Source organism: Microtus pennsylvanicus, chromosome 5 (genome assembly GCF_037038515.1).
Source record: "Microtus pennsylvanicus isolate mMicPen1 chromosome 5, mMicPen1.hap1, whole genome shotgun sequence".
Taxonomy (NCBI): domain Eukaryota; kingdom Metazoa; phylum Chordata; class Mammalia; order Rodentia; family Cricetidae; genus Microtus; species Microtus pennsylvanicus.
Window position 1 is genome coordinate 46,837,629 of NC_134583.1, and position 72,089 is coordinate 46,909,717.

General features: G+C 39.4%; 1 protein-coding gene across 1 annotated transcript; it reads right to left on the bottom strand.

Annotated features, from left to right (window-relative positions):
* Positions 1-16,990: 16,990 nt before the first annotated feature.
* On the bottom strand, positions 16,991-50,848 carry LOC142849527 (interferon-induced very large GTPase 1-like). Its single transcript, XM_075971799.1, has 3 exons — positions 50,760-50,848; positions 25,492-25,849; positions 16,991-25,404 (listed from the first exon to the last, which is right to left on the bottom strand). The coding sequence occupies exons 2-3, from the start codon at positions 25,843-25,845 to the stop codon at positions 18,457-18,459; spliced, it is 7,302 nt and encodes a 2,433-aa protein (XP_075827914.1). The 5' UTR covers positions 25,846-25,849; positions 50,760-50,848; the 3' UTR covers positions 16,991-18,456.
* Between the last annotated feature and the right edge of the window lie 21,241 nt (positions 50,849-72,089).

Here is a 72,089-nt window from a genome sequence, read left to right on the forward strand (position 1 = left end):
ATGAAAACCCACAAACAACTTAGTCTGTTGTCAAATCAATAGGTTGCCCTCTGCAAACTGACAGTGTAGCCTCATTGCTAAAGACAACACTCACACAACTTTTTTAACTTGGAGAGGTGGGTTGGTGCATACCTAGAATCTTCACCCCTATGTTCTAGTGCTTTTGGTGAGGAAAGGTACTCTTCAGGATACCAAAAGAGAGATGTATACAACAAACCCTCCACAAAATCTTTGATCTACAATCTGTCCTGCCTGCAAGATATGCTAGGGCAATTGTGGCACAGAGCTTGTGGGAGTAGCCAATCAATTTCTCTTTTGACTTAAGGCCCACTTCATGAAATGGAACTCATATCTGATACTGCTTGGATTACTAATCAGAGACTAGATAGCCAAAAGACCTATGGCCAAAAAATCAAACACACACACACACACACACACACACACGTAATATGAGGGCCTGCTTGTTGGGGGTTTCTGTCCTCCCACAAGGTCTTATAGCTGTTTAGCTCCAAAGAAAATCACACAGATGTCTCCATAAGTTATAAACTGATTGGCCCATTATCTCAGTCTTCATATTAGCTCTTATAACTTGTATCAGCCCATTATTTAAGTATATGTTAGCCACATGGCTCAGTACCTTTTTCAGTGGGGCAGGTCACATCCTGCTTCTTTGGTGTCTGGACAGGACTGGGGAGGAATGGGCTTCCTCCTTCCCAGAATTTCCTGTTCTCTTTTACCCACCTCTACTTCCTGTCTGGTTGTCCTGCCTGTACTTCCTGCCTGGCTACTGACCAATCAGCATTTATTTAGAACATAATTTACAGAATTGTCCCCCCGACAACTCTTAATGATGTTCTGCTATACTCATAGATCAGTGACCTTATTCAGTCATGATCAGAGAAGCTTCCTTCTGTAGTAGACAGAAACAGAATATTGAATTGAATTGATTCAATCCACTCTTGATTGAATTCAGGGTCATGGTAGGATCAGAGAAGGAATTAAAAAGTTTCTGGAAGCGATCTCCTGTGCCCATCTGTTGTACTGACTGGGAGAAGATCTTCACCAACCTGCAACAGACAAAGGTCTGATCTCCAAAATATATAGAGAACTCAAGAAACTAGACTTTAAAATGCTAATTAACCCAATTAAAAAATGGGGCACTGAACTGAACAGAGAATTCTCAACAGAAGAAGTACAAATGGCTAAAAGACACTTAAGGTCATGCTCAACCTCCTTAGCGATCAGGGAAATGCAAATCAAAATAACTTTGAGATATCATCTTACACCTGTCAGAATGGCTAAAATCAAAAACACCAATGATAGCCTTTTCTGGAGAGGCTGTGGAGGAAGGGGTACCCTCATCCATTGCTGGTGGGAATGCAATCTTGTGCAACCACTTTGGAAATCAGTGTTTCGGTTTCTCAGGAAATTCGGGATCAACCTACCCCTGGACCCAGCAATACCACTCCTGGGAATATACCCAAGAGATGCCCTATCATATGACAAGATCATTTGTTCAACTATGTTCATAGCAGTATTATTTGTAATAGCCAGAACCTGGAAACAACCTAGATGCCCTTCAATGGAAGAATGGATGCAGAAAGTGTGGAATATATACACATTAGAGTACTACGCGGCGGTAAAAAACAATGACTTCTTGAATTTTGCATGCAGATGAATGGAAATAGAAAACACTATACTGAGCGAGGTAACCCAGACCCCAAAAGATGAACATGGGATGTATTCACTCATAATTGGTTTCTAGCCATAAATAAGGGTCACGGAGTCTACAATTGGTGAACCTAAAGTAGCTGAGTAAGAAGGTGAACCAAAGGAAAAACATATAGTTATCCTCTTGGCTATGGGAAGTAGACAAAATTGCCAGGGAGAAAATTGCGATCTTGGGGGTGGGGTGGGATGGGGGTAAGGAGAGAAGGGGAGAGAAAAGGGAGAAGGGGACGATGGGGGGAATTTGGGGAAAAAGGATGATTGGGATAAAGGAAGGTTGGATAGGGGAGCACGGAAGCACAATTCTTAGTTAAGGGAGCCACCCTGGGGTTGGCAAGAGACTTGAACCTAGAGTGACTCCCAGGAGCCCAAGGCGATGTCCCCAGTTAGTTCCTTGGGCAGCTGAGGATAGGGAACCTGAAATGACCCTATCCTATAGCCATACTGACGAATATCTTGCATATCACCATAGAACCTTCATCTGGTGATGGATGGAGATAGAGACAGAGACCCACACTGGAGCACTGGACTGAGCTCCCATTGTCCCAATGAGGAGAAGAAGGAGGGAGAACATGAGCAGATAAGTCGGGACCGCGAGGGGTTCACCCACCCACTGAGACAGTGGAGCTGATCTATTGGGAGCTCACCAAGGCCAGCTGGACTGTGACTGAAAAAGCTTGGCATAGGGCCGGACTCTCTGAACATGGCGAGCAATGAGGGCTGATGAGAAGCCAAGGACAATGGCACGGGGTTTTGATCCTAGGTAATGTGCTGGCTTTGTGGGAGCCTAGCCAGTTTGGATGTTCACCTTCCTAGATATGGACAGAGGGAGCAGGACCTAGGACTTTCCACAGGGCAGCGAACCCTGACTGCTCTTTGGACTGGAGAGGGAGGGGGAGAGGAGTGGGAGGAGGGGGAGAAGGGTGGGAGGACGGGGAGAAGGGTGGGAGGAGGGGGAGGGAAATGGGAGGCTGGGAGGAGGCAGAAACTTGTTTTTTTTTTTCCTTTTCTCAATAAAAAAAGTTTCTGGAATGAATGACAATGAAACCATAATATTTCAGAATCTTTAAGATACAGAAAAGACAGTTCTATGGTCAAAGTTTATAGCTAGGAGCACTTGTGTTAAAAAATAAGAGTAATCTAAAAAAATAACTTAATGTATATCTCGAGCTCTAAGATACCAACTTACCAAAACCCAAAGCAGTAGACAAACAGAAAGAAAAATTGATGCTGCTATTAGTTAAATGGAAGCTAAAAATCAATGAAACAACAAATAGTTTGTGTTTGCAAAAATAAACAAAGTTACCAATCCTCTACTCAAACTAAATAAAAAAGACAGAAGACCCAAATTAATTGGAGATGAAAAGCACACACACACTACACACAAACACATTAGTAATAAACTTGTTGAGAAACATAACCAGCACAATAAAATTTTCATCTGCTGCTAACATAGCAAGAAAAATAAAATAGAAATAAACCTATATAAAGAGAAAAAATGAAAATTTTAAACGACAAATGAAATTAAGGATACTAGAAAATGAAAAGATTTCATGTGTGCTATTGGTTTAACAGAAACTATATAGTAAAATGGCTACAATACTGTAGCATGAATAATAAAAACTCAGAGACAGATATTGGGGTTCAAGCTGAAGAAAAACAAAACAGCATGCCACTGGAGAGACCTTTTATCAAATCTTCAGACTGAAAGGGTGAGATCCTGTCTCCATGAATTCTCAGGCTCTACACTTTAAGTAGTTCCTGTCTCTACCCCTTTATATTACTCTCTCTACCCAGCCATATTACTCCTGTCTCCACCTCCCTAGTTCTGGGATTAAAGGTGTCTCACTCCCAAACACCAGGATTAAAGGTATGAGCCACCACTGCCTGAATCTGTTTCTGGATTGATTTTGTGTAGCTCAGGATGGCCTTGAATTCACAGAGATCCATTTGCCTCAGCCTCCTGAGTCCTGGGATTAAAGGTAGGTGATGATACCACTCCCCGGCCTCTAGTGGCTTAATTTTATACTCTGATTCTTAGGCAGGCCTTATTTATTAATACAAGTAAAATATCACTATAAAAGCTACATAAGGAAAACAGTTCAGGATAAAGGCAATGGCAATGTCTTTCTGAATATAACTCCAAAGGTTCATAAAAAATTGCAAAAAATGAAAAATGTTATTACATCAAACTGGAAGCTTCTGCACAATGAACGCAATAACCAAACGAAGAGATAGCCCTCTCATACCAATCATTAATCAAGAAAATGCCTCATAGTCTAGCCTATGGGCCAATATAATGGAGGCATTTTCTTAATTGAACTTCTCTCTTTGCAGATAATCCTAGCTTGTGTCAAGCTGAACAAAAATCTATGCAGGATGCCATCCAAGATTCTCCTTGCTGTATATTTTCTATATATTCAATAACTTTTACTTCATTGTGAAAAGAATCTATATATATGATCAGATGGCACTTTTATGATACACTATGTTATCTTTTATCATAAAATTGATTTTACTGAGTGATTTATTTAATTGGGGACGCCATTAATAATTCAAGCAGCACCAGTAGCAGCAGTAGCAGCAACAGCAGCAGCAGCAGCAGCAGCAGCAGCAGCAACAGCAGCAGCAGCAGGCGCATTTCTAATCACATAGAGGAAAGTATGCAGCAAACTGCCTACATTGGTTATGTGTCCAGGAGCTGCAGGCAACATGCACAGCAGGGTTCGTTTTGTAGGTGGCCCGCGACACCTACTGGCTGCTAACAGTTATTGCACCTAATCCAGCTAACTGAACCACAGGTAAGATTTAATATTCAAAATATAAATCAGAAGTTTATAACTTAAAAGGGCCGTATGTCAGACAAACTAACCGTCCAAGGTTTCAACAGCCTCTTTACTTACACCATGTACGAGGTTTTACAAGATTTATATGATGTCCCTTCTACATCACTATTAGTCTTGTCCTCAATATTTTTTTTTATTAAAAATATGATTTGACAATAGGACTAAGAATGAGGTGCTTTTAGAAATGGTACGTCTTTACAGACTGATACCAGGCTTCTCAAAAACGAGGTTGGAAATCTGAAGAAGGATACCACCAATTTAACTAACAAAACTCAGTCAAGTGAGGTACTTTTAGAAATGGTACAGACTGAGAGTGATTTATTGAAAGGAAGATTCAGCACTCTGGAGAAGGATACAGCCAATTCGGCACATAAAACCCAATCAATGATAGTGGGTGCTGAAACATTACTTGAGAGAATTTGTACTGTTGAAAGTATTTATTGGACTCTGTCAAAGGGGTATGACAGATTGAATGATAGAATGTCTATCAGGAAGGTAATAAGCATGCTATAAAGATTATGTCCAAGGATGAGACATTACCTCTACTGGACAGGCTTCATACCTTGAAATCCTCAATGAGGGCATTAGAGCAGAACACTGAATAGGAGATCCAGACATTACAAAAAACAGTAGTAAATAGATTTGAAAAGATTGAGGAAATATCAAATTTGATGACCAGGAACAAAAGGTACAAAGGCAAAAATTTAACCTCGTCAGTACGTAAAAATCTCCGGGATAGCTTCCACAGAGTTCCGCCTGCCTTTTCAGTGAAACATCAGAAAAAGTATCTGGCCCCAAGTACCCTAAGGTTGTCAAAGAATATTTATGAGAGCCCATACATATGATTTATCTAAAGGAAATTAAACAAGCAATTGTAGTTTATGGACTACATTCATCTTTTGTTAGGGAAATAATCAAAACATGGGCTTTCAGTAACAAAGCAACACCTTAGGAGGAAAATGATTCAGAAAAAAAAAATTTTGGCATTGACTAAAATGCCTATCTTGTAAGTAAATCAGAATTAACAGACTGACTTAGTCAGTGTTTCTATTGCTGTGATAAACACTATGACCAAAATCAAGTTGCAGAGGACAGGGTTTATTTGGTTTACACTTCCAGATTATAGTCCATTGCCGAATGAGATTATGGCAGGAACTCAAACAGTAGAAACCTGAAGGCAGGATCTGATGCAGAGACCATGGAAGGGTGCCTCTTACCAGCTTTGCTTCCTATGCCTTGTTCAGTCTGCTTTCTTTTCTTTTTCTTTTTTCTTTTTTCTTTTTTTTTTTTGGTATTTTGAGACAGGGTTTTTCTGTAGCTTTGGTGCCTGTCCTGGAACTAGTTCTTGTAGACCAGGTTGGCCTCGAACTCACAAAGATCTGCCTGCCTCTGCCTCTGCCTCCTCGAGTGCTGAGATTAAAGGCATGTGCCACCACCGCCCTGCTTCAATCTGCTTTCTTATAGACCCCAGGACTACCAGTCCAGAAATGGTCTCACTCACCATGGGCTGGCCCTCCCCTTATCATTCACCGATTAAGAAATAGCCCTACAGGCTTGCCTACAGCCCCTCTTTATTAATCAGTCTTAATCAATCATCGTCCTCCACAACTACCTGATGAATGCTTCTTGAATGTTTTAAGGGCTTATCTGATTGAATAAAGTACCCAGTAAAATCTATTTTTCTTGTCATAAAAGACAACATAGCATATTATAAAAATGCCATCTAATCATGTGTGTAGATTCTTCTCACATAGAGTAAAGACTATAGACTATATAGAATGTATACAACAGGAAGAAATGGAGACATTTCCTTAATTGAGAACCCCTCCTCAGACTACTTTATTCTTTGTTAAATTGACCTAAACCTATCTAGAACCCAGACAGATCCAGTGAGGAGAAGTAGAGGAATGAGATACATTTGGTATCTCTAATGGTTTTGTCCAAGTAGAAAATGATAAAACTCAAAGATTGCATTAGGAGAGATTAGAGAAAAATATATTGAAATAAAGCCTATTTAAATGTTTAATATAGCAGAAATTTAAGTATAGGATACTCTGAAAGTGCCTCCTAATTTTATGCATTGTTATTTACTGGGGTGGAGGAATGTCTATAGAATTGATACAGGTTTGAGCAGGTTTGGAGGCAGTTGTAGAGGAAGATGATTGATTCAGTTTGATAAACTGCATTCCAGATTAATATAATGATTAACACAAATGCTTTGCAGTTTTTTCAAGTACTTTACATGTAGTATTAAGGCAAATAGTTAAAAAAGTCTTAGGAAGAATGTGTATATAAAATACATGAATCAGAAGTACAAGTTGCCCCCCAGAGAAATTAGATAACAAGAGGAACCTAAGAGAGACGTACATGTATCTACATAGGAAGGTGAAAAAGACAAGATCTCCTGAGTGAGTTGGAAGGGTGAGGGTCATGGGAAAGAATAGAAGGGGAGAGGGGAGGAAGGGAGGAGAGTGGAGAAAAATGTATAGCTCAATAATAACAACTAAAAAAAACTAAAAAAATGAAAAAAGAAGTATAAGCTGTGTATAGATTTGTGAAAATTTGTTTCTGTAACCAATGCGATTAACTTTCACATTAACATTGAAAACAGCTACAACCAAACTCACAAATCCTAGCATTAAACTGGCCACATTGTCCTGAGTTCGAGAGGACTTTATGGGCTGAAGATTTAGAATACAGAATCATTGGCATATAGATAACAGTTATAATGAATAAATAAAAAACACCATACTTCATGGGAAATCTGTTGAGATTAGTAAACCAGAGGTTGATTATGTGAAGTCAATGTTCACTACGTTGTGAGATGATCTTATCAACTACCAAATATAGAAATGTAGTGTTTTCATACTTGATAAGTAGCAAAAAAGAAGTGGGAACATGTAACAGCATTCTCCAGAGATAAGCAAGACTTGAGTCAGTCAATAGTGAGAAATTTGAAATGACAAATTTCAAAAGTCCATTAAAATGATAGAATCGCTATTCTTGCATCTTTTCAGAGCAGAAGGATACTTAGAAAATATCAAGCATTTTTCCTGTTTTTCACCTTCATTTTGACCATGTCTATGCAGCAATTTTTCACTGCCAGTAAGTCTCCCAGACTTCCAAACATTTTTGCATCACCTTTAACCATCCTGTAGTCATTTTTTATATTTAATCATCTACCCTCTAATTAAATGTCTTTTTGTAAATGTCATGTGCACAAAGTCATGCCAAGAGTCATTGCTCTACATTGCTAAAGGACAAAAACAATCTAGACATTTGAAAAGGCTCACTCCCAGGAAGTCATGGGCCATGAATAAGGATGATTGGATGACTTTTTAAATTATTAATTGATGTTAGCTTGTGGTACTGGGATCAAATTCAAGGTCTTGTGCATGCTAGGTAAAGAAATCCAACATCAAGCTATATTCTCAACCTTGAAGATTTGACAGTTCCAATAAAATGGAAAAAAAGGTCTTTGAGAGAGACAGGGAGTACTGCAACAAAGAGATTTGACGTAAACAAATGTTGAAAGACAGGCAAGTTTGTACTACAGTCTTTTAATTTAAGTAGTTCTGGTTATTGTAAAAGAAATACAAAATGGTAAAAGTTCAAAACCATCAATTAAGCTTAGTTTGTTTTGAAAATTTTAATTAGTCAATTGAATACTGGGGCAGTGTTGACAGATTTTTTTCTTCACTCACAGGAGGTAGAATGACAGCAAGCAGCATTGCAAATGGCAAAAACTGGAAGGATAAAAAATAAAACTCCCAGTTATAATAGTGTGGCTGGAACCATCACAGAGTTGACCATGTTGAAATTTTCAACGTTAGTCATTAATTAAGAGTTCTTGGAGCTAGAACAAATTATTTCTCTCTTTTACAAAGTTCCTCAGAAGTGCTTTGCTAGATCTGGTTTTAGTCCAAGAATTTCACCTTTACTAGCCCAATGAGAACACCCCCTCTAGACCCTCACAATCATGTCCTTCGCTACAGAAACAAGAAACTAGAACTCTAAGAGGCTCAATAGATGTTATTTCTCAACTATGTGCATATTGTTCCTCTAAGCAGTTGGGGAACACCATTTGCCCATCTCAGTTAGTATGCCAGTCTTGTTACCAGAATTGGCCAGATAGATTTTCCACCATCTAAGACAAACCATGTTCCACCACCTATGGAATCTGTTCCTGTTCATGTCTGGGTGGTGTTTTTAATCTGAACTTACCCATTGATTTGTAAATCTATCTTTAAAACTATTTAAAAAGTTTTAAACTATGCTCATGCTTGTATAGGCCAGGTAGTCTATGTTGGGAATTCAAGGACTTATAAAGCATTTGGTGTTTGGTGGAGGACATAGGTACAGGATTTGATTCACATGAGCATTCTAGGATAAAGATGGATGTAGGTAAATGGCAGTGTTGAACATGATGGGAACAGCAATGTTTTTTTTTATTTTTTGTCTAATTTCAGTAAAAATGACAACCCCCAATGGGCTCAGGTTCTGGCAATTTTACAGACAAATGAAATCTTCAATGGGAAAGTACCATACTAATTACCTAGTCCACTTTTCACTTTGAGGATAAAAAAGAAATCTAGAATCTAGAGGCAAATTGTGATTAATTTGTTTCACACTTACTAGTGTCTAAATCAGGTGTCTGACCCAGGACTTGAGACCATCCAGAGATCTTTCCCCTGACTCACGCTGTCCTTTCTTCACTGATTTCAGACTGACAAAGAACTGACTCACTTTGGTCCTCCGGTGCTCTCTTCATGTCTCTCATATTCCCAGTTCAGCTTTGGAGTACTCGATAACGACTTCCTTTATGGTTCTGAAGTTTGAGAAAAGAACAAAGACTCAAAGCCCAAATCTTTAAGGTAGGACCTTGTTGAATTGTAAGACAAAGAAATGCAGAGGAGAATGAAGATGAGGTACACACAGAAGGAGAGGTTGGAGGAGAATCTGGGGAGGATGAAGAAGAAGGGAGAAAAGAAGGGAGATGGAGAAGGGAAGCAGAGACCAGGAACAAGAAGACTTTCTGCATACCGTAGAAAAAAAAAAGAAGCCTTGGGCCACAGATCTCTCTTAGCATGTATATTCTAGTCTTCTCCGGGACAAGGAGAAATTAACCTCATTGTGGGGTTAGTTCTGAGGGAAGGGGATTCTCACCAGCTTGAATCTAGGGTCTTCTTTCAGTTCAGTCAGACGAAGGAGAGATGGTTCATCTTGCAGGTGGAAATTTTTCTGCTTTTCTGGATTCAGCTGTAAACAGATAAGACAGTTTGCTTAAAAGCCGAGACTAAACAATGAGAGCTGTAGTAATAGCAACCCCACAAGCTCTGTCAGTCCACACCTACTTATCTATTGCTGGCACTAAGGTGGGATCAAATGAAAGCCAGAGACATTTGATTCTTTCTGGCTTGAAACTTTGTCAATTGCATCTCATTGACTATTGAGTTGTATTTAACAGTAAGATTTAAGAGCTTCATTTTGAGTAAAGCTAATGGGGTAAGAACATGGATTGAATTTGTACTGATCCATGTTTAAATCTAGTGTAATTTCTAATTGTATTGGACGGATGACTTGATCGATGAGAATCTCTGTTCTTGTTTTTGAAATGAGTTTCACAACATATTTATCTCTTAGAACTGTTTTGAGAGTTAAATAAAGGGATCATGAAAGTGGCTGTGATAATTATTGTCCTTTATTGAGTATTCAACAAGAGGTAGCTGCTGTTTTTTCTTACAGTGTGTCTTAGTTACTTTTCTCATTGTGATTGAGTATAAGAGAAGGAGAAGTTTGAGGAGAGGCTCATCCTACCTTCACCATTCCCATCCTACTGATCAACTACACATTCTTTTTTATTCAATGATACTTCTTTCAGTCCCTTAGTTTGCTTTATGGATTCATATTTAAGATGTTCTTTTTTCCTTTTCTGAATTGTTCTCCCTTTTTCACATGGCAGTTACTACTCATATGGAACTGAGCCAAGTATCACCCTTCCTGGGAAGTCTTCTCCCACTCAGTTCCCAGTGGTTGGGTACTTTTTCTGATCTGCCAAAGCATGCTGATCTTGCTTAACAAAGAGCTTATCAGACTATCGTGTACTTGTTCTTGGGTGTGTCTGCTTCTCTCATTAGACTGTGTTTTCTTTAGGCAAACTTGTCTTTCATTCATCGTGGTAGCTCTAGATTATCAAATATTTTGCATTTAATAGACTCTCAATATTACATTGTAGTTGAAATATTATAAGATTTTTGTATTAAATGATTTGTATATTTTCACTAACTCCTTAAGCAGTACATAACGTATTTCAAAGTGAGAAGAAGAGTATCATGTAAGACCTGCAAAGAAGGTGAATGGGAAAAACCAACTGGTTTAGTGACAGTTAATGAATCCATAAATACTTATTTACTCCAAAGCGTGAAAAAACGAGAAGCTGGAGATGAGGACAGCCTAGGGTAAAAAAGGCTTTTGCTGAGCTCCATATTTTTTCTACCTTATTTTTGCCATCAGGAGGCACAAGGGGTTGTATTAGACTTGTGGTTGTGGAAAGAGACTTAACTCAAAGGAACCATTCAGAGAGCTTGATAATATGAACACTCAAGCTGGGTACAGACAAAAAACTGAAAAATTAGTCTTCCTGATGCTTTTCCATGCTAGTCAACAAGCCTATCAAAGACCTGAGTAGACCAATAATACTAGGATCACTTTCATAATTGCATTGGGTTAAAAATATTAAATATAGAATGACAACATTTTTTCTTAAAGATGCTAGTTTTATATATGCTTTAGTGTGTACTAGAGATCTACAGAGTCTTGTTCTAATAATTTATGTTTTGTGATCAGATGATTTTGATGCACCAGAAAGAATGCACCCTCCTCCCTGAGATAGGGTCTATCTCTGTCGTCTTGGCTGTTCTGGAACTCCCTCTGTAGACTAGGCTGGCCTCAGACTCTGTCTGCCTCTGCCTTCTAGGTACTGGAGTTAAAGTCACGCACAACCTCTGCCCAGAAAGAACACTTTTATGATTATTCTTCATAACAAATTTAGTTTACTGTATGATATAATGTTCAAGGAATAGCACCAGAAGTTTCATTATCTAATCCAGTTATCACCATCCTTTGAAGGAGTCCCTGCAGGTATCAGACAGGGAAGCAAACATCTAAAAGAAGTGAGGATGAAACCTGATGTAGATTGACTTCCTCAACCTAGACCAGGCTTCAGGGAGTCTATTGCCAGATACGCTATTACATATTGTATGCATATTTTAAGCATAATAGAATTTGGAAAAGGGTCTCTAGGTAGCACTAATCATTTCAGTTTCAGTTGCACAATAAAGCTTAATGTGTGACTACATGTAACTTTACAAAGTTCATGTGACCATGAGAATGGGATCTATAGCAAAAAGGCCTAGGATCTAATGTGGTCTCTGACCAATAGCATAGAGGTCAGCAGCCCATAAAGTACATGCAACATCTCTGCCAAGGAGGGGTAATGGCCTAGGGAGGGAGGAATCTGGAATAATCATTCTGGGTAATTAGAGTGAGGTCTGTTCCTACCCCTCTTCCTCACATGGCACAGCTCAATCTGGTCAGGTCCACTCTGGAATCTCTCAGATGCCCCTGATGTTGAGCATTTTCTTAAGTATCTTTTTAAAAAAATATTTATTTATTATGTATGCAATATTCTGTCTGTGTATATGCCTGCAGGCCAGAAGAGGGCACCAGATCCCATTATAGATGGTTGTGAGCCACCATGTCGTTGCTGGGAATTGAACTCAGGATCTTTGGAAGAGCAAGCAATGCTCTTAACTTCTGAGCCATTTCTCCAGCCCCCTCCTTAAGTATCTTTAAGCCATTTTAGATTCATCTCTTGACAGTTCTCTGTTTAGGTCTGTACCTCACTTTTATTGGATTATTTATTCTTTTGATGACAAATTTCTTGACTTCTTAGTATATTTTAGAGATCAGTCCTCTGTCTGATACGGAATTGGTGAAGATCTTTTCCCATTCTGTAGGCCATTTTGTCTTTTTGACCATGCCCTTTGCTTTACAGAAGCTTCTCAGTTTCAGGAGGTCCCATTGTCTCTCAGTGTCTGTGCTACTGAGTTAAATTTAGGAAGTGGTCTCCTGTGCCAATGTGTTCAAGTATATTTTTAATTTTCTTTTCTATGAGGATCAGTGTGGTTGGTTTTATGTTGAGGTCTTTAATCCATTTGAGCTTTGTGCATTGTGTTAGATATGGATCTATTTGCACTATCTACATGTTGATATCCAGTTATGCCAGCACCATTTGTTGAATATGATTTTTTCCATCCTCTATTTTTAGCTTCTTTATCAAAAATCAGGAGTCCATAGATGTGTGGATTAATATCCTGATCATTGATTCAATTCCATTCGTCCTCCTCTCTGTTTTTATGCCAATACCAGGTTGTTTTCATTACTGTAATTCTATAGTAGAGTTAGAAGTCAGGGATTGTGGTGCCTCCAGAAGTTCCTTTGTTGTATAGGATTGTTTTGGCTATCTTAGGGCTTTTGATTTTTTATATGAAGTTGAATATAGTTCTTTTGAGCTCTGTGAAGAATTTTGCTTAGATTTTGATGGCCATTGCATTGATTCAATAGACTGCTTTTCGTAAAATTGCCATTTTACTATGTTAATTCTACCTACACATGAGCATAGGAGATCTTTCCATTTTCTGATGTCTTCTTCAATTTGTTTCTTCAAAGTTTTAAAGTTCTTGTCATACAGATATTTTACTTGTTTGGTTAGAGTTACCCCAAGGTATTTTATGTTATTCATGGCTATTGTGAAGGGTGATGTCTCTCTGATTTCTTTCTCAGTCCACTTATCATCTGTATAAAGGAGGGCTACTGATTTTTTTAAAAAAATATTTATTTATTTATTAGGTATATATTATTCTGTTTTTGCTTGTACGCCTACAGGCCAGAAGAGGGCACCAGACCTCATTACAGATGGTTGTGAGCCATCATGTGGTTACTGGGAATTGAACTCAGGATCTTTGGAAGAACAGGCAATGCTCTTAAGCACTGAGCCATCTCTCCAGCCCCTACTGATTTTTTTTTAGTTGAGTTTGTATCCTACTATGTTACTGAAGATGCTTATGAGTTGTAGGAGTTCCCTGGTTGAATTTTTGGGGTCACTTATGTATGCTATCATATCATCAGCAAATAGTGAGAGTTTGAGTTCTTATTTTTCGGTTTGTATCCCCTTAATCTCTCGTTGTTGGATTTATTGCTCTAACTAGAATTTCAAGTACTTTACTTAATAGATATGGAGAGAGTGGATAACTTTGTCTTGTTCCTGATTTCAGTGGAATCACTTTGAGTTTCTCTCCACTTAGTTTGATGTTGGCTGTTGGCTTGCTGTATATTCATTTATTATGTAGAGGTATGTTCCTTATATCCCTGTTTTCTCCAAGACTTTTATTATGAAGGGGTATTGAATTTTGTCAAAAGCTTTCTCAGCATCTAATGAAATGATGGTGTGATTTTATTCATTTTAGTGTGTTTATATGGTGGATTACATTGATATATTTTCATATGTTGAACCATCCCTGCATCTCTGGGATGAAGCATACTAGTTCATGGTGGATGATTTTCCTGAGGTGTTCTTGGATTTGGTTTGCCAGTATTTTATTGAGTATTTTTGTGATTGGTCTTTAATTCTCTTTCTTAGTAGTGTCTTTGTATAATTTGGCTTTAAGGGTGATCATAGCCTCATAAAAAGAGTTTGGTAATGTTCCTTCTGTCGCTATCATGTGAAACAATTTGTAGTGTATTGGTATTAGTTCTTCTTTGAAAATATTGTAAAATTCTGCTCTGAAGCCATCTTGGCCTCTTTTTTTTGGTTGGGAAACTTTTGATGACTTTTTTATTTCCTTGGAGGTTATAGGTCTATTTAATTTGCTTATCTGGTCTTGACTTAATTTTGGTAAGTCGTATTTATTCAGAAAATTGTCCATTTCCTTAAGTTTTCCAATTTTGTGGAGTACAAGTTTTTGAAATATGACCTGATGATTCTCTGGATTTTCTCCATGTCTGTTGTTATGTCCTCCCTTTCATTTCTGATTTTGTTAATTTGGATATTCTCTCTCTGCCTTTTGGTTCATTTGGATGAAGGTCTGCCTATTTTGTTGATTTTCTTGAAGAACCAACTCTTTGTCTCATTGATTCTTTGTATTGTTTTCTTTGTTTCTATTTTCTTGATTTCAGCTCTCAATTTCATTATTTCCCTTGTCTAGTCCTCCTGGATGAGTTTGCTTCTTCTAGTTTTAGAGCATTCAGATGTTCTGTTAACTCGCTAATGTGATATGTTTCTAACTTCTTTATGTAAGCATTTAGTACTATAAACTTTCTTCTTAACACTGCTTTCATTGTGTCCCATATATTTGGGTATCTTATGTGGTCATTTTTGTTGAACTTTAGGAAGTCTTTAGTTTCTTACTTTATTCTTTCGGACCCATTGGTGATTGAGGTGACCATTGTTAAATTTCCACGTGTTTGTGGGCTTTTTGCAATTCTCATTGGTGTTGAATTCTAACTTTAAGCCATGGTGATCTGATAAGACACATGGGGTTATTCCATTTATTTTTAATTTGCTGAGATTTGTTTTGTACCGAGTATGTGGTCAGTTTTTGAGAAGTTTCCATGGGGTGTTAAAGAAGATATATTCTTTTATGTTTGGATGAAATGTTCTATAGATATTTGCTAAGTCTATTTGAGTCATAACATCTCTTAGTTCCCTTATTTCTTTGTTAAGTTTCTGCCTGGTTGTCCTGTCCAGTGGTGAGAATGGGGGAGGACTTTGGACTTTCCACAGGGCAGGGAACCCTGACTGCTCTTCAGACTGGAAAGGGAGTGGGAGGAGGGGGAGGGAAATGGGAGGCTGGGAGGAGGCGGAAATTCTGGGTGTTGATCAACTGCAGCAGTACAATAAGCAACAGGGAGAGAAACGGGGCTTATGGTGCCCAAAAACAATGTGCACAGTGGCTCTTGCATCATACCAGCCTGGAGACAAGGGCAGGGTGAAGCTGGCAGCCAGGGATTTGTGGTCAGAGACAGGAGCTAGCTGGAAGATAGGTCAAGAGAAGCAGGGGGAAGGAAAAGGATTAGAAACAGAAGGGTGTACACAAAGAAGTGCCTGATGTGGAGTCAAGCAGGCTAAATCTGCCTCTTGGAAATCCTGAAAATATGACATGCAGTTTAGGAGCAATATAGCTGTGTTTAGTCTGACTTCTGTCTCTGCAACAAATATGAAATGTCCAACAGACAAAAGATAATGCATGTGCTACAGCTCTGGAGGGCAAGCTATTCTGATTGTTGGGAAATTGGGCTAACATACAGCTGCAAAGGGAAAAGTATTCTGGCTGTTGGGAAATCAGACTGTACCGATAGCTGGGTTCCACTGGGGATTGTCTTTCTGTAGGATGTTGCAATCCTGTTCCTCTCTGAGAGAGCTGTTGAAGCTCAGCTCTGCTCCACTCTGCTAAGAGAGTTTCCCAGCAGAGATGTCCGTTGCTTCTCTGTTCTCATTAAAGTTGTTACTTCTCTGCTCTGTTTCACTAAGGGAGTTTCCCAGCAGAGATGACCATTGCTTCTCTGCAAAAAGAAGGTCTTCACCCTAAACTCATTCAAGAGATTTATTGGAAGGGAGTAAGTAATCTAAGAGAGTGCTGCTTCTGCCAAGGTGGAAAAGGATGCCCCCAACTGAACAGACACAGGGTTTATGTAGGGTTTCTTGGGGGTAGAGATTTTCCAGGGTGAAGATTTTCAGTGTGGAAATTGAACAAACTCAGTGATTGGATGGATTTCATGCTTAGGGAATGGTTAATTTCATGCTCAGGGATTGGTGGGTTTTCCTGTTCAGGGATTGGTGGGGTTGGTACTCAGTTGATCAAGGGCAGTATGTGTTTCTTTGGCTCTGATTTCAAGGTTTCTTTCACTGGCCCCCTTTAAACTTTTGGCTTTAGTTTCAGGGTCAAAGAGTGTTTCTTTCACTGGCTCTGGTTTCAGAGCCAGAGTGTGTTTCTTTAGCTCCCATTTCAGAGTTAGGATGTGTTTCTTTGACTCTGGTTTCAGGGTCAAAGTGTGTTTCTTTGGTTGGCTCTGGTTTCAGAGTCAGGGTGTGCTTCTTTGGCTGGTCCTTTTTTCCTATGACATCAGTGTAGAACATCAACACAGGAACACAATCAAGGAAGACCAGATGAACTCAGACGTGTAGTGGCCACCTTTACTCATATACCAAAACTACAGGGAATGTAGGACGTTTACTTGCACCCTCCCAGCAGGTCCAGTTATTCCAGGGTCTGAAGGGGCGCTATCTGAAAGAACATGGGTGAGAGAGAGAGAGAGAAAGAAGACCAAGCAAGCCAAACAGGATTCTGTTCTCAATTTGTCAAGATCTCCATTTATTGAAGCAAGCTTTTTGTCTTAAATACCCCTCAGTGAGAAACTCGGGCAGGGGGAACTGGGGAAGGGGGAAGGGAGAATGGGGAAGGGATTTGGCAGCTCTGCAGCTAAGCAGGGCAGTTGCAAGGTCAGTGGCTAGAACACCTGCTGTTAGTGATAAACAACAAGCAATGAAGACACTCTGTGGTACTTTCTGGACCTTGAGTCTCTAAGATTAGCACATACTGTCTTAGTTAACTTTAAGTTTTCTGTCTCAAGGTTTTTACTTCAAGGCCCTGTGATAAAGGAGAAGCCTGAAATCCCTCCTGACATTTACTCTACCTTGAAGACTGGGTTTATGATCTTGTCTGATCTCCTCTTTGTCTCTACATATGTCTGGACTCCAAAACAGAAGGGAACAAGTCATGGATTGGTTTGAACTTCAGAATGCTTGTTGACAACTTTTAATTTTGTTTCTGCTTTCAATTTGCAAAATTGGGGCAGTTGCAATATGGACTCTTTGGAGCTTAACAAAATGGACTTGCTTCCTGTGAGGTCTATTATTTACTATGTGGTCTTGGGCTCCTTGGGCTTCAAAGTAGTTGGGGTCCTATTCTGGTGCTGAGTCAGAGTCTCTCAGGCATCTTGCAGGGGCATCCAAATGCTGTGGTGATTGTGATGCCTTGGCAAAGATCATAGACTCAATCCAATTATAATAAAATGTTTAATTAATTAGCTGATAGCAGGACAGCACTCTCTTAGCCAGACTTGAGATTGTCGTGAGAAGTGTGGCAAGAAAAGGATTCTTGTGGTGAAAACCATTAGAAGACCTTCATTATCTGCCAAAACTGGTCTATTTAGTAAGTAGTCAAGGTGACCCCAAATAATCCTTGGCTATCTGCATAAGCATGTTACAGAAGACCCCAAAACAGTTAGTTATATAACAAACAGATTGTCATGGCTCTGCTTTTGTACGTGTGTGTGTGCATGTGTGCGAATGCGTTTCTCTCTCTCTCTCTCTCTCTCTCTCTCTCTCTCTCTCTCTCTCTCTCTCTGTGTGTGTGTGTGTGTGTGTGTGTGTGTGTAAGAGAGAGAGAGAGAGAGAGAGAACTGAGAATTTATAATCCAGGAGCTTGAGTTAGACAAAAATGGCTAGTGAGTTCCAAGATGGACGTCCAGCATAAAATTGGAGATTTTTAAGGCCATCACACAGCCTCCTCTTCCGTATGGTTCCCTGAGTCTCGAGAAGGATTTGATGAAGACATCCTGTTTAGGACTGATATTCTCATGTTCAATACATTATATTCAAAGCAGCAGAAATTAAGACATAAACATTCTCTTTAGCAGAAGATCTTCAGGTCTAGAAATAGTAACTGATTTTATTTTTATGTATCTTATTTATAAACTGTAATCTTCATGGTGACGCCTGAATTTCAGGTCCTTTGGAAAAAATGAAATTTGTGTGGCAGTGTTATTGTTTATGTTGGCAATTATTATATTCCAAGTCATCAAGTACTTCTTCCTTTGTGATTTTGGTCCATGAATATGGAATAGTACCTAACTTTGTAAATTTTTTTTCATACTTTTTTTCAAGCTTTGATCTGAAGCGACAGACAAACCATTTCCAATATGGCTGGGTAGATGAGTCTGGGGTGATGCTCCATGTGGCAAAATTACCTCCTGCTGCTCGATATTTCTTGTATGGGAACCTCCGGAGGTCATCTAAAATAAATGAACTGTCACTTGCTACACAAGTAGTACAGCAGTCAGTGGCAAAGTAGTCTGTTTTATAATAATGCCATCCATTGACAGCCTGAGGACGGTGGAATGGCACACTGTGATCTCCATCATGTTCGGGAATGGTGTTGGTACAAATTGCTTTACAAAAAGGACACTGCTTCCAGCAGCCACAGAGATGTTCAGAGAGAATTTTCTCAATGTCAGGAATAATTTTATCTATGGGCTTACTTGAGCAGTCCTCTTTTACTTTCTTCAGTGCAGGATCCAAAGCTGCACTCATGACTTCTTTGAGAAACTCAGTGTCCTTTATCTCCAGGTGCTCGATGCTTATGAGGTCTCTTCTTGGAAAGATCAGGTTGCTCCCTAGGTGATCACAGAACAAATTCAACCAGCGAGAAGCAGTGCTGTTATCTTTAGTTACTGCTGTGGACTCATGAATGGCAGAGAGGATGACATTCTTGATGTCAGCTAAAATTATTTTTATAAAAGTCTTTATTTTTTCACCTTCTTTTGCTGACAAGTATCTTCTAATACGGTCTCTAATGTAAGCCCTGAAAAAGGATTCTGGATGATGAATGTACTGCCAATAGTTATCAAAGTTTTCTTCTTCTGCCAGAAAAATGAGAATATGTTTCTCCAGGTTAGCTCTGTTTCCATTGAATTCAGCGCAGGCAGCTCTCATGTCTCCAGCTACTTTAAGGCTCATTTTCTCCCATATAGTGGCAGAGATAGCAGGAGTGAGCTTGAGCCACAGGAAGTCCACAAACGATGTGATGGAGGTGGCACCTTGGCAGGAGATTTTAAAACTGATGAAGAAGTCATCTTTTTTTCTCTCCAGATAGTTCACAGGATCATATACTCTATTGAATTCCTTGTTTATTTCCTTGAAATTCTTAGATGCTTTTTCAAATAAGCATACAGATAAATCAATGTTGTACTCTTTGGTAAATGTGTAGTCTTCCTCAGGGGGAACAGATTTCAGTTCTTTTTCTATTATCTTTAAGATTACATGAAAATCATTCTGACTGTAATCGCGCCTTTGCTTCCAAATGTTTTCAATTATTTCCTCAAATCTTAAAGAAATGTTACTAGTAGTCTTCTTAATGGATTCTTTATGACAGATTTCTAAACACCTTGGAATTACCCCAAACCTTTTTTTCACTTGGACATGTTTGGCATAATTAATCTCAAACATCTTTCCAGAGTTCTTTTTAAGTCTTTCTACAATGTTTTTCTCCTTTTTGAAATGCTCCAGAAGGATATTTTCAGCATCCCAATCAATGTCAGGCTCTGTGACAGGAGGTGCAGTCAAAGAAACTTTGTAGATCCAACTTGTCCAAAGTTGATTGAACTTCTCACGCAACTCTTCATCATTGAATTCTTTACCCTTCACACTCAAAGCCAACTCTCGGCTCCTCTCTAACAGTTCATTTTCATATTGTGACTTTTGGTTATCTAGTCTTTCTTGACTTTGTTTAAGACTGATGAGCTCACTGCATTTCCTTCTGGTGTCTGAAGTAAGTGCATCTTTAAGCATTAGTAACTTATGTTCAAAGCTTGATTTCCATTGTACCAATGTTTCTCTATCTGTGTCTTCTTCAAAATATTTGTCAAAATCTTCCTTGATGGTTTCATATTTTGTACTGATTGGACCCTCAAGTGTCCTGGGTGTGAGTATCAGTATTTTCCCATTTTCTATCTGATTGGTCAACTGATTCTGTAAATCCAGCACATAACTCCTCAGCTCCCAGGTCCAGTGGTTATACATGGCTTCCAGTTTGCTCATGGATATAATTTCTTGGGTGTTCCTGAAACTGAAAATGAAGTTCTCACTGACCAGGGCTTTCCACAAATCCTGAACTCGAAATTTTACATCTGAGATCTTCATGATCTTTCCCCTGGATTCATGCTGAGCAGTCCTAAGAATCCCAGCCTTCAACTCCTGGACATTGTGGCTATAGTGAGGATTGGGAGGGGCCATTGGGGGATTGCCATCCCAGAGGTGAGCAAAGTAGTAGACATGACTATTGACATCAAATCTAATTACATCACGGAAGCGGGTTATGTTTGAGCACTCTTCCTGTTCAGCAGCTAATGCTGTCATCTCATCCAGTCTCTGCTCCAGTCTCCTTCGTCCTTCCATAGTTTGGTCTTTAGCTGTAACTTCTCCCACATTCTGATGGACAAAGAAACAACTGGGGGAGATTTTCACTTGTTTCATTCTCAGAAAGGCCTGGGCCACTATTTGTAGGATATCCTGCATCTCTGATGGATTCTCCCCAAAAATATTGATCAGAGTCAAGTTTCCAAGGCCAATGACAAATGTTGCCAACTCATTGTCCCGATGGTGGGATTTGTTGTTGAGTTCTGGAGCCCGAAGTCCTTCTGTGTCTACAACAAGCACAAAATCAAAGCCAAGCTCCTCTGTGAATGTCTCTTCCACCTTCAGGAGCTGCATGTAGGCCCCCTTGGTGCACCTGCCTGCACTGGCTGTGAACTGCAGCCCAAATAGTGCATTCAGTAGGGTGGATTTCCCTGAGCTCTGCAGACCGAGGATGGAGAGAACAAACAGTCTTTTGTCTCCAACTTTCTCTGAGATCTTGTCAAAAACAGCTGCCACCCACTTTAGAGGCACATATGAAGCATCCCCATCCATCAGCTCAATAGGAACACCAGCTACCATCAAATCTGCAGCAATCTGAGGGAGGCAGAGAAAAAGGCTGTCTCTAGAGGAGGAAGTTTCTTCCAGAGCTTCATAGATCTGGCCAACTTCTCGGAGAAGGTGCTCAATTCCTAAAGTGCAGTTAAGAATCTCAGTAGAGATGGCTTCTATCTGCTCCTGCCAGAGTGTCAGGGAGCTGTTTCTGTCTGCCGTTTGCTTTTCTGCCTGTAGCAGTGACCACAAAGATTGTTGCTTTCCGTGCAAATTCTCCAAGTGTCCTGAAGTTAGCTTTTCCAAAACCATATTTATCCAGTGTAAGAAATATAGTTTGGGGTAAATTTCTAAATCTTCTTGGAGAATTTGTAGGACAGAGCACATTAAGGGATTGAGAGGAAAGGCCTTATTAAATTGCTGACATCGTATTTTCTGTTTTTCTACCTCTATTTTACTCTTGTGTTGTTCAATGCTCCGATTCCCCCTTTCTCTCAGATGATAGAGTTCCTTGTCCTTCTTACACCAAAGGTGCCAAAGTTGTCCCTGCAGCGGCAGCAAGTTTTCTTTTATCTCAGGTAACTTTGATAGTTTCAGGAGGTCCATTATAGTCTGTGCCTTTTCTTTGGCTTCCTTAATTTCTCTTTGATCTTCATCAATCAGAAATCCTTGTTTTCTAGCTATCTTTGAACAGTCCTCTAAGCTGAGTGGATGGCCAGAGAGTTCTAGTAAAAGTTTGATGGCGTTTGTGAGTTCCTCTGTTAACTCTGCCTCATTTCTATTCTTGATGCCAATTCTCATTCTTTTACCAGAAAAATTGGCTGTGGCTTTTTCTTTGTCATCAGTCAAACAGATCAGGGATCTTGATGACTGACAGAGGTATCTTACAAGGTTTTGGTTTTCTTTATTATCATCAGAAGCTGACATGAGGACCACAATGACAGAAGAGACATCCTGCAGGAAGCTGAGTTGTTGCCTATGGTCCTTGGCATCTCCATGAAGATTGGTGAAGGTCACACACTTGTCAAATATGTCCTCACTTTTGTCCCCAGGACAGAACCAGCAGACCTCCACCACTCCCTGCATCAGGAGACAGTCTTTGCTGCTTCCTCTGCAGTGCCTGTGAAAAAACACATCATGTTTACGTTTACTGAGGAGAGAGTTCATGATCTGAGATTTGGAAGCAGAGAAGCCTTTTCCAACTCTAATGAAGGACACAATGGGGGTAGAGACACAGCACATCTGCTGATTCCTGTGACTGTAGCTCTTGTTCTGTGCTGATTTACTTGACTCTTGCCAACTTCTCCTGATTTGTCTGAGAGACCAGAGAGAGAATTCCATTTGAGAAGTGTTGGGATTTGGCACCACAAGGGGGAGTGCAAATTGACAAATGGAAAGTTTAGACAAAATGTATTGCCTTGCAAGATCATCTGCACAGTGAAAAATGGCCATCTGGATGTCCATTGGGTGAATGTGGGGCCGGGACTCAGTGGTTGAAGAATTAGTAAATTTATATCTGTCATCAAAGAACTCTTCATATGGATCAAAAGACTCATTTTCTGAGTTGTCAGGACCTACAGAGTTTTGGGTGTCTGCATTTCCATTATTTTTGAAGACTAGATGTCTGAACCCACAATCTAGCATCAGTAGCTTTTGTAGGAAATAGAAGGGAAGTTCCTGTTCAGATCTTGACTGTGTATTGTACACAGAAGTCTTATAGATCAGATGGAAGTCAGCTCTGCTCATCCTTTTTGGGTAGTGATGTTCTAGACCTAGACGCTGGAGTAAATCTAGCAACGGTCCCTTTTCTATGTTTTCCTTTTGGTTGTTTTCATTATCTTGTTGATTATAAGTCTCTTTCTTTTCAAGGTCAAGACTTTGCAGTTGTTTTTTCATTTCTTCCACTTTCAAAGCAGAGATGGTGTCTTCATAATTCCCATCAATGAATAATCTCAAATCATTCTCTAGATTTTCCCAATCATGATCTGTTTCAAATTTTGTGAGGACTTGTCCAAATTTTGTAGACAATTGTAAATGCTCCATATGCTGTCTTATTAATCCCAAGCGTTGTGTTTTTTCTTCTGGAGAAATCTCTGAGACATTCACTGTGGTGGTCAGAGCTTTGAGCACTAGGAATGCCTGTGCCCTGTCAGTGCAGGTAGTTTTTAGCTCCTGATATCTGTGTTGGACAGTTTGTATTTCATCCAGTAGGAAATTTATCTCAGCGCACCCCAGGAGAGGCTGGAAAACATTGCTTTCCAGCTGATAACCTGCACCAGCTGCAATGCAGAGTAGTAGCAGCTGCATGTCTGGCTGCTCCGCTTCTCTGAGAGAGTTCAAGAAGGAGCTAAGAGCTTTGGTGACCTCACAGGTAGCTTTTCTTTGAGCCTCTTCGACTGTTTCTAGGGACTCAGATTTGTCATTTGCTTCCACGAGAGCTTTTTGGATTTCTTTCAAAGTTTTAAGGAATTCAGACAATTCAGTGATTTTGACTTGCTTTTCCTCTGACTCTGTCTGGTCGATCCACTGAATCATTGACTTCACCTGAGGAAAGTACTTTACTTTTTTGACATGAGGTTCTAGAAGACTGTGTAACTGAGGTTGAATAAACAGAATTTTTTGAATGGATGGGTTTTTGCAAAAGTTGACAGTGTTTATGAGAAAAATCTGCAGATCTAAATCTTTGAGACACCTATTAATCCATATGTCATAACCTTTTGTTTTGTGGGCCAGTGTTTGCATAAAACTCATCAGTTTCTTAAGTTTCTCTTCAGGGTTAGAGACCTCCCAGGATTTCACATCATCCAGGATATGCCCTGCTTCCTCCTCAGGGATCAACATATGTTCTCCAGCCTGGATGCAGGCATCAAGGCCAGTCAGAGCAGAGTAGTTTTCTGCCAGGCAGTTAGCTACCAGAAAGGGGTCCTTAAAATTGCTTCTGTGATTTGATAGGATGATGTCCCAAATGGGTACCAGCTGATGTTCTCGGTCAATGACACACCAGGTTTTGTTGCTGGCGAGAAGGCCAGTTGTCCACTGAACAATTCCATTTGCTTCTGGTGGTCCACCTATCTGGGCTACAGATAATTGGACTTTGATTTGGAGCTGTTGATTAGTTGAATTTTGGCAGGATCTTACTGAATGTGAGTTTGATTTTGTTATTCCTGCCATAAATTTGACTCTAAAGCCATTGTAGCCTGCCCTTATGTAACTATCCAAGGCCTCTTCTGTGTGCTGCTTCACACAATCCAGCTGGTCACTTCTGAAACCCTCTGAAAAGGCCTTCCACCAGTAGATTCCCCCAAGATGCAGAGGGCCTTGATTAGCATGAGAACCAAATCTGTTGAAGAAGTTTTCAGTCCTGTTCCTCAGTAAGAGGAATCTGTCTGGTCCATCAGTGTGTTCCAGTTGTTCCTCAATAATCTTCAGTTCCTTGAGAGCAGCAGTGGAGAGCTGGAGCTCATCAATTCGAAAGTGGAAGGAGACCAGCGGGACAAAGCTGAACTTGGCTGAGCAGAAATAAGACTGCTCTGAATATGACTGGTGTGTGCCCTTAGATTCTGAATGTTTGCTTTGATCTCTACCACATTCTTGACTAAATCCCCAGGATCCACCTGTGGCTGATGTCATTGCTCCAAATCCCAGCTTCTCCACATTTTTGGTAAACAGGGTTTCTTCTTGATAAGATGTGAATTCTTTTGCTTCCATTCTTTTGGCTTTCTCAGATCCAAAGACGACAAATTCCTTGGGGACCCTGAGTAGTTCTTCTCTCCTTGCCACCAGGTTCTTTTTATGGCACGTCTTGTATATTCCCTGCAGGGCTAGCCCTCCAGAAGCCCATCTAACTAGTTCTCTATCTGGCAGATTTCCCCTGTAGGTCAGTTTCTGCTCCATGTTTCCTGGTTGTCTCTCCATTGTTTCAGTGATATCTTTGAGGGGTACTTCAGGTCCTGGCCAGCACTCTTCAGGGATCTCCATTGCTTGTCTCAGCTCTGCTTCTTTCCTCTCCTCCTCCTCCTCCTCCTCCTCCTCCTCCTCCTCCTCCTCCTCCTCCTCCTCCTCCTCCTCCTCCTCTTCTTCTTCTTCTTCTTCTTCTTCTTCTTCTTCTTCTTCATGTCTCCCTTCTGACTGCAGGTCCATCAGTTCCTGCAGTGCCTGTTCTGCCTGCTGCTGTCTGCTCTCTATCATCTCCCCTGAAGTCTTCTGGAACTCTGCAACACTGTTTGACTGTGAGAGGTCAAGCAGCTTCTCCAGAGCCTTTTCTTCCCATGTGTGCTGTGTCTGGGACTTCAGCTTCTGGAGATCTTCTTCTTCTAATTGTTGTAAGTTCTGGGCACAGGTCACACCCATGTCTTCCTTAAGTTTAGGAAGCCAGTAGTCAACAGACAACCCCACTTCTGTCAGCATCTCCTGGAGATCTTGCCTTCTAGGCTGAGGCTCAGCAGGGATGCACTTTGCTGTTGCCATGGCTCTATGAAGAAAAGATACTTAATTAGTCTCTGTCCAAATGTAAGAAATCTTCTCCACATGATCCAATGTGTGAATTTTCTAAGGAGGCATATCTCCAAGGTTTTCATGCCTTCATATAATTGCATAATATATATTTCTTTAGCATTTTTGTCATATTTTTTGTTTGTTGAACATAATTTGTATTTATAGTTGTTGTTATGAATTTCAGTGTAATAGGCTGATGTTTTGGCATTTTCTCCTAAATATTCAACATCAAAACCAGTTTTAAAACATAGATGATAATTCACTTTTTATTTTGTAAATAAGAGTGGCTACATCTGCCAATTATCTTTTCTGTATTTGTTTCTATGAAATCTGTGCTGACTGCTTCCATTCATGTGTCCCTAAAATACATCTCAAGTTACAAAATATCCATTTAGTTTTCTATCTTTATAAATTCATTAACTAATTGACGTAAAATAATCACAGAGAGCCAGGGAGAGTCTGGAAAATGAAAGAGAGATGCACAGGAAGTTCTAGAGAGAAACTTGGAGTGTGCAGTACTTTTTGGTTTGTAGTGACAGAAGAGACCCCTCTTTCTGAGATGCCAACAGAGGTCAGGTCAGCTAGTCACTCCTCAACCTTTCTGAGCTAGCATGTTTTCACTCCAGCCTCTGACTCCTGAGTCTGTATTGGTAAATAAAGATAGAGATTTAGTTAAAAACTACATTTGGTGGCAGCGACAGGAGCTGGACCCAGTGAGACATCAAAGTCCCTCCAGGCCACTGCCAGGAAAGCAGGCCAGTAACTGCAGAGCCTTAGTTACTGGCTGAAATTGCAGTAGGTTCAGGCGCAGCCACAGAGCTGTCAGTAAATCAACATTTTAGTACTCCTATGTGTGGCATGTCTACGCAAAAGGAAGTTTATGTCAGCTGGTGCCTCCACTGCCACTCTTGGGGACTCAGGAAAGCATGCTTGCTCAGAAATCTGTAGTGGCATTTCATTTGTATTTTAATGAAAAAGGGTTGCCTGATGATCAGAGAGTAAAACAGCCCCAAAGGTCAGTCTTACAGAGCAGGCAGTGGTAACACAAACCTTTAATCTCAGTAGTCATACTAGTTGCTGTAGAAACCAGGCAGTGCATGATTTAATCCCAGTGGTGAATGCCTTTAATCCCAGTGCTACAGAGGAATATAAAATGGGAGGAGACAGCTCTCAGACTCAGTCTCATTCTGAGATTCCTGGAGCCCTGTTGCCATTACGGAATGAGGTCGAGGTAAGAGCCCATGGCTGGCTGCTTTGCCTTACTGATCTTCAGGTTGAACCCCAATATTAGTCACTGAGCTTTCATTAATCGTGCATCAGAAATCATAGAAGCGATCTGAGTGTGCTGATGGTCAGCTGAGGACAAACTAAGAAATCAGCAGATTTGGTGAGATACCTGGGAAGTCCTTTAGAAACGAGTTAAATAATATTAAAAGTAAAAATCTTTCCTATGTTAAGGATGGGAAATATCAGAGTGCAGGAGTTAGGACCCTGTATAGTGCAACTATGGATGGCTTGAAAATGGAAACAGCAAGTGAGGGGACAAATGACTTAGTTGGGATTGACATAATGCCAATTATAATTATTATCAGTCTGGTAACTCATATTTCATTCTTAATATCCATAGTAGTTTCTTGTGCCAAATAAAGAGTGGTCTGATAATTGTGCCAAATACGAAACACTGACTGATAAAAGATACAAACTTTAGAAAGACTTGTCAATGAAAATAAGAAAAATTTGACTGAGAAGACATAAGCCTTAAAAAGACCTAGAATGAATATAAAGAAATTACTCAGACACAGACAGAGGAGTTTAGACAAGAACCTACCAAGCCACTGCATGATGAAACTGAAATAGTTCTAATAACCCAAGCTTATTAGAAAACCAACCTTAATTTCTATACAAGTTACTGTACAAGATATGACCAGCAGATGATAGGTACCCCTAAGGTTATGCAGAAGTTAAACAGAATCGTCTAGAAATATTAGATTTGATAATATTTAAGAAGGTGGTAATTTTATATGTATTTACCCTATGTGAAGGACACATTAAATTTATGGGCAACTCAGAACAGAATTATCCCTCAAGACTGGAAAGACTAAGACACAGAAAGCTGAAAGCTGGTAGCTGGCTCTCAGTTAAAGTGATGAATACAGTAGAAAGAGGAAGCTAGGGCCACAGAACAACAAAATAGGGCTAGAACTATTAACATTTCCCAACACTGGTTACAGGGTGAGGACTAATATGATGAATTGTAAAGGCAGATTGATTTTAATGATCACACCTTGGTACTTTGTCATATAGCAGTTTTAAATGCTTGGGACAAAGTCGAAGAATCAGGGAACAGTTCTAAGTAATTTACGAAAATTTTACAAACCCAAAAAAGCCTTTATTGATTTTTTTTGCAGTGATTGACTTCAGTTGTTAGTAGAAAAATATCAGATTTAGGGATCAGACAAATAGTAACTGAATCTTTGGCTTTTGAAAATGCTAATTCAGAATGCAAAAGGGTGATTAAATCTTTAAAGGCTTCTACCTTTTCTCTCCCCATCTCCCCTTACCCCCATCCCACCCCACCCCCAAAATCCCAATTTTCTCCCCGGCAATTTTGTCTACTTCCTTTAGCCAAGGGGATAACTATATGTTTTTCCTTGGGATCACCTTCTTACTTAGCTTCTTTAGGTTCACCTATTGTAGACTCCGTGACCCCTATTTATGGCTAGAAACCAATTATGAGTGAGTACAGGGAAGGAGGGGGGGACTTGGGGAAACAGGAGGATCGGGATAAAGGAAGATTGGATAGGGGATCTCGGAACCACAATTCTTAGTTAAGGGACCCACTTTAGGGTGGGCAAGAGACTTGACCCTAGAGGGGCTCCCAGGTGCCCAAGCTGAGGTCCCCAGTTAGTTCCTTGGGCAGCTGAGGATAGGGAACCTGAAATGACCCTATCCTAGAGCAATACTGACGAATATCTTGCATATCATCATAGAACCTTCATCTGGTGATGGATGGAGATAGAGACAGAGACCCACACTGGAGCAATGGACTGAGATCCCAAGGTCCCAATGAGGAGCAGAAGGAGGGAGAACATGAGCAAAGAAGTCGGGACCACGAGGGGTGCACCCACCCACTGAGACAGTGGAGCTGATCTACTGGGAGCTCACCAAGGCCAGCTAGACTGTGACTGAAAAAGCATGGGATAAAACTGGACTCTCTGAACATGGCGAACAATGAGGGCTGATGAGATGCCAAGGACAATGGCATGGGGTTTTGATCCTACTTAATGTGCTGGCTTGGTGGGAGCCTAGCCAGTTTGGATGTTCACCTTCCTAGATATGGACGGAGGGGGGAGGACCTAGGACTTACCACTGGGCAGGGAACCATGACTGCTCTTTGGACTGGAGAGGGAGGGGGAGAGGAGTGGGGGGAGGGGGAGAAGAGTAGGAGGAGGGGGAGAAGAATGGGAGGAGGGGGAGGGAAATGGGAGGCTCGGAGGAGATGGAATTTTTTTTTATTCTCCTTTTATCAATAAAAAAATGCTACTCTTTTGGCGCGTGGCATTCGGAGCTGGGTCCCCGGCCTCGGGGTGCCCGGGCGGGCTGCAGTTCCTTTGTTTCTGTGGCCTGCCTGCACCAAGGAGGGTAGGCGCTTTGTTTGCGAGCTGCCCAACCAGCACGGAGGCCTGATCTCTCGGCCCTAGGAAAACCAGCATTGGGGTGAGTATCTGGCCCGCGGCGCCAGCCAGGGACAGGGATCTCGGGGGTCCCTTGGCCTCCTGTCTTTCTTGGGCTCTCTGCAGGACCTCTATTCCCTGGTTACTGCCTCTTTCTTCCTGGCCCACCCAGCTTCCGTCCAGAGCCCTCCCCACTTGCCCCCCCCTCCCGCCCTCTTTTGGCGTGTGGCATTGGGAGCTGGGTCCCAGTCCTCGGGGCACCCGGGCGGGCTGCAGTTCCTTTGTTTCTGTGGCCTGCCTGCACCAAGGAGGGTAGGCGCTTTGTTTGCGAGCTGCCCAACCAGCACGGAGGCCTGATCTCTCGGCCCTAGGAGAACCAGCATTGGGGTGAGTATCTGGCCCGCGGAGCCAGCCAGGGACGGGGATCTCGGGGGTCCCTTGGCCTCCTGTCTTTCTTGGGCCCTCTGCAGGACCTCTATTCCCTGGTTACTGCCTCTTTCTTCCTGGCACACCCAGCTTCCGTCCAGAGCCCCCCCCACTTCGCCCCCCCCCCCCCCCCCCCGCCCTCTTTTGTGTCCACGCGGGCTGCAGTTCCTTTGTTTCTGTGGCCTGCCTGCACCAAGGAGGGTAGGCGCTTTGTTTGCGAGCTGCCCAACCAGCACGGAGGCCTGATCTCTCGGCCCCAGGAGAACCAGCATTGGGGAGAACCAGCATTGGGACGAGCCAGGGTTGGGCACGGAGACCTGATCCCTTGGTGCCAGGAGAGCCAACATTGGGGAGGCCGCGTTGGGTAGGCAAGGAGACCTGATCTGGTAAAAGAAGATCCATAAGGGAGTATTTGGAAGAAGAGATGGGCAGACGCCAAGGCAAGAATTCGCCCAACAAACTGAAAAGCAACATGAAGCCACCAGAAACCGGCGACCTCACAACGGAAGGACATGAACACCTTAATCAAGAAGGAGAAAAGATTGACTTCATGAAAGTGATTGACGCCCTTAAACAGCATGTAAAAAACGCCCTTATAGAAATGGATGAGAAATATAACAGAAAGTTTGAAGAATTGAATAAATCAGTGAATGATACCCTAGAAAACCAAGGAAAAACAATCAAACAGATAATGGAAACAGTTCAAGACTTGAAAACTGAAATAGAGGCAAAGAAGAAAACACAAACAGAGGGCCGGCTGGACATGGAAAATCTAGGTAAACGAATAGAGACTACAGAAACAAGCATAACCAGCAGAATACAAGAGATAGAAGAAAGACTCTCAGATTCTGAAGATACCATAGAGAAAATAAACACTATGATCAAAGAAAACAGCAAGTCCAACAAACTCTCATCACAAAACATTCAGGAAATATGGGACACAATAAAAAGACCAAACCTAAGAATAATAGGAGTAGAAAAAGGAGAAGAAGTGCAGCTCAATGGTCCAGAAAATATATTTAATAAAATTATAGAAGAAAACTTTCCCAACCTAAAGAAAGATATACCTATGAAGGTGCAAGAAGCATACAGAACACCGAATAGGCTGGATCAAAAAAAAAACATCCCCTCGCCATATAATTATCAAAACACAAAGCATTCAGAATAAGGAAAAAAATATTAAGAGCGGCAAAGGAAAAAGGCCAAATTACTTACAAAGGTAAACCTATCAGACTTACACCTGACTTTTCCATGGAAACCATGAAAGCCAGAACGTCCTGGATAGATGTACTGCAGAAACTGAGAGACCATGGATGCAAGCCCAGATTACTATACCCAGCCAAGCTTTCGTTCACTATAAATGGAGAAAATAAAATTTTCTAGGATAAAAACAAATTCAAACAATATGCAGCCACAAATCCAGCCTTACAGAAAGTAATAGAAGGAAAATCACTAACCAAGGAGTCCAATAATGACCACAATAACTCAGGCATCTAGAGACCCTTCATCAACACAAACCAAAGAAGGGATACACACAAACTCTACGACTAAAAAATAATGACGGGAGTTAACAACCACTGGTCATTAATATCACTTAATGTCAATGGTCTCAACTCACCTATAAAAAGGCACAGGCTAAGAGATTGGATAAGAAAACAGGATCCAACATTCTGCTGTTTACAAGAAACACACCTCAACCACAAAGACAGGCACCTACTCAGAGTAAAGGGTTGGGAAAAGGCCTATCAAGCAAATGGACCTAAGAAACAAGCAGGTGTGGCCATACTAATCTCTAACAAAGTTGACTTCAAACTTAAATCAATCAGAAGAGATGGAGAGGGGCATTTTATATTCATAACAGGAACAGTTCATCAGGATGAAGTCTCAATCCTGAACATCTATGCCCCTAATATAAAAGCACCCACGTACATAAAAGAAACATTGCTAAAATTCAAGGCAGCCATCAAACCGCACACACTAATAGTAGGAGACTTCAACACTCCTCTCTCACCAATGGACAGGTCAATCAGACAGAAACCTAACAGAGAAATAAGACAATTAATGGAGGTAATGAAACAAATGGACTTAACAGACATCTATAGAACATTCCACCCAAATAGGAAAGAATACACCTTCTTCTCTGCAGCTCATGGAACCTTCTCGAAAATCGACCACATAGTCGGTAACAAAGCAAACATCCACAGTTACAAAAAAGTATTACGAACCACCTGTGTCTTATCATATCACCATGGATTAAAGTTAGAATTCAACAACAAGGCTACCCCCGGAAAGCCCACAAAGTCATGGAAACTGAACAGCCAACTACTGAACCATACCTGGATTAAGGAAGAAATAAAGAAAGAAATTAAAGTTTTCCTGGAATTCAATGAAAATAAAGAAACAACATACTCAAACTTATGGGACACTATGAAAGCAGTCCTAAGAGGAAAGTTCATAGCACTAAGTGCCCACTTAAAGAAAACAGAGAAAGCTCACATTGGAGACTTAACAGCCCACCTGAAAGCTCTAGAAAAAAAAGAAGCAGACTCACCTAGGAGGAGTAGGAGACTGGAAATAATCAAACTGAGGGCTGAAATCAATAAAATAGAAACAGAGAGAACAATCCAAAGAATCAATGAAACAAAAAGCTGGTTCCTGGAGAAAATCAACAAGATTGACAAACCCCTATCCAAACTAATCAAACGGCAGAGAGAGAATTTGCAAATTAATAAGATCAGAAATGAAAAGGGGGACATAACCACAGACACAGAGGAAATTCAGAGAATCATTAGATCTTACTACAAAAGCCTATATGCCACAAAACTGGAAAATGTAAAGGAAATGGATACTTTCTTAGATAAATATCATTTACCAAAGTTAAATCAGGACCAGGTGAACAATCTAAATAGACCTGTTAGTCGCGAAGAATTAGAAGAGGTTATCAAAAACCTCCCTACCAAAAAAAGCCCAGGACCAGATGGTTTCAATGCAGAATTCTACCAGAACTTCCAAGAAGACCTAATACCTATACTCCTTAATGTATTTCACAATATAGAAACAGAAGGGTCATTAGCAAATTCCTTTTATGAAGCTACAGTTACTCTGATACCAAAACCACACAAAGACTCAACCGGAAAGAGAATTACAGGCCAATCTCACTCATGAATATCGATGCAAAAATCCTCAACAAAATACTGGCAAACCGAATCCAAGAACACATCCGAAAAATTATCCACTATGATCAAGTAGGCTTCATTCCTGAGATGCAGGGCTGGTTCAACATACGAAAATCTATCAATGTAATCCAGCATATAAATAAACTGAAAGAAAAAAACCATATGATCATTTCATTAGATGCTGAAAAAGCATTTGACAAAATTCAACATCCATTTATGTTAAAAGTCTTGGAGAGATTAGGGATACAAGGGTCATACCTAAATATAATAAAAGCTATATACAGCAAGCCGACAGCTAACATCAAATTAAACGGAGAGAAACTCAAAGCCATCCCGCTTAACTCAGGAACACGACAAGGCTGTCCACTTTCGCCATACCTCTTCAATATAGTGCTGGAAGTTCTAGCAATAGCAATAAGACAACATAATGGGATCAAGGGGATTCGAATTGGAAAGGAAGAAGTTAAACTTTCGTTATTCGCAGATGATATGATAGTGTACATAAGCGACCCCCAAAACTCCACCAAAGAACTTTTACAGCTGATAAACAGCTTTAGTAATGTGGCAGGATACAAGATCAACTCCAAAAAATCAGTCGCCCTCTTATACACAAAGGATATGGAAGCAGAGAGGGAAATCAGAGAAGCTTCTCCATTCACGATAGCCACAAACAGCATAAAATATATTGGGGTAAATCTAACCAAGGAAGTGAAAGATCTATTTGACAAGAACTTTAAGGCATTGAAGAAAGAAATTGATGATACCAAAAAATGGATGGACATCCCTTGCTCTTGGATTGGGAGGATCAACATAGTAAAAATGGCAATTCTACCAAAGGCAATTTATAGATTCAATGCAATCCCCATCAAAATCCCATCAAAATTCTTCACAGATCTGGAGAGGACAATAATCAACTTTATATGGAAAAACAAAAAACCCAGGATAGCCAAAACAATCCTATACAATAAAGGATCTTCTGGAGGCATTACCATCCCTGACTTCAAACTCTATTACAGAGCTACAGTAATGAAAATGGGTGGTACTGGCATAAAAACAGAGAAGTCGACCAATGGAATCGTATAGAAGACCCGGATTTTACCCCACAAACATATGAACACCTGATTTTCGATAAAGGAGCTAAAAGTATACAATGGAAGAAAGAAAGCATCTTCAACAAATGGTGCTGGCACAACTGGATGTCAACCTGTAGAAGAATGAAAATAGACCCATATCTATCACCGTGCACAAAACTCAAGTCCAAATGGATTAAAGACCTCATTATCAGCCCGAAAACACTGAACCTGATAGAAGAGAAAGTGGGAAATACCCTACAACAGATGGGCACAGGTGATCGCTTCTTAGGTATAACCCCAGAAGCACAGGCATTAAGGGCAACATTGAATAAATGGGACCTACTAAAACTGAGAAGCTTCTGTAAAGCAAAGGACACTGTCACTAAGACACAAAGGCAACCTACTGACTGGGAGAAGATCTTCACCAACCCCGCAACAGACAAAGGTCTGATCTCCAAAATATATAGAGAACTCAAGAAACTAGACTTTAAAATGCTAATTAACCCAATTAAAAAAATGGGGCACTGAACTGAACAGAGAATTCTCAACAGAAGAACTTCAAATGGTCAAAAGATACTTAAGGTCGTGCTCAATTTCCTTAGCATCAGGGAAATGCAAATCAAAACAACTTTGAGATACCATCTTACACCTGTCAGAATGGCTAAAGTCAAAAACACCAAGGATAGCCTTTGCTGGAGAGGCTGTGGAGGAAGGGGTACCCTCATCCATTGCTGGTGGGAATGCAATCTTGTGCAACCACTGTGGAAGTCAGTGTTTCAGTTTCTCAGGAAATTCGGGATCAACCTACCCCTGGACCCAGCAATACCACTCTTGGGAATTTACCCAAGAGATGCTCTATCACATGTCAAAAGCATTTGTTCAACTATGTTCATAGCAGTATTATTTGTAATAGCCAGAACCTGGAAACAACCTAGATGCCCTTCAATGGAAGAATGGATGAAGAAAGTATGGAATATATACACACTAGAGTACTACGCTGCGGTAAAAAACAATGACTTCTCGAATTTTGCATGCAAATGGATGGAAATAGAAAACACTATCCTGAGTGAGGTATCCCAGACCCCAAAAGAAGAACATGGGATGTACTCACTCATAATTGGTTTTTAGCCATAAATAGGGGGCACAGAATCTACAATTGGCGAACCTAAAGAAGCTAAGTAAGAAGGTGAACACAAGGAAAGACATATCGTTATCCTCTTGGATAAGGGAAGTAGACAAAATTGCCGAGGAGAAAAGTGGGATCTTGGGGGTGGGGTGGGAAGGGGGTAAGGGGAGATGGGGAGAGAAAAGGTAGAAGGGAAGGAGGGAGGACTTGGGGAAATAGGAGGATCGGGATAAAGGAAGGTTGGATAGGGGAGCACGGAACCACAATTCTTAGTTAAGGGACCCACTTTAGGGTGGGCAGGAGAATTGACCCTAGAGGGGCTCCCAGGTGCCCAAGCTGAGGTCCCCAGTTAGTTCCTTGGGCAGCTGAGGATAGGGAACCTGAAATGACCCCATCCTAGCGCAATAGTGACGAATATCTTGCATATCATCTTAGAACTTTCATCTGGCGATGGATGGAGATAGAGACAGAGACCCACACTGGAGCACTGGACTGAGCTCCCAAGGTCCCAATGAGGAGCAGAAGGAGGGAGAACATGAGCAAAGAAGTCGGGACCACGAGGGGTGCACCCACCCACTGAGACAGTGGAGCTGATCTACTGGGAGCTCACCAAGGCCAGCTGGACTATTACCAAAAAAAGCATGGGATAAAACTGAACTCTCTGATCATGACGAACAATGAGGGCTGATGAGATGCCAAGGACAATGGCACGCAGTTTTCATCCTACGCAATCTGCTGGCTTGGTGGGAGCCTAGCCAGTTTGGATGTTCACCTTCCTAGATATGGACGGAGGGGGGAGGACCTAGGACTTACCACAGGGCAGGGAACCCTGACTGCTCTTTGGACTGGAGAGAGAGGGGGAGAGGAGTGGGGGGAAGGGGAGAGGGGTGGGAGGAGGGGGAGAAGAGTGGGAGGAGGGGGAGGGAAAGGGGAGGCTGGGAGGAGGTGGAAATTTGTTTTTTTTTTCTTTATTCTTCTTTTATCAATAAAAAAAAAATCATACAGAAAGATCCCTGGGACTTGCTGTTCAGCTAACAGAGCTAAATAATTGAGGTCCATATTCAAGAAGAGACTTTTTCTTAAAACCTAAGGTGGAGAAACAGCTGAGGAAGACCCCAAACTGTGGCCCCCACATACATGGGGAAGCACACACTCATACATGAAATCCAATTTCTTTTCTTTTATTTTTTTTTGTTTGTTTTTCGAGACAGGGTTTCACTGTAGCTAGCTCTTGTAGACCAGGCTGGCCTCAAACTCACAGACATCTGCCTGCCTCTGCCTCCTGAATGTTGGGATTAAAGGCATGTGCCACCACCACAAAAAAATGCTTTAACTTCAAAAAAAATCTTTAAAGGCTTAAATGCTATAAATTGCTATAAATGACCAAATGATCTGGAGAGGAGGTCCCAGAAAAGCATCAGCAACTATCAGAGACACAGCCTGCCAGCACCTGGAGGAAGAGCGCCCATCTAAGCCACAGGCCCAGCCTGCACTCCTTGCAGGAAGAGATGGGTAGGCGCCAATGCAAGAGTACATTCAACAATCTAAAAAGCAATATAACAACACTTGAACCTAATGGTTCTACAAAAGGAAGACCTGGACATTTTAACCCAGAAGAAAGAAAAAAAAGCATCTTAAATATAGATTTCTGAAGATGATAGAAACATGCAAAGAGGAAATGAGATATTCTCTTAAAAAACTGGAGAAAAAGACAAACAAAAATTTGAAAGAAGTCAGTAACTATCTTAAAGAAAGCCAAGAAAACCAAGAAAAAGCAAACAGGTGAAGCAAGCAGTTAAATTTTTCAAGACTTGAAAATTGAAATAGAATCAATAAAGAAAACACAAATAGAGGGAATTCTAGAAATGGTAAATTTGGATAATTGAACAGGAACTGCAGATGCAAGCATAACCAACAGATTATAAGAGATGGAAGAAAGAATCTCATGAGTTGAAGATATGATAGATTAAATAAATTCATTGGTCAAGGAAATCTTAAATCCAATAAATCCTTAACACAAAACATCCAAGAAATCTGGGAGACCATGAAAAGATCAAACCTAAGAATAATAGGGATAGAAAAAGGAGAAGAACTTCAGCTCAAAGGCCTAGAAAATATATTCAATAAAATCATAGAAGAAAACTTTCCCAACCTAAAGGATATGCCTATGAAGGTATAAGAAGCTACAGAACACCAAATAGACTGGACCCCCCAAAAAGTCCCCTCACCATACAATAATTAAAACACTAAACATACAGAATAAAGAAAGAATATTAAGAGTTGTAAAGGAAAAGGCCAAGTAACATATAAAGGCAAAACTGTCAGAATTACACCTGACTTCTCAATAGAAACCCTGAAAGCCAGAAGGTCCTGGGCAGATGTGCTTCAGACACTAAGAGACCATGGATGCAATTCCAGACTACTATACCCAGCAAAGTTTTCAATCGCTATCGATGGAGAAAAAAAGATATTTCATGATAAAACCAGATTTTAAACAACACCTATCCACAAACCCAGCCATACAGGAAGTACTAGAAGGAAAGCTTCAACACAAGGAAGCTATCTGCATCCATAAAAACACAGGCAACAGATAACTTCACAACAGCAAATGCCAAAGAAGGGAAACCCACAAATATTACCACTAAAAATAACAGGAATTAATAATCACTGGCCATTGATATTTCTTAATATCAGTAGACTCAATTTACCTATAAAAAGACACAGGCTAACAGAATGGATAACAAAGCAGGATCCATCCTTCTGCTTCATACAAAAAATATACCTCAACCTCGAAGACAGACATTACCTAAGAGTAAAGGGTTGAGAAAAGATTTTCAAATCAAATTTACCTAAGAAACAAGCAGGTGTAACTATCCAATATCTAACAAAATAGACTTCGAACTAAAATCAATCAGAAGAGATGGAGGACACTTCATACTCATCACAGGAAAAATCCATCAAGATGAAATCTCAATCCTAAACATCTATGTCCCAAGTACAAGTTCACTTAGATATGTAAAAGAAATATTGGAAAAATGCAATGAAATTTATGCCCTGGCAATGCTGAAGCTTGCGTGGGCAACCTGTATATGGAGGTTCTGTTGAATTTGTCCATATTGAGTTTCACGGTCTAAGCTAATGAGAATGACTGACCAGGTCTCTTCCTCAAGAGGGCGCCAGATCTCATTACAGATGATTGTGAACCACCATGTGGTTGCTGGGGAAAGAAACATTACTAAAGCTTAAATCTCACATCAAACCTTACACACTAATAGTAGGAGACTTCAACACCCTGCTTTCCCCAAGGGACAGGTCAACCAGAGAAAAACTTAACACAGAAATAAAAGAACTAATGGATGTCAGGGCTCAAATGAACTTAACATACATCTATAGAACATATCACCAGAATACAAAAGAACATACCTTCTTCTTAGTACCTCATGGAACCTTCTCTAAAACTGACCACATACTCAGAAACAAGGCAAAGCCCAATAGATAAAAAAAAATTGGAATAACTCTCTGTATCTTAAACTCTCTGTATGGCTTAAAGTTAGACTTCAACAGCAACACTAATTGCCAAAAGCCTACAAACTCATGGAAATTGAACACTGTTCAACTAAATCACCCCTGGGTCAAGGAAGAAATAAAGAAATCAAAGACTTCCTAGAATTCAATAAAAATGACTACACAACATACCCACACCTATGGGAAGTACGAAAGCAGTGCTAAGAGGAAATTTCATAGCACTAAGTGCCTACATAAGGAAAATGGAGAAAACTCACATTAGTGACTTAATAGCACATCTCAAAGCTCTAGAACAAGAAAAGTAGACTCACCCGGGAGGAGTAGTTGACAGGAAATAATCAAATTGAAGGCTGAAATCAATAAAATAGAAACAAAGGAAACAATACAAAGTTCAATGAAACAAAGAGATGATTCTTTGAAAAGATCAACAGAGAGAACATCCAAATTAACAAGATCAGAAATGAAAAGGAGGACATAAAAACAGAAACTGAGGAAATCCAGATAGTCATTAGGTCATACTCTGAAAACCTGTGTTCCACAAAATTGGAAAATGTAAAAGAAATGGAAAATTTTCTGAATAGGTACCATATACCAAAATTAAGTCAAGACCAGGTGAACAATTTAAATACCCCTCTAACCCCTAAGGAAATAGAAGCAGTCATCAAAAGCCTCCCAACAAAGATGCCCGCATGAGGGAAAGTAAACGAGTTGCTCCTAAACCTGTCTGAGCTGGCAGGTTTCCACCCCAGCCTCTGACTCTTCAGTCTTTCTTGGTAAAGAGAACAATAAAGATTTAGTTATAAACTACATTTGGTGGCAGCATCAGGAGGCAGATCCAGTGAGACATCAAAGTCCTGCCAGGCCGCTGCTAGAGAAGCAGGCCAGTAACCGTGAGCCTCAGTTACTAGTGGCTGAAAGTGCACTAGATTCAGGAGCAGCTGCAGCTCTGGTGGAAAACAACATAGGATGTTATCTTAGAATCTTTTCTACTGATTTGATAATAGGCCATGACCAAGGGAACTTATAAAAATGTATCTAGTTTGGGGTTTTTGATACCCGAGGGTCAGAGTCTAAGACCATGATGGCAGGCGGCATGGCAGAAGTAAGGCAGGCTTGGCTCTGGAGCAGCAACTGAGAGCTCACATCTTAAGACACAAGCATAGTATGGAGAAGGGTGGGGTAGATGCAATGGCTGGAGTATTTTGAACCCTCAAAACCCACCCTTAGTGACACACCTCCTCTAACAAAACCACAGTTCCTAATCCTTCCCAAGCCTTCCCCCCAAGTAGGGACCACACAATCAAATACATTAGCCAATGGTGGCTGCTGTCATTAAAACCACTGCATCTCATTCCCAGGCCCCCTGAACCCATAGCTGTATTATAATGTAAAATGCATTCAGTTTAACTTTAAATGTACTCACTGTCTTTCATTCTTAACACTGTTTTTAAACTAAAAAACTCTGAGACTAAAGAGAAATTTTGAACTGTAATTCCCTGTAAAAGCAAGAAGCAAATTATATGCACAGGATATACATTACCATTCCAAAAGGGAGGAATGGGCATAAAATGAGAAAATACAGAAGCAAGGCAAGACCTAAATGTAGCATCAACCTCCCAGCCTTCAGCTCCATTTCTGCATTCCCCCTTCAGATGTATAAAATAAATGGGATGACTTCTGGACTGCAGTTGGTGTGCTCCATCTGAGTAAGCATGACCTACCCAATGTCCGCTTTTCTCTCTGTGTGTGTGTGTCTGTTCTTTCTTCATCCCCTGGTCAGCCTAGTCAGGTCAGTTCCTGAAGCCCTGTAGAGCACAGGAGCATGTTTAGCACCTCCTGGCACTGTGAAAGCTAGTCAGTAAGGTTGACGCTCCCAAGCAAGTACCAGCTTGATCTGTCTGTGTTCTAGGACCCAAGTATTCAGTGTCCTTTGCAGTAGGAGTTTGCCATCAGGTTCTAGAGCCCTGACTAAGATCATTGACCATAGCATGTAATGTTTGAGGCCTATAGGACCCCACTAGCCAACATCCCCCCAAAAGACAATACAACTCTTTCACTGTGTTTTTTATTTTTGTGAGCTTGTGATGTCTAGTAGAAAAAATTGCCCACTTATAGAGTAACTCCATCTTAACTTTATAAAGAATGGGTACATACATAATTTAGAAAAGATCTACAGTACTGAATTTTGAAGAGTTTTCAGTGTTAGTTGTTCCTCCATACATTTTCTCCTTTAGCCTGCCCTCTCATCTTCCACCATACTTAACTCGCACACACATACACTACCCATTAAAACCACGTGTTGTATTTCCCTCCCCTTAAAATGCCCCCATGGCCTCACAGTCAAAGATGGGAATAACTTTCATAAAAGTTATTTCCATTCAATTATACCATGAAGTTTACCCATATTTTGAAAGGTTTCGTGTTAGAGATTCAAAGGGGACTGTGCTGTTCACATAATATGTATTTAGAAGAGTTAGTAATGCCATAGCAGAAACGCAGACAGCAGCATGGCAGGAACTCGAAAGACAAAGTGAGAGCCCTCTTCAGACATTTCAGAGGAATGTCTGAAAAGTCCATAGTACAAGCTTGCTGTCAAGGTAACTCTGATTCCTGGTTGCAGGGAAGGAAGCAAGTCTGTCAGCCTGAGACCCGTATGCAAAATCTAATGTGAGGGCAAGAAGAACAATATTTTTGGAAAACACATTAATGGAAGAGCTTTGTAAAACTATGTAGCCATATCTAAAATATTCACTCTCTATACCATATCCCTTTCCACCTCTTATTTTCTTGTCCCCACAGTTCTCTCACCACACAGTTTTTATTTTGTAGTTTTTTTATACTAAAATCCTAATTTTAAAGTAAATGCTATTAGTTTGTCCTTATTAAGTATGCTGTGGGCTCTATGTTTGCCAGTTACGGCCTTTAACATTCTCAAGCATGTTCGAACCTTTTCACCTTCTACTGTCTACGAGCCTTGGTAGTCTCTCTTGCCATTCATCCATTCTTTTGGCTTTTAACTATTTTTTAAAATGAATTATTGACCTTTTAATTTCTAATATTTTAATTTTTTGCTCTTCCTAGCTCCCCATTAAAGCCCTTTCATATCATGTATTGATATCCTGTAATTCTTTGAATTATCTGTGTCTGTTTTCTTATAATTCAGCCAGTACTCATGTCCTCTTTGATTTCATTACATATTCTTATAATTGTTCTCCTGAACTCTTAAGAAATAAGAGCATTATACTTTGCGTATTTAATGAATAAATGTGCATAAGTATGGTTCTTTAAAAAAACACGAAAATGTTACCATCCTAGTCCAAGACAGTTATTCTAGTAGGAGAGATGAGAGAAGGGAAATATCCAGAGGAAGGAGGCAGTGAGACATGGGAGCAAAGACACAAAAGAAAGAAAAGTCACACAGAGAAACACTATCTCAATTGTTCTCAGTCTGAGTTTTACTTTTTAGGCTGAATAATGGTCATGTACACCCTCCTAATCTAAATTAAGTTCTATTTGTGGGTGAAGTTATGAGAATGTGTGTGTGTGTTTGTGATATTAACACTTTTGTGGAATTGAAATCAGACTATCTCAACGTATGTGTGTGGTAGTTCATAAGTTAAAATTTTCAGTTTGCTTTACTAGATAACAGGATAAAAAAACCATTTTTTTTTACCCATAACTTTACTAAAGTTAAAATCACCTTGAATGAAAAAAGCAATAAGACGGCACTGCACATTGTACTAAGATATTGAGATATTAGTTATAAAGTATAGGGATAGAAAAAAAATGAGCAGCCAGTACATTGTGTTTTGATTCCCTGCCATGGCTCCTCATCTTCAGTCATGGTTCCAACCCTGTAAACACGCACCATTCTCTGCCTGAGGCTCAACCTTCTGGAACAGAATCTGGATAGTCTCCTTCACTTTTGCATTTGAAAGTTTCCATTCTGTCCTTGCTACAGAAACCAGTATTTTCTGTCCTCATCCACGTTGTCGGATAGGTGCCCTCTAACTATTCCTCATTTCTTCCTACAGGTTCTAACTTCCTGGATGTTATGTGCTATCAGGCCAACCTACGTTCCATTTTAAATTAATTTTTTAAAGATGGAGATCAATGTCAAAATTATTTGTACTGCGTGTAGATTTAGATGTGTTTCCGTTACCATATGTTGATCTATATTTTCTCAGTAATATTGTCTCTGCTCTTTTGAAAAAGATTAGCTTCATCAAAATTGCAGTTTTAGTCATAAAATTTTCATATGTATTTTGTTATGTTTACATTATAAGTGTATACAAATAATAATGTGACTTTAATTTCATATCCCACATATTCTTGGCTGATACAAGAGAAAAGAAAATTTTCCTTTTATAACCTGAAACAGTTTTCCTATTAGTTCAAGAACATTTTCTTTCTTCATTCTTCAGGATATTCTACAGAAATAATCTTGACATCTGAGAATAAAGGCAGTCTTTATTTATAACTTCTCTATATATGTAACTTCTGTTTCCCTTTTAAATTTGTTTTTCTTTCAAGGAAGCTGTTGAATAGGAGAGATGAGAAGGGAAATCTTGGCTTTGTTCCTGATCATGGCACAAGAGCATTAATTTTCTCAATATTATATATCGTATTTAAACATTTATATTTATTTTTTAACCAGATTGAGGAATTTTCCCTCGTTTCCAAGCTTACTGAGACATTTTACTCATGACTGCATATTGGAATTGGTCCAACGCTTTCCTGTATTTGTTGATGATAGCAGATTTAGTTTCCTGTTGTAACATAGTGTGCTAATCCATTTTCAATGGTAAGCTATTTTGTCATACATGCGATAGATTCCAGTTGACTGTGTTACATAATTCCTTTCATAAGTTGCTGGATTTAATTTTCAATATTTTGTTTATGAGAGATTTGTTTCTTATATAAAATTCCATTCATGTAATGTCGTCATCAGTTTCTGGTAAGTAGGCTAATGCTGACATCAGAGAATTAATTACGAAATTCTCTTTCACTATTTTCTGGACGAGACTGTTTTAAAAACTGGTATAGCTTTTTATATATTTGACATAATTCACCTGTGAAAACTGGCTCAGGTATTTTAAATTTTGTAAGATTATTTATTGTTTATGTCTACAAAATGATATATATATATATATATATATATATATATATATATATATATATATATATATATATATATGGGTCTATTTTGAATTATATAATTTCATGTTTATTTTTCCTCTGTGTAGTAGATTTGATCAAGGCCGCCCACCCCGCATATCTCCAGATGGAACTCTTATCCAATCTTGTCTAATCCTTCATGTATAACATTGGCCTTTTTTGTCTTGACTAACACAATTGAGCAAAGTTCTTTGCTCTTATTAATAAGATTGACCTTTCCCATTTCTTCCAATCCCCTTTCCTCATTTCCATCTGGTATATCACACAGCTATCTACACTATACATATCCCTATATATAATCATGACAAATTAAGTTTTCTAGATATTCTGTATAGTTCTTCTCTTAATCAGAGCCCTCACCAGAATTTTTCTTATGCTCTCTTTGGGGTAATATAGGTTACTTCAAGTGTGTTCTTCAATGTTCTTCCAACTTTTTTCTAATATCTACTTGCAACGATGTTTAACATTATCCAATATTATGAAACATTCAACTGTCATAACAGTTCAATTCTCTGTATCATTTTCTGTATTGCTTTATTTCATGTTGTTATAACAAACTACCTGGGACTGAAAACCTACCACTAACTACTAAAATTATTAATACTCAGATATCTGAATATTGGTAAGTCCAAGATCAGCACACAAGTACTTAGAGAGAAGATTCTTTCTGCATCATCATATACAGAAGGCAAAAAGGCAAATAGGCAAGAGGGAGTTGAAATGATTTTTCTATACTGATGTTAGTGCTACCAGTTGATATATGGATTGATGAGCGTGTTGGCTAGTTAATTGTTAACTTCACACAGCCTAGAATTGTAAGAGAAAGGTATTCATAAGAAACTTTCTAAATCATGCTGGCCTGTAGGCATGTCTATATGTGGCTGCCTTGTTTGTTAACTTGAATAGAAACACATCGCCCCCTGTGGGTGGTACCACAAGCTGGGCTTGCCCTGAACCATATAAGATTGAAGAAAGCTGTCAAACAAGCATTTTGGCAGTGTAGATACATTTGTTTCCCTCTGCTCTCAATGTGGTATGACTAGTTCTCATAAATTCTTGCCTCTTTGAATTCCCTGCACTGATAGAGTTGTTAGCTAAAATAAACTCCTATTCTCTATTTTTGTAAGTGTATTTTATCACAGTGAAAGAAATGAAACAAGAATAACTATAGAGTAGAAATGTTCAAAGGGAAGAACATAAGGAAAAAGCATGAAGGAATGTTGGGGAAAATAAACTATATCCTATAAAGCATAGAGTTTCTAGACATGGGATCACCAATCACATAATTGAGTTTCAGGGGAGAAGTCTCAGGTTGCAGTGATCAGGAGAAGGACACTCAGGTTGATAGTTTCTGTATAGACTATCAGCATTTGCACTCAGACCAGAGGAAGACTTTGCCTATGCCCTCTGAGTCTCATCAGCAGAAAATTGACACTTTTGTGGGTCTGAGGTATTGGAGTTCTTGACATAGTAATGCCTTGTCCACACTGCACATGCCCTTAGGATTTCATCTGCTCTTTACAACTCAGTCAGTGATTCCTTTTTTCTCAGAAAATAATCATTAGTCTTACTCACCTGAGAACCTTATAATCTGTGTTAATGGCCTGCTTGACAAGGCACAATTTATAATGCAATAGTGATATTAATTTAACTGTAGTTAATCACTTTCTGTTCAGGTTTAATGTCTTGTCAAGATAATACTCAAGCCTGGTATGATTATTAGAATCTATGGTTAGACAGGTCATAGGACCCAGAGAACTCACTCCTATTGTTCTGCTAAGTGGACATAGTATCAGACTGACTCTTGATGACTTACTATTAGACCTACAGATTAGGTCTTCTCTCACGCTTCATCAGAGAGTATTCTTTTTATACCTGAAAGCATTAACAAAGAGACTCAGAAGTTGTCAGGCTCAGAGAACAAGAGTCTGTGATATTCTCAGTCTTAACTGAGACATCTGTATCATACCCACACCTTCTAGGGCTTAGGGATTCTTGCAGGAGATGAGGCAGAAAGATTGTAAGAGCCAGAGGTTGTGGATGACTACAAGAAAATAATGTTTTCTGAATATAACAGGGAAGGTGCATATGTGAAATTAGAACAGTTGTGGCAGCGTGCATATGATTTGCACAATCCAAGCATGACAAAATCCCATTGTGGAGAGCACTGGTCAGCATAAAGTTCGAGTATTCACTATGGAGGTATTGGTATTTCATAGATTCAGAAGAGTAAGAGTTAATTTTCTTTAAAGGTGTGGCCCTTGATAAGTTGACCATGTTGCAGTGAATGGACACACACCCAAGAGTATATGGCTAATACAGATTAGACTTGCTGAGTTTGAGAAAAGAAAAAAAACCCACAAAGTTGAGTCAATAGGGAAGGGAGGTGGGTCTGGGAAGAATTGGTGGAAGTAGATAAATATGATCAAAACACATTGTATGAAATTCTAAATATATCTGATAATTATTTATAAATACAAAATAAGACAGAATATTAAATGGAATATTGACTTAGATGAAAAGCATAAAACTCCAGTCTCTTAAAAAGCAAAATAGTATAATTTCTAGACTTTTCTGGAATAATTATAACAATTTAGAAAACAAACCAAATTTATTAAAGAATTGATTGGCTAGTATTATAATTTGGTCTAAACCCCTACCCCAAAGTAATATGCTAAGGGGATTAATGGCATTTGGTGTTCCTACTGGGAGATAAGGTAAGCCTTAGGAAGTGGGGCCTAGTTGGGAGACACAGGTCATTCATAAGCAACCCTCTGATGGTGAATTCTGTTTTTCTGTCTCTTTGTCTGTCTGTGTATTTTGCTTAATAATGCAGTGATTATCTTTGCTCTGTCATCCATTTGCACTGTGGTGATGTACCTTATCACAATCTTAGCAACAGAACCAGCTGACTATGAACTGAATTCCCAGATACTATAAACAGCATCAACTTTCTTTCCTTTAAGTTGGTTTACTCAGATATTTAGTCATAGTGAGAGAAAGCTGACTAGCACCTTTCAACTTCATGAAAAGCGAAAATCTCTGCTCTGTGAAAGAGAAAATGAACAGAACAGGAAGCTGATCCATAGACTCAGAAAGAATATGCAATACCTAATCAAATATCTTTAGAACCAATAGCATGAAAATCGACACAGTTAAAGACTGGGTCAAAGACTCTGTCAGGGTCTTTACCAAGAAAATTTACAGATTGCCTATAGGGTTAGAAATTTTTTAAAATATGCTGTGTCATTCTGGAAAAGCAAGCGAAATCAAATATGAAATATTACTGTTATTAAATTGAACAACATGTGTGTTCCTGACAGCACTCAATGCTTGTGAGGAACTAGAGCAAGTCATGTGAATTCAAATAGGCTAACAGCCTTTATGAAGAGTGGATTTTTGCAAAACTTAACTTTCATTATAGAATGAAGCAATCATATCCCTTGGTATTTTCAGAAAGAAGTTGAAAACTTATGTTCACAGAAACATCTGCCTACAGATTCATTGAAGATTTATTCGTATTTGCTAACTAACTATTATATGCTTGTATTTGAAATGCCCGTAATGGAATCATGTGTCTGAATGCATGTTCCCCAGTTGGTGGCGCTGGTGGATGTGGAAACAGCTCTTAGCTCTTATTAAGAAAACACTGACTTCACTTTTTGCCCACGAGGTAACTGAAGCAGGAAGAAAGCCTGACATCTCAAGCCTTCATTTATGTCTGTAATTGGCCTGAAGGTACAGAGGTAAGTTATTGTCTTTAACATTTCCTCTTGAGGGATGTTGAATCCCAGAAGAGGAAAATCTAGAGGGCTAAACTAATTTTTTTCCATTGCATAATTTTAGTTTCTTTGTCAAAAATCAAGTGTTCATAGGTGTCTGTGTCTTCAATTCGATTCCATTGGTCAACCTGTCTGTTTTTATGCCAATACCAAGCTGTTTTCATTACCCTAGCTCTATAGTAGAGCTTGATGTCAGGGGTGGTGATGTCTCCAGAAGTTCCTTTATTGTACAGGATTGTTTTGGTTATCCTGGGCTTTTTGTTTTTCCATATGAAGTTGAGTGTTGTTCTTTCAAGGTCTGTGAAGAACTGTGTTGGGATTTTGAGGGGGATTAAATTGAATCTATAGATTGCTTTTGGTAGGATTTCCATGGAACGGGAGGAAAGGAGGGAGTGGAAACTGGAATTGGTATGTAAAATGAAAAAGATAGTTTTTCTAAAGAATAAAATTAGAAAAGATTCCAGTTCAGTTCATTGCCTCATAAAAGATTAGTGGAATGATTTACTCTTGTTGATCTGTTAAAAGCCAAATATTAACTCTGACAACTTTTGCTAATTTTCTTTCCCTCCATAACTAACTCTTCTTTTCCTTCTCCTAGGTCAGTTTCCTGGTCACATGAAGAACAGTCTCTAAGTACCCACCTGCCCCGTATTGGCCTCTTCCTCATCATGTCTGTCCTCCCACATGAGCAAGATCCTACTCTGGTCAGCAATATGGTTCAGTGAGTTCTTGCACATGACCTCACAATGTGAACTGAATCCCTGGGACCCACAACATGTCAAAAGAGGAAAGATAGTGCCCAGAAGGTGGTGCAGCCATATCTGATGTGAAGGACAGAAGTCATAAAGCCAGCACAGCTGCTTGATAAATATTCAGCAAAGCAGAGTCACATGATCACTGTTGTGACCACCTTTAACTTTTAGTTTTGATCTTCTCATGTTGCATGCTTGGGGGGCTATCAATATTTGCATAACTTGGAGATACTGGATTGATGGAAATTTTCTTATGAATCATATTTATGCCTTCCCCCAGGAGTACTTCTTCTAAAGTGCCTCAGGATAGTCCTGAGCACACTATTCCTCCCATGTTTAAGGGAGTTATCCTTATCTTCTTGACAGTCTTCCTTGTGCCCTGGAGGTCATGAGGCACACAAAGATGCCAAAGATCTCTCATTTATGAAGCTCTGAGATATTCTTGAAACATCTGCCTTTGTATTTGCTCAGGAACAAGAAAATCAGAACAAAGTAAACTTAAAAAGGGCAACAAGACATAGTGGACCAGGAGTTGGCAGCAGATCATATCACAAGTCTCTTTCTGCTTTACACTCAGGTGATTACGTTACATATACAGCAACAAAGTTAGATTGGCTGGAGTTACCTCTGCCCTACACAGAGGTTTATATTGGTGGGCAAAAAATGGTGTGGGAAAATGACAAAAGAATGAGATATCAGGATGTCCCATTTTAGAAAAGTTAGCTTGTGCAGAGCCACTATGATGTCATATGACTAAGGAACAAAAGAATGCTAGGATTAGACATATGAATAGTTTCTATAAATATATAAAGTATAAATATAGTATTATGCCAGAAATTGAATTACAACTGCAGAAGCTTTGGCCTGAAGATGTTTTTTGGGCCTTTTACCAACTGGCAATCTGAACACTAAGAGTAATAATAATGTGGGCCACTGGCAGTGAAACCAGGACTTAGTCCTACTGCTTGTACTGGCTTTCTGGAACCTACTCTTTCGAGGGATACCTTGCTCAGCCTAAATGTAGTGGGGAGGGTCTTGGTCCTGCCTCAAAGCAATGTGCCAGACTTTATTGACTCTGCATGGGAAGCCTTGCCCTCTCTGAGGAGTGGATTGGGAGTGGGATAGGGGGAAAGGTGGAAGGTGCGGGAGGAAGGGAGGGAGTGGAAACTGGGATTGGCATCTAAAATGAGAAAAGATAGTTTAAAAAGTTAATAATATATTACTTGGGACATGGCAATGCCCAGGCTGGCTTGGAGTATTTCTTTCTGCCTAGAGTCCTTGAAGCTACAAGAGCTGCCTAGAAATTGGCTTATAGGGTTGGTGAGAAAAGAATTACTGTAAACGATAACTCTGTCCTGTCATGGTTTATCAAAGATGACTAAAAGAAATGCAAAAGGAAGCTAAACATGTGTCAGGGGACAGAAATGATATGATCTATGTTTTGGAACAACATAAATCTATCCCTTTTTACTGAGTTCCGTGTAAATAAAGAAGCACTAAGACTGCCAGTCACTCAGGTTACAAGATTTTCCTGACAACCATGCCTGGCTCACTTCTCCCTCACCTACTCCTTGCCTCCTCTCTGGAACCTGTCAACTGCCAGGTCTATCCCTCAGCAAGAAAGGTCAGAAAGTAGTGTTTTTCCTTCCATCACAAGTTATTTTTTTCACCTTTCAGTGACCCATCTTGTTTGCACAGCATGCTAAAGTCTAAAGAGCGGCAAAGGTGTCACCTCCTTTCACTTCATATTGCCTTGTCACTTGTAAAAAAGCAATGTGTTTGTCTGAAGAGAAAATGCAGCTACTGGCTCCAGGAAGTAAAGGTCTCTGCTCTAACTAAACCTTGCAAGGAAACAATAACTTTTATGCTTGAAGAGGAAAACTGCTCAGTGAGAAGTTTTCCTACTTTTCTTGGGTGACATAAAGTCTTTCACATCACTAACTCTTGTAGATGGAAGGTGGAGACAATAAAGTTTGTTTGTCACAGGGTTGACTTTGTCCCTCTTTTTAGTGGAGCAATTCACAATAAACTTTAGATTCAGTGCCAAATTACGGTTGTCATAATCACCATGTCTCCAACAGCCCCCTTAACGTTCCCATCAATTTCTATCTTGTGTTATCTATTCTGATTTGAACTTATCTGTCCACCCTGCTTCCCACCTATTCCTCTACTTACTTGTCTGCTTGACCCCAGGTGGCTGCTCCAGACAGAAGTGCAGGGAGAGGTGTGATCCTTCCTGGAGGAGGCAAGGCTGCAGACAGCAACAGTGCAGACAGGGTGATTTTTCTGAGGGCAGGAACTGAATCTATTTTAACAGTGCAATCCTCCAACTCCTCCTTCTTTCTGGGAGGAGTGTACATCATTAGTTGTGTCTCTAGGGATTGCAGAGTCCAGTTTATAAATCACACATTAAAAAAATTAAGAATCTATTGTTTTGGAGTTTGATTGAAAGCCAAGGACAGGCAGGCTAGAGATGTTAGCAGCTTTAAGGAAGAGTGAGCTAGATAAGAAAGTCATACTTTCTGAATCAGAGGCAGAAACTCAGGCAGGTGCAGGGGAGATAATTCAGTGGTTAAAGCACTGGCTCTGCAAAAATGAGTATGAGTGTTCACAGCCTCAGATTCCACATAATGTCAAGTAGGCACATTGGGTGTCTCTGATACCAGTCCACAGGATAGAGAGACAGCTAGGAACGAGCTACCTAGCTAACTTTGCCAACGTTGTTTAGCTCCAGCTTCAGTGAGAATCCCTGCTTAGTATAGGGAGTGGAAAGTGTTTAAAGACTACAAATTACAGTATTAGGCCTTCATACACATATGCACACACATTCATGTGCCTCCTTCCACTTAAGTGTGTATGTGCGGGCACACACACACACACACACACACACACACACACACATGCATGCACATCAGACAGGCTTAGTAATATATGTTTGTGAACAGCTGTATATGTGGGGGTCCATGAGAAGAGTGAGAATGCCCAGTGTCAGGGCAAGAACTTTTTGTTTTTGGGTGATATTAAAACAACAGATAGAGAAAAATATATATGCTTCCCAAGTTAGAACTTAAAAAGTGGGCAGGCTTCTCAATGAGTGTTTTTAAAATGGCATCATGGAAGGAAATTCTGGTTTGCACACACAGATACATACACAAACAGACACACACACCATTGAGGTTTCTTTGTTGTTCCTTTCACTTTAGGGTGTCTCCATGTGTTTTGTAGTTTGTAAGGTTTCTGGGATATACAGCTTTTGGTAGAATATTTTCTTGTTTAGATTATTGGCAGGTCCATTTAGATGGAAACTAAACTCATTAAAAACAAAACTCATTTCTTAATTTATGTGCATTTATGTGTGTATATCAAAGTTTATATGCACAACATGCTTACAGATGCATGCAAAGGGCAGTAGGGGGCATCAGATTCCCCAGGAACTAGAGATACAGGCATGTGTAACCTGTGTGACATAGATTATGTGAATTGCACTCCGGTCTTCTGCAAGAACAGTGTATTAGTCAGGGTTCCCTAAAGGAAGTTGACAATCAAGATTAGTTATTACAAATAGTTCTTAACTCCTGAGCCATCTGTGGAGGCTCAAAATGTGAACCTTTTTCCACTTTGTCTGAAGGTCAGCGAGTTTGAGGTTGCTCAAAATTGTTGACAACAACTAGGGATATACATCCTGACCTAGGGTGTGGTTATTTGGTTCTTATGATATTAACATGGCCCATACAGATAGATCCACTCCACCCTGATCAATGGACAGGAAATTCAAGCATACATTTGCACCTTCTTTTGAAATATAAAGTTTGCCCTTAGGAGCAGCTGCCTTCAGGATGCGTTGTCTAGGGTGGGTTTACTGCCTAAACAACAGAATGCTAATGGCTTGATATCTCAAAGTATTGAAGCATGTAACTGTTCTAGTTGCCCTGTGGATCATGTTAAAGCAGTCTTTTGTCTTCTTTCCCCTGTTGTATTGGGGTATAAAAGTGTATGGAAAATTAAATGCAGGTGGATTTCAGTATTCACTGGAATTCCCTCCAGATACTATCCTATGTTTCTGTTTTATTATTTTCACTCCCATCTTTGTATTCTTTACTTATTTTCTAATTCCCATGCCCCTACTCTGGTAAGTGGTATTTTTTGTCAAAGCTTGTCTTCAACAGCCATCTCTCCAGTCCTTGCATTCAGTGTTAAGAGAGGGGACAATCATGTCTTCATGATCTTATAATCTTTTGGGTAGTTTATGTCATGTGTATACCATGAGCCATCTCAGCACATACTCCATCCTCTTTAATCTCTCGCTGATCAGGGATATCATGCATATTAGCCAGTAATAGAACTTAACTAATAGCATGAATATTTATTGAATGATAATTTTTTGTAATAGCTTGCATAACATTGTTTGGATGGTTCAAAAATGTCTGTTTCATACCAGAGACACCAAGAATCTGGTAGTTCCTCACTCCACAAAGTTGGATATCCCAGCCATCCCAGTCAGTCACTTAAGGCTTAAATGATTTCTAGAGTCTTCAGTTTATGCTGAAATTTTGAGGAAGCTGGTTCTTATACTAGTGAGAAAATGTAGTAGTGGAAGCAACAGAATAGACGAACTTGTCAACCAGCATAAACATAAAGAGGCAAAAGCAAAATTTCCTTTTCTACCTCCATTTTATATGTGTTTGTGGTGACCGTATTTCAGGTGGACCTTCAAAATTCAAATAATCTGATTAATAAAGTCCTTTACAAGTGTGCTCAGTAGTTTCTCTTTTAGTTGATTCCAGCTCCAGTCAAGTAGTAAAACAAGATTGACTGTCATATCAGGCATTATCTGTAAGGAAGAGAAAGCCTCACATTAGATGGACTCTAACTCTCTTCACCCAATGTGCATCAAAGCTGCAAAGCTTTAAAGGACATATTTTCTATGCCCCCAAAACAAACATGATCTCTCCTTTCTGTGTCTAATGAATTTCATTTGTATTTGGATCCCAAAATGTGGGGGCTTACCTAAAATTCTTTCTTAAGATATTCATGGTTCCCTAAAGGCCTCTTCCAACTTACCCAACTTTTATGACCTAAGCTCAAAGAGGCCTTCTATCCCCTTCTGCTTTAGAGATCCTAGGCCCTAAATAAAGAATTGCATCCAGATAAAGACTATGTTGTTGTCACAGATAACACCATCATAGAAGTCCACATGCCACTTCACAATAGGCAGAATATTTTGACCTTCCACATTAACCTAAAGGTTAATGCCAGCACTGGCTATGAACATTCTCCACTGTCAAGTTTTAATTTGTTAAAAATGAAGATTTCTCACCTCACAGCAAACTCCTCTAATCAAAAGCAAGTTAACTCACAAGCACTTACACCTTACCTTGTCATCTTCTGCAGAGGCTACCATGACATTTCTGAGCAGAGAGCCAAAGGCAACACTGGAGCTAATGGTATCACTAAACTGGAAGCACTGACCTCTACTCCATATTCTTCTAACTGAACAAACACAGCCTCAGCCTGTCTCCTATCCTGTTAATGAACTCATTCTTCTATTCCTTGTCTCACTTTAGCTTATTTAACTTCATCATGAGTTTTCCAACTAGAAAAAAAGCAAAACCATCTTCAAAGATGCCTGGTCTATTTTCAGTAACTATCTTATTATCTTATTCCTTTTCTGCTCTAGACCAGTTCCCCTTCCATTTTACATAATATGTTCCACACAGGATATCAATGTTTTCTCACCTTACTCAAAGCTTTTCTCTACTCCCTCCCCTTATAAAAAGCTCTCTATATCATCACCCTGTACTGTGCTATCTGCTCTCTCAAGCTGTCACCACCTCCATTTCCAATCCACCAGGCTTGAGATCTCATCTGAAAAATTGACTTCCACCTTCTTAGTGGCTCTGCTACCTTCTCACATTGGTAAACATTCTCAGGTTGATTATTAGCTTCTCTTCCTATCTGAGAGATCACAAGAAAGAGGTTACTCTCAGTCTATCTTACATCACTCCTCATTTTGGCCTGACTCCAGGTATTAATAATATGAGAGAAGACCTGACTTTGTTTCTAAGAAAACTCAACATCTTATTTCTATCTCAGGTACTGAGTATTCACAGAAAACTTACAATAAGTTCAGCCTTTCCCCCCTGGAAACTTCAGTTAATCATTTCCAGTAATTGATTAGGTCAGTTCTGCTCCACTACCAAACAAAGACTTTCAGTTTCATTTCTCGGTCAAAGTTCATTTCCCAGAAATTATTATTTATAACCACAAGTGAAAGTAGTCCTGTCAGTCAGCTAGATGTCTGTTGATTAATAGCTCAATTTTTTGCAAGTTATTTTTTCCTATGCTTTCCTGTTGTATTTATTTATTTATTGCTCTTACTTCCCAAATGTATACTCCACTGAAACTTTGAAGTCAGAAGACTTGGTGGCAGTCTTTTTTTTCCTGTTATAATTAGGACATTGTGAAAGCTTTCCCAGTCTGGCATATTATGTACAGTGGAGACAGGATCAAAGGATGGGTTGAGTTCCAAAAACTACTTTGTGTAACAGCTATGCAAATAGTCAGACCAAATGCTCGATTTTGTTTCTAAGAAAACTTAACATCTCATTTCTATCTCAGGTACTGAGTATGCTCTTCATAGCTCCATTCAGACCACAGTCCTCAGGAAAGGAAGAACACAACAACACTCTCCTCAAAAATCACTTAGCTAAAATAGTGAGTCAACACAAAGTGTTTTGACCATTTTTTCCCCAACTGCTTTCCTTTACTTGTGATGTATTCTTGAGAATCCCCTTAGCCTTGTACCCTGCAAACCCATTGTAACGCAGGCCCACTACACAGCCCTCTTTCTAGAACCTCCCTCATTTCTTGATGTGTGGTAGACTTACGTTTTATTTGATCTGCTTTCTAGCTTTATCTCACAAGCACCTTCCTAAATGTCATCACCATCCTGCAATCTTCCAAGTGCCTCTTGAGTGGCTGGGTCTACTTTTCTAACTTCTTACATTTTCAAACACATTTGCCAAAGCATGAATGAGGCAAGCGTATATCAAAACAATGAAATCTCTGCTTTGGGCCTCAAATCCTATCTGATGACATTTGTAACCTTTGAGTTGGTAGAAGCTAGGGTTTTGTTTATATTTTCCGAAATACTTATCTCATAGTTGCATGGTTGATAGTTCAAATACAGAAGTGGGCAAAAATATCTATTTGGGGGCTAGGGTAGCTCAAGATATCTTGATATACAACATTTCAGCTCTCCAAAATAATTGGAGTTCTAATCAATCAGAGTTGTAGAAAGTTTAATGTTGATTTAGCCTCCCCCACACCCGGAAACTTCAGTTAATAATTTTCTCTTATAAAAAAATAATTTCCTCTTATGTTTTAGGTCAGACCTGCTCCACTACTGAACAGAGACTTTCAGTTTCAATTCTCAGTCAAAGTCCTTTTCCAAGAGATGCTTTTTTTATAACCACAAGTAAAAGTAGTATTGTTAGCCAGCTGGATATCTGTTTATTATCAATGTTTTTTGCAAGCCATTTTTCTATGCTTTCCTGTTGCTTTTAAATTTTCTTTTGTTGTCACTTTCTAAATTAATACTCCATTTGAAACTCTGAAGTAGAAGACTTGGTGGCACAGTCCTTTTTTCTGTTTTCTTCTGAGCATTGTGAGAGCTTCCCCAATCTTTAGTTCTGTGGTTTCTGGAGACTGGCATCTTAGTTAAAGTGAAGTCAGGATTAAAGGGAAGCACTGCTTCTCTCCAGCTATTCTGGAGCTGACTGGGTCCCCAAGGCCACTTTAGACCACAGCTATGCAAATAGCCAGACCAAATGCTGGCAAGAAGCAAGGAGGAGTCTCCTCTGGTGACAGTTGTAGACTTCTTCCTCTTGCTACCCCATACTCTTGGTCTTATACATACTGCTAGAATAGGTCTTATTTTACATCTCACTAAATAATCTCAGGGTAGAGGTCAGGGCTCTTCTTGGTGAACTAACTTTCACCAGTGGAACATGGAACCAGTTTTTGGCATGAAGGAAGCAGTGCAAAGGTAGCGATCCCCAATGAGCAATCCCCTTCTACCAGCCTCTTCCCAGGATCTGCAACTTTATAAAGAGAGGGATGCTGAGGCAGACTGTTGCTTAGGAAAGAGATCTATGAGAGCAGATAGGCAGGCACACAGCAGTGTGGGGTTGAGGAGAGTCCACACACTCAGAACACATTCCTGCCAGGGACACTGTAGACAGTGCAGCCTCACAGAACTTGCATTTGCATTCTCAGGGGTTGGCATTGGTGATTGACATTTCCCCTTAAATCTAAGAGAAAGTGTTTGGCTAATCCCACATCTGTCCTAGTAGTATTGCATGAATGTCTTTCAGAAAGGTTGCTGTTGTAGGTTGCAGTGTAATACCATGTTTTGAATATTGATCTTTGTGATTTGTTATTTCTCCTTATATGATGAACAGAAAGATGCCAGCTAGAAGCAATGTTGAAGCCGTGATCTCTGCTGCTGCCAGAAATCATGTAGAAGTATATGATATGTGCTGCTGCTGAGCTCTAGGGGCAAGGAAGCAATGGTATAGATGACTGCAGATTCATAACTGAGGACGAGAGACACGGAAGTCTTTTGTGACATCTCTACCTAAAAGAAACAGCTCAGACAAGAAGCTATTGAAAAGAGTCCTTGAAAACTGTGATAAAAATGCTGAAGTATAGTTCTTCAGAGTTGATGATCTCTGGCAGGGGTGAGGAAGCACTCAGTCTTGTTTAAAGGTTGGGGCACTGGGAGTTTTACCAAGCTCCATTGAGTGTACAGGGAACATAAATTGGACTTGGTGTGTTTTTTAGGGGAGGGGCTTAAGGATGGAGTGTGGACCTGAGAGGAATGGGAAGTGAGTGTGATGGAGTGTAGCATGAGTTCTCATAGGTCTTAATAAAAGCCCAGAGTCAGATATTGTGGGAGTTCAGAGAGATGAAGGAACAAAACCACCTTACCTACTCAACTTCACAGTCTCCTTATGCCTTACAATTTCCTCTCTCCTCCCAGCCATATCACTTTCTGTCTGTTTGTACAGACCTCCAGACCTCTATGGTTAGCTAGTGGCTAGCTCTGCCTTTTGTTCTTCAGGCAAACTTTATTTGTACAAGCAAGATATTGCCACATTTCTTTTTTTTGTCTAAAAATTTAAAAAGTAGGTTATAGCTAATATAAGAAAAACTATATACAATAATATCAATGACTATATATAATATATACAGACAATAAATACATCAACAACATCTAGTCCATTAACAATTGACAAATTTATAAAATATATCTATCCTATCTTGGTGAGTCCAAAAGATGAACCTAATTTCTTTTCTATTCTAACTTGTATTGCCAAAACTATCTTTTTATGTCTTTTAACCTTATACACTTTATATTTCTTTAGTAAATCTATTTTATAAATCTAGTAACAAGGTAAACTATAATTATAACTATAAAGTCTTCAACTCTATTAGAGACCTGAGAAGGAAATGATATTACTTGAGTAAGCAGGAAGTATAAGCAAATGACTTCCAAAAAATATAAGAAATGACAGAAACAGCTGACTATCTGGACAGTCACCCAAAGTTCCTCTGCATTGTTGGGGCATCTTTTAGGCTTATAGTCCTAGCATTTCTTATTTATTTATTTATTTAAGATTTCTGCCTCCTCCCCGCCCCCGCCTCCCATTTCCAATTTCCTTCTCCCTCCTCCAATCAACTCCCCCTCCCTCATCAGCCCGAAGAGCAGTTAGGGTTCCCTGCCCTGTGGGAAGTCCAAGGACCTCCCACCTCTTTCCAGGTCTAGTAAGGTGAGCATCCAAATAGCCTAGGCTCCCACAAAGCCAGTATGTGCAATAGGATCAAAACCCCAGTGCCATTGTAGTCCTAGCATTTCTGACAGATTTTTCTGTGAAGAAGGATATTCTGAAGGATTGCCCTAAATTGTTAAAGTTTAGAAATCCTTTCTTTGTGTCCTACTTGTCCAACTTTTACAGCATACTCATAGTAGTTGCAGCAGGAGCATTTTCATCTGCCACAAAGAAAGTAAACTCTATGTAACATTTCTTTGATGCTCATCATCTTTTCTGAAGTAGATTGATGTTGCCAAGAGCAGACATGTCTCATTGTTATAAAAAGAAAAGAACCTATGTTATTAAAACATATTAAATGCGATAGTCTATAAATCTCTGATGTGTTTGAAGACAACCTGTCTATCTAAAATATATGTTTGAACTTGAAAACATACCTAATAGGACTACAAGCTCAATTGTAACAGGTAACTAATTGCTAACCTACATTTCTTTATTATTCCAAATAGTTGGTAATAATGACTTTCAAGGGATAGAAATTTACATTACATTGTTAAATGAGCTGCATAGGTACTGTACCTTGAACAAGATTATAAATGTATGTACAGTATGTTCTAACAAAAATAATCTCAACTTTGTATCAATATACAAAAAATTCAAGCCAATGTAAAATATTTAAAACCAGTAATTGCTTTTTTGATTTAAAAGTAAATTCAACAATCTACCTTTTAATTCTATTTCCATATTACCTCTTATTTCTTTTCAGAGTAGATTTAATAATATACACCTACATTCTATCATATCTTTACCCCCTTTTTTTCCAAAACACAAACTCTGAATGTAATCTCCTTTGCTCAGCTTTCTTCCTGACAATAACCAGTAGCAGCTTGTAACCAACTCTCAATGATAAATATCCATAACCCATTGAATGATCAAAAAGTACCCACCCCACCTTTTGGAATGTGGATGTTATATTTTTAAATTTACTTCCTGCAGTCTGGGAGTGATGGCATCTTTAGGGGATCCTGAAAAGAAAAATTTATGATAATTATCAAGTCCTTGGAGAGGTAGCTGTATCATTTGTCGTCCAGTCCAGTCTCTACATAATGGGAAAGTACAGGGATTTTCTAAAATTTTGACTAGAATTGTCTGTAAGGCTGAATCATCTCAGCTAGCCACCTCGAAATTGTCCTGAGCAGTTTGTAGTCCAAAGCCAATATTTAGTTGGTGTTTGTAAGTTTAGTGATGCTATCAAAGTCCTGGTATAAACATTGTTGGGGTTGTAGGCTGAGGCTGCTCATTTGTTCCTGGCTGCCCAGATCAAAAAGATCACACAGAAACTATATTAATTCTGATAATGTTTGACCAATAACTTAAGCATATTTCTAGCTAGCTCTTACATCTTAAATTAACCCATTTCTATTAATCTGTGTACCACCATGTGGTTGTGGCCTACTGTAAGATTCTATTCGACATCTGGTGTCTATCTCCTGTGGCAGAAACATGATCTCTCTGTGACACTGCCTATTCTCTCTATATCTTTTCCAGCCTGGCTATATTCTGTTAAGCCATTTCCAAAAGCAGCTTCATTATTAACCAACGGCAATAAAACATATTCATAGCATACAGATGGAAATCCCACATTACCTTCCTTTTTCTGTCTAAATAAAAAGGAAGGTTTTAATTTTTAACATAGTAAAATTACATATAACAAGATAGTTATCAAGCAAGAGTTATAGTTATAATATTTATATTTACTTTATCTTTTATCATAACTAAGGAACACTATTATTATAACTACCTATAATTCAACTCCATCAAAGACTACTCCAGAAGGATATAATATTACCTAAGTAAACAGGAAGTGCATTGTAAAGCAGTTTCCCAAACTCTAGAATTGTCAGAGACATCTTGCTGCCTGGACAGTTACCCAAAGTTCTTCTGTAACATTGGGGCACCCATCTTCAGCCTATGGGCCCATAGTGTCTCCCATGATATGGGAGGTCCTTCTGTCTATGTATTGTTTTTATTGGTTAATGAATAAAGAAACTGGTTTGGCCTGATAGGGCAGAGTAGAGGTAGGATGGCTGGGTTTGAGGGTGGGCTTGTAACTTATAGGGACTGATCAATGAAGAGGTTTTGTAGCAGTCTACCTGCAGAAAAGCTTGACTACTAGCTGGTTAGTGAAGCTGTGGTAGATAGGGGAGAGGTCCGGGGTTTGACCCCAGTACTGAGGGCCTAGAGAGTGGGGTTTTCCACTGGCTGGCTTGTCACTCACCTCTTGGTTTACTGTGTTCAGCTGCAGCATCTGGAAAAGTATTTTTAATCCTTTGCTTTTTTATGATGAATTTTATGAAATTCTGAAGCCCCCAGTACATTTCCAATCAACAACTGATCAATTTCTGCCTTACCTTGTGCTAGAGGATCTGGCAGACATTTATGGGATTGGATGTAAATTTTGTATATTGGATGATTCCCATTATATTTATTATATCTTATAATTGAGTAAATAATAAAGTCAATTCTGTATCATCTAATATAAATTCTGTGATTTCAATAGACAAAACAACTTTGCAGATTGCAAATCAGTAACTATGTTGAAAGATTCCTTTAAATTCATTAGTATCATGAGACTAGTGTATAATTCTGATTTTTTGATAGAATAATAAGTGCTTAGGTAGTATTAGTTAAATTTTATGATATGTGACCTGTTTTTTTGATTATTTGTATCAGTATATAATGTAGGGGCTCCAAATATTCATGTTTCCTATACAATGTAAGGAAGAATCCGGCATTTATTAACCCATAGATTATTGTAGTGGGTCACTTGTTTGTTCCCAACTGCTCAGCCCTGAAATAATCACAAAGAAACTCTATTAATTAAATCACTGCTTGGCCTATTAGCTCTAACTTCTTATTGGCTAGACATAACATCTTAATTTAATCCATTTCCATAATTTTATATTTTACCATGAGACTTGTGGCCTACTGGCAAAGTTCCAGCATGTCTGTCTCCAGTGGCAGCTCCATGGCTTCTCTCTGACTTCTTCCTCCCAGCATTCAGTTTAGTTTTTCTGCCTAGCTCTACTCTACCCTATCAGGCCAACCCAGTTCCTTTATTATGTATACCAATGATATTCACAGAATGCAGAGAAGAATCCCATATCCATAGATGTTTATCTGTTAACCATTTTAAAGGTAGGGCTGTTGGTGCCTTTGAAATATAAGCAATTGTTGTGCTCTGTTTTTGTACAATCTGAATGGTCAATGATTGTTCTTTATAATACCTTCAAATATTTTCCCCAGAAATATATGTGCTAGAAACCACAAAGCATAGCTCTCTCCAATGTGGTTCCTGAGATGCAGAAAGAAACTCCCTTCAGCAACTCAGTGGCAGCTAAGGAGCTTCTAACTTGAGGGTCAAGGAGAAAATACCTATATGCTCCAAGAGCCACTTCTATGGTATTTACATATGCATTTGGCAATGTTACAGATGGTTCTGGTTATAGCAATTCTACCAGTGTCCTTGTTTTTCATGTTATTTTCTCCTTCAATATCAGTGGCTTCAGGCAATATGGATGTGCTATATGATACTATGGGTCTTTGTGATCTGATAGAGCAGGCAGGCATTGAAGATGTGAAGCAGGTTATGGGAAAAATTCTGACTGATGAAAGAATTGGGGAAATTTGGGAAAAATGCAGAAATTCTTCTTTGCCTGTTTTTGGCAAAAGAATTATACTGAAACAAAAAACTTTGTTATGACTAATAAAGTTTCTGAAGAACCTAGGGCTTTAGGGGTGACTGCCTATAACTTTATAAATCAAAATTGGAATAGTCAGGAACAACAATGGGAAGGGTATGACAATGGAGTAAAACCCACTGCACTATGCTTTTGTAAACTGCAAATAGCCTCTGAGTTGAGAGCCTCAGAAATTGTTTTATGTTTAACCCAGCTAAGAATTAAGAATATAGTGACTGGTATTGGGCTTGGGATCTGGAAAAATGCCATAATGAATGATGATGTTCTGATTTCAAATAATCTTTATACTTCGTGTGAACTACTTTGCCCAGGGAATAATTAACCTGTGGCAAGAAAAAAGAATCATTTTTTTTGTGCAAAATTTACAATAAAAGACTGAGGTTTGAAACTCAAGGAAAAAGAAGAAAAAGGAGAAGAAAAACGAGAAGGAGGAGGAGGGGGAGAAGAAAAAAAAAGAAGAAGATAAGAAGAAGAAGAAGAGAAGAAGAGAAAAAGAAGATGATGATGAAGTTTCTTTGCAGTTGATAGCCTGTCGGCTTGCATCAGAATCCTGTGTTAGTGTACTCATTTTGCCTTCCAGACATCCCAGATTTGAGACCCACTTCTCTACTGAGGCTGGTCTCTGGCACATATGTTAATATATGATTTGTTTCTGAGATTGGAGGAATGTTAATCTGAGTATTCTATTTCTATAGCAAATCACATCATCACAAATTTATTGCTATGTTAGCCACATATGACTTTAATTTTCCTCTTTGTCTTTCTGGTTCTATACATCTGATTGATCTCACACTTTATTTTACCATAGATAAAGTTTCAATTTTTAAAGGCTGAACATTTACCTCCTGAGAAGGCTAATTTATTTAAATGCCAAGATTCTTGTGAAATTATTTTAACATTTGCACTTGTGTCTACAAGGCCTTCAATGATGACATTATTTACTCATAATTTTAGTTTTGGTCTTTGTTCATTTATAGAAGTTTGTCAAAATATTTGTTTTATGTTTTTTCCTGAATTTTTGGTTCTCTCTTCCATAGTTTTTCTGTCATCCAGAGGAATATGGTTTCTTATTATAAGCATTAGGTTCTTTAATTGCTCTGGGAAAGAGTTTGCTCCAAGGCTACAGAAAATGACTGAACCGAATTTGTCATGGGGACCTGTGAGAGGCCCCTCAAGGAGTTTCCCAGCAGCAAAACATTACCTTAACTATCCCTTGTTGACCTACATTTATTGGATAAGTGCCTGTCTTTGCCACATCTTCTGCATAATCCAGAAGGGAGAAGCATTCTGTTTGAACTGTGCTTAGGAAAAAAACATTGTTTCAAGGAATGCCAATTTTACAATCCCTTTTTAGGTGACCATGTTTGCTACAATTAAAACACATGACATTTGGATTTTTCTTCACACCTCTGAAAATCACCCCTCCTATCCATAAATCATGGTCATGAGATTCAATATTGATTTATCTCAGTTTCATTCTTCCAAGGATACTGATCTTGCTTTTAATGGCCTAATTACCTTTTGAATTGTGCATTAGTGTTTTCAAAAGCCAGAGATTCAATTGTTATTTGTCTGACTTCTGAAGCTGGTATCATTCTATTCACTGTCGAAGTCAGTCTTTGTAGGAAATCCATGAAGGCTTTCTTGGGTCTTGTATAACTTTAGTAAATGACTCGATTTTCTTTCCTATTTCTCTAATTCTGTCCCAAGCATTCAAAGCTGCTGTGCAGCATAAATCTAGGATGTGGTCATAATATAGAGATTGTCTTTGTACATCAGTATAATTTTCCTCTCCAAGAAATTGGTCTTGGGGATTTCCATACCTCTAACAGCAACGTACTTCATTGTTCAGTGGTCTATGCCTCTTTTTTCCATGTGTCATCCCATTGCAACTAATGACAAGACTTGATGACCACTTTAACCAAGTCTCTACAGTGTCTAGGGATAATCTGTTACAATTTGATCAAGAGTTTAACATCTGCTTCACAAAAGGTAACTGCATGCCATATGAAGCTATCATTTCCTTGAATCTTCTGAAATCTAGCATTGCCACAAGAATCCATTTAACTCTTATATAGCCTTGAGGATAGCTATCATTTGGCAGTTGTTCCTGTAAGGTGACTGGATAAATTCAAATTGTTTGTTTGCAAACCTTAGGCCGTTTCTCTCTAACCTCATAAAATGAAATGCTGAAATTGGTTCTACATTAAATTCCTCTGTCTGGGTCTGAATATCTTTATGGTCTGTTTTATGAAGTTTTTGTAAAACTTGTATCTTAGGGGGGCAGGGTTGCTGTCCTATTTCATTGTTATATCTTTATTTTCATTAGATCATCTTTACATGTAGAGATGTACCGGCACAAAATAAAGGCAATGCAGATATCAAAGAATATTTACCAGTTTATTGTTAAACTTACTGAACCAAAGTTCCAGCGTAGCACAGGTAGCGAGGAACAAAAGGGACGAGCCACCTCTCCGTGCACCTTTTATTGGCATGGATTCGCCTGAGGCAAACCCCGCCCTCTAAAGGGAGCTGATTTAACCCCTTTATCTCCCCCTTTTGTCTAAATAAGACACAACTAAACCAAATATAACTATAACAATAATAACAAATGATAAATATAACAAACAATATTGAGAGCAAAAGTTTTGCTAAAGAGTAACTACAATTAAATAATCTTCAACTCCATCAAAGATCTGAGAAGGGAGTAAATATTATTTAACAAAAAAGAGATATCCAAAATGTGCAACAAATGACAGAGACAACTGACTGCCTGGGCAATCACCCAAAATCTCGTTTGCAATGTTGAGTCAACCAACTTTGGCTAAGGCCTAACATAACTGACATACCATTCTCAAATGCAAGGAACTTTCTTAGGATTATCCTACCCTGTCTTGGCAAGATAAGACAATCCTGTTTATATCTTAGTCAGTAGTTGAGGTATGGGTTTTTCTTAACCCAAAGGCCAGTTCTGCCAGGAAGACAAGCTCCCAGTGGAGTGTCTTTGGTGCTCAACGTTCTCTCAGGAGTAGAGTGGTGTTGCCAGGAGTAAATTGTGTCTCGATGGCACAGAATTCTAGGTTAGATTAAAGGCCATTTTCTACAGCTCTTCAAAGAAGCTGAAGATTATACTATCTATACTGAAAATAATCTCTATGTATCTAAAAAACCTGATTAACCTAAAAATAATATGACAAACATGTAATTCTCAATACCTATCTAATTTGAAAACTAAGGGAATAAACAATTGTGCAATGTATGAAGACAATGATCTTCACTTGTAAACAATGTCATTACTTATCAAATGTAAACAATGTTATTACATAAATAGTACCAGAGGTAGAAATGTACATTGTGATATGATAGATGTATCCATACAATATAAGCATACTCTTATACCAAAATAGAGGTAGGAACACTCACATTCAATATTCAATATATCAATATACAAAAAACAGTACCAACATAATTTTCTAAAAACAGTAAATCACAAATACCAATCATCCCATCAACCCAGTTAATCCCCCTCTTTTTTTTTTTATATATATCCCTAATTCCATACAATATCTCCCCGTCCCCTCACCCCTAAACCAACCACTAAAAGATGTCCCTAACCCTGTGGGCAAACTCTGTTGGGAGAGGGGACGTCGTCCTCTTAGATTGCTTCTAGCTGACATGGGGGCGACGTTCTTCTTAGGGGCCCCTGTGAAAGCAAACGATGGTAAAATTCCCAAATTAACCTTTGACTTAAGAAGACTATAACTAGTCTCTGTGTGTTTCGAGAAGGTCTGGCCAGAGCATCGTCAAAAATGTGCATCATATGAAATTGTCTCTTGCAATTGGTACCAAAAAACAGATCCAAAATTAGTGCTTAAAAAAAAAATTCATGACGTCATAAAAACCAGATTGAGTTGATGTTGTGGGGCCCCATCTTCATCCTGGAAACTTCAAAAATTACTGTAGGACAATATGTTGCTTGTTATGGGAAATTTAAACATTAACAACAAGGACTTATACTGACATATAAAGAAAGACACAGATGTGAGGGAAGGCAAAGAAAGTTTATCAAGTATAAAATTATTCTTATTCTGTCCCATTTCATGGCTCCTGACCTGAGACAGAAACTTTGAAATATCTCTTATCAACAGGCTTGGAATTGAAGAAGGACTGAGCCATAGTCCAACTCCAAAACCAGCTCTACACATTTATAAAGAAGTGTTCAATAAAACATATAAATATAAATAAATATATATAAAACCAATACTTACGATACGTATAGAATTTTATTGTTGATGTTTAATGGGTCGTATCTATTTTCCATCCATCAGTAATTAAATATTCAGGGTCCCTCAAATTCTTTGGAGATGAATATTTTCCTGTGGAGATAAGAAAAGAACCCTGCCCCCATCCTATTAGTAATCCTTACCATCTGTATGTCGGTCATCCTTGTGAATGAATTGTTATTTATCTTTTCCAAGTGACTTCTCTTCCTCAAACCGAACCTTTATTAATTTTGACGGTATCCATAATTTTTCCTCACCTGTGGAGATAAGAGCAAAACCCCTTCCCCAACGCAGCACATCTCCTGGCTTCCATTGTGAGGTCAGTACATCCTTGAAATAAACTGGTTGATTTAGTTCAGCAGACTTTTCCATTATCCAATGTCTTTCTGCAGCCGTCGTTCCCTTCTCGTTAGCGTTGAGAAAATTCAAGGTTAACAAAGCATTATGTAACCTATTTCTAGGGGTGTTTTCCACCCCTTTCTGTTTGTTCAACATATCCTTTATAGTTCGATTTGATCTTTCTATGACTGCTTGACCTGTAGGATTGTATGGTATACCTGTAACATGCTTGATATTGTAATGATCAAAAAACCGTTTCATCTTCCTAGAGACATAAGCAGGACCATTATCTGTCTTTATTTGTGTAGGTATACCCATGATAGCCATGACTTCTAATAAATGAGTGATTACTGAATCAGCTTTTTCTGAACTTAAAGCAGTTGCCCACTGAAAGCCTGAATAAGTGTCGATGGTGTGATGAACATATTTCAATTTGCCAAATTCTGCAAAGTGGAACACATCCATCTGCCAGATTTCATTTCTATGAGTGCCCTTTGGATTAACTCCTGCTGGCAGTGGCGTTTGGTTATAGAAAGAGCAGGTAGGGCATTTCTTCACAATCTCCTTAGCTTGTTGCCATGTAATAGAAAACTCTTTCTTCAAACCTTTGCTATTAACATGATGTTTTTTATGAAATTCAGAGGCTTGAAGCACACTACCAATCAATAATTGATCAATTTCTGCATTACCTTGTGCTAGAGGACCTGGCAGACCCGTATGGGATCGGATGTGTGTTATGTACATAGGGCAAAGCCTGTTCCTGATCAAATCTTGAACCTGGATAAACAATGAGGTTAGTTCTGTATCATCAGGTATAAATTCAGCAGTTTCAATATGTAAAATAACTCTTTCTGCATATTGTGAATCAGTAACTATATTAATAGGTTCTTTAAAATCTCTTAGTACCATAAGAATGGCATATAATTCTGCCTTCTGGACAGAATCATAAGGACTTTGTTCCACCTTACCCAAGTCTTCTGATTTGTAACCTGCCTTCCCTGATTTATTGGCATCAGTATAGAATGTACGGGCTCCAGTTATTGGAGCATCACGGACTATTCGAGGAAGAATCCAAGAAGTTCTCTTTATGAAGTTGAGCCGCTTGCTTTTTGGATAGTTGTTATTAATGTCTCCCAAAAAATTAGCACAAGCTCTTTGCCATGGTTCATTATCTTCCCATAATTTCTTTAGTTCATCAGCAGTGAAAGGCACTATAATTTCTGCTGGGTCTATGCCTGCTAGTTGACAAAGTCTCAGCTTGGCTTTTATAATTAACTCAGAGACCTTTTCCACATAAGTTTTCAGTTTCTTACTTGGTTTATGTGGTAAAAAGATCCATTCCAAGGTAATATCATCTCTCTGCATTAAAATTCCTGTAGGAGAAATTTTCGATGGTAATATGACGAGAATACAATCGAGCTCTGGATTCACTCTGTCCACATGTGCCTGTTGTAATTTCTCCTCAATCATTGTCAGTTCCTTTTCTGCTTCAGCTGTTAATTCTCTGGGACTGTTTAAATCTTTATCACCATCCAAGGTCTTGTTCAAATGAATTATTAGATCAGGTGTTATCCCAATAGTTGGTCGTAAACTGGAAATGTCTCCTAACAGTCTTTGAAAGTCATTAAGAGTCCGTAAGCGATCTCTCCGAATTTGTGCCTTCTGTGTCTTAATTTTTTGCAAACCTATTCTATAACCTAAATAATTAACAGAATCTCCCTTCTGAATCTTTTCAGGAGCAATTTGCAATCCCCATTTAGGTAACAGTATCTGTATTTCTTCAAACAGCCTGTTCAAGGTATCTATGTTTGAATCAGATAACAATATGTCGTCCATGTAATGGTATACAATAGATTTGGGAAATTTCTTGCGTATTATTTGCAATGGTTGGTTCACAAAATATTGGCACAGGGAGGGGCTATTTAACATACCCTGGGGGAGGACGGTCCAGTGGTACCTCCTCGAAGGTTGAGAATTGTTATAAGTAGGCACTGTGAAGGCAAATTTTTCTCTATCTTCTTTTTGCAAAGGTATAGTGAAAAAACAATCCTTCAAATCAATAACTATGAGAGGCCATCCTTTTGGTAATAAAGAGGGCAACGGAATTCCAGATTGCAGAGGGCCCATAGGTTGAATAACCTTGTTGATGGCCCTGAGATCTGTCACCATTCTCCATTTACCTGATTTTTTCTTAACCACAAATACAGGAGAATTCCAAGGGCTGGTAGATTCTTCTATATGTCCAGCATCTAGTTGCTCTTGTACCAGCTGTTCTAAAGCCTGTAGCTTTTCCTCAGCTAAAGGCCATTGCTTTGTCCATATTGGTTTCTCAGTCAACCATTTTAGAGGCAAGGCTGTTGGTATTTCTGAAGGGACATCAATTGCTTGTTCCTGCACAGCCCTAATGGCCGGTTTTGTCCTTTTGTAATAACTTTTAATATTCCTTTCAGAAATATGGGCTCTAGAAGTAGCAGGAATGTTAATTTGAGTATTCCATTGTTGTAATAGGTCACGACCCCATAAATTCATTGCAATATTGGCTACATAAGGCCTTAATTTTCCTATTTGTCCCTCAGGCCCTATACATTCAACCCATCTCGTGCTCTGCCTTACTCGAGATAGGGTTCCAATTCCCAGGAGCTGAACATTTACATTCTGAAGAGGCCAATATGGATGCCAAGATTCTGGGGTAATGATACTTACATCAGCACCTGTGTCCAGTAGGCCAGTAATAAAAATGCCATTTACACACACTCTCAGCTTAGGTCTTTGATCATTTATAGAAGTTTGCCAAAACACACGTAACTCATCTTTCTGATTACTATTGCTTGTAACAGTAGGCATGTGGCTTTCTAATTGTCCTGACGAGGCATGTTCTCTGCAGAAACTGGGAATGTCTGAACCATGTTTGCCATGGGGGCCTGAGAGGCCCCCCCTCTCACGTTTCCCGTCTGTATCAGGTTGCCTTGTCTATCTCTTGTAGACCTGCATTCATTCGTCCAATGTCTGCCCTTCCCACATCTTCTACATAAACCTGAAGGCTGATTCCTTCTATTCCTGTTATTTCTAGAAGACGCATTATTATTATTTCTGAAAACCCGTTGTTTACAATTCCTTTTCATATGACCCATTTTGCCACAATTAAAACATTTGGTATTCTGGTGTCTCCTTTTACCATTGAAAATTGCTTCTTCTACCCATGCTTCAGTGCCATAGTCAAATGTGTCAACATCTAGTGTATGCAAGACCCATTCTTCCAAGGACGCTGATCTGAACATTAAAGGCCTCAAGATCCTTTTGCATTCCACATTAGCATTTTCGTAAGCCAAAGACTCAATTATTATACGTCTTGCTTCTGGGTCAGGTATCCCCATTTGTACAGCCTTAGTTAATCTTTGTAAAAAGTCACTGAAGGGTTCTCTCTGACCCTGTTTAACTGTGACAAATGATTCCATTCTCTGTCCTGGGTCTTGTACTCTGTCCCAAGCCCTTAAGGCTGCTGTAGTACACATAGAAAGTATGTTTTCATCCAAATTAGCTTGTTCCTGAGGGTCTGAAAAGAGCCCTTCACCTAGAATTTTATCTAGGGAAACGTCAATTCCCTTCGCCTTTTCCTGCTGTTCTAAAAGTCTAGCCTCTTGCCTGAATAAGCATTTCCATTTTAAGTGCGGTCCACTCTCAAGGACCGCGGAGCTCAGCTGGAGCCAGTCCAAGGGGGTTGCTTTGCTTGTTGTGGCCCAAGATTTTAGCATCTCTTTAACAAAAGGGGAGTGCATCCCAAAAGACATGATGGCCTGTTTAATTTCTTTGAGATCATTCATACGGACAGGCTCCCATGTATCTTCCTTGATGACCCTAGGGTTTCTGGAACCAACCACCTTTTCTGTTGTTATTACAGGAAAGGCATGTAGAGCTGTAGGTAGAGCTTTGTGAAAATTGTCCCGGAGGGATTTATCCACAGATGTAGTTAAAATTTGCCTTTCTACCCTTTGCTCTTCTTCTTCAGAATTTAGAAATTCCTCAATCTTTTCAATTCTATTCACCATTGCTTTTTGTAATGTCTGAATCTCCTGCCCAGAATTATGTTCTAAAGCCTTCATTGAGGATTCTAGAGTATGAAATTTGTCCAGTAGAGATAACTTGTCATCTTTGGACATAATTTTTATGGCATAAACCGTGCCTTCTTGTATTGACAATCTTTCCGCCAATCTGTCATATGCTTTAGACAAAATTCGATTGTCACATTCAGCAGTTTTGATTCTCTCAGTTAACGTTTCAGTTCCTACAGAAAGGGACTGCTGAAACTTACGATCTAATTCAGCTGTTCCTTCTTCCATAGTAATGAATTTCTCCTTAACATCAGAAAGGGACTGCTGAAACTTACGATCCAATTCAGCTGTTCCTTCTTCCATAGTAATGAATTTCTCCTTAACATCAACCTGTACTTTTTTTAGATTTTGCTCAGTTAACCGAGTCATGTTAAACAAAGATTTGTTTTCTTCCTGGAGAACTTCAAACTGATTCTTGAGAAGATTGTTGTCATTCTCAATAGTTTTTAAACGTTCAACCTCTGCCTTAAGAGATTTGATCATTTTCCTATTATCAAACCAAATAGTGCTAAGGAAAATTAAGAATCCCAGGAATATCCATATATGTGGTGTGGTAGACACCTCTTGTAAGATCTCCCAAATGGTGCATTCAAAAGAACTATTGAAATAGGCTGAGGTCACGTTGTCAGACATTATTTAGAAAAGAAAAAGTTCTCTTACCTGTAATAACTGGTTCCTGCCAGTGGTGGCGAAAGAGCCCAGTTGAATCCACGTGTCCTAAATCTGAAATAAAAGGACTCAAAAACAAAATTGAAACAGACACCAAGCTGATAAGTATTTTTTGCCGGGGCTCTCAGGCCGCTGTCACGTGACCTGAGCGCTGGCGGCGGTGGGGGTGGGAGGGGGAGCAGACACAGGCAGCGCGCGCGCCGGCGGGCGGTTGCGCACTGGAAATCTGGCCGGGGCGGCTCGGAACAGAGTCTTAGGCGCTGTTAAAAAGGCTCTGTCGAATCAAACTAACTGCTTGATACTCTAACAAGCAGCAGGGAAAATCGAGCCGCTCAGAATCTCAGCCGTTTCAGCGTGCGCCCAGAGAGACCGCTGCAGCGGCTCGGGGTGCAAGAGACTCCAATTCGGGGCCGGTTCTCAGCAAAGCCCCACGGGGGAGGCGCCAGATGTACCGGCACAAAATAAAGGCAATGCAGATATCAAAGAATATTTACCAGTTTATTGTTAAACT

Coding starts and splice junctions, on each gene's coding strand:
- LOC142849527 (XM_075971799.1), bottom strand. CDS start 25,845: ATGGCAACAGCAAAGTGCATCCCTGCTGAGCCTCAGCCTAGAAGGCAA. Junction 25,405..25,491: donor TGCAGTCAGAAGGGAGACAT/GAAGAAGAAGAA, acceptor GAGGAGGAGGAG/GAGGAGGAGGAGGAGGAGGA.